This window comes from Arachis hypogaea, chromosome 15 (assembly GCF_003086295.3).
Source record: "Arachis hypogaea cultivar Tifrunner chromosome 15, arahy.Tifrunner.gnm2.J5K5, whole genome shotgun sequence".
Lineage (NCBI taxonomy): Eukaryota > Viridiplantae > Streptophyta > Magnoliopsida > Fabales > Fabaceae > Arachis > Arachis hypogaea.
This window is the reverse complement of record NC_092050.1, coordinates 113237485-113309573: the sequence shown is the minus strand read 5'-3', so window position 1 is coordinate 113309573 and position 72089 is coordinate 113237485. Positions and strand designations below refer to the sequence as shown.

Here is a 72089-nt window from a genome sequence, read left to right as displayed (position 1 = left end):
CATACCCCTGGGGTATACCGTTGACTTATCTACTAGCTCTAGAGATATCTGTACCGGTTTAACTTCCTCTATACGCAGCTTTTTCACCAAGGAGGATGGTATTAAGTTAATACTTGCTCCTAGATCGCACATTGCTTTAGTGATGGTTAATTCCCCAATGGTGCAAGGTAGCAAGAAGCTCCCTGGGTCCTCAAGCTTCGGAGGAAGCCCTTTTTGAATCAAGGCCCTGCATTCCTCAGTAAGCAGTATGGTTTCTTTCTCATCCCAACTTCTTTTCTTATTGATAAGCTCCTTCAAAAACTTGGCATACAGAGGCATTTGCTCAAGTGCTTCAGCCAAGGGAATATTGATCTCCAGCTTCTTGAAAGTCTCAAGGAACTTATGAAATTGTTGGTCTTTAGCCTCTTTGTTGAACTTCTGGGGATATGGCAATGGAGGTGTGAGGCTCTTTCCTACTTGCTGCTGTCCCTGAATCACTTCTTTTGAACTGTGTGACTGGTTATCCTTCTCTTTGAGTTTCTCAGTGCCCTTGTTTGGCATCACAACTTGATCCTTGGCTTTATCTTCCTTTGTTTGCTCCTCATCTTCTATTGGCCTTTTGCTGCTCTCTGCTTGCTTCTTTGTAGTGTCATTATTGCTCATCAATGTTCTCCCACTCCTTAATTGTATTGCCTTGCATTCTTCCTTAGGATTTGGGATTGTGTCACTCGGCAGTGAGCTTGAAGGTCTCTCAACAGAAATCTGTTTGGAGATTTGCCCAATTTGCCTCTCTAGGCTCTTCAAGGAGGCTTCATGGTTCTTGGTTGTCATTTCCTGGTGTTTCAACATTTTGTCTATCAAGGTCTCCAAGTTAGTGAGTCTTTGAGATTCAGGTGATGCTTGTGGTGGGTTGTGAGATGTGGGTGGTGGATGGTAGGCATTTTGGTTGGTGGGTTGGTTATTAAATTGGTACTGGATGGGGTTGGGGTAGTTGTTTTGAGGTTTCTTGTAGGGGTTCTGGTTAGTTTGCTGCTGGTTGTGGTTTTGGTTGCTTCTTGGGTTGTTTTGGTTTGAGTTCCTCTGCCATGGTTGTTGGTTTTGGGTGTGATTATCTCCCCATCTGAGGTTTGGGTGGTTCTTCCAGGATGGATTGTATGTATCACCATACACTTCATTTGGTCCTTGGTTGTGCATATACTGTACTTGCTCTTGTTGTTGTTCTTCTTGAGTTTCTTCATTTTGCCCCCATGTGGATGATGGTTGGCTTGTGTTAACTGCTGCAACTTGGAGGCTATCAATCCTCTTGGCCATTTGTTCAAATTATTGTTGAATTTGCTGCTGCATCATCTTGTTTTGAGCCAAGATTGAGTCCACCCCTTCTAGATCCATTACTCCTCTCCTTTGTGATGGTTGGCGATTTCTTTGGTGAGCAAAGAATTATTGATTGTTGGCCACCATGTCAATAAGATTTTGAGCTTCTTCTACTGTTTTCATCAGCTGCAATGATCCTCCAGCTGAGTGGTCAAGTGATTCTTGAGCCTTTAGAGTGAGTCCTTCATAGAAGTTCTGTAGCTTGTCCCACTCAGTGAACATTTCTGGTGGACATTTCCTCAGCAGAGCCTTGTATCTCTCCCATGCTTCATATAGATTTTCAGCATCCAATTGTGTGAATGTTTGCACCTCAGTTTTCAGCCTGATGACTCTTTGAGGTGGATAGAATTTGGCTAGAAATTTAGTCACCAAATCATCCCAGCTAGTGATGCTTCCTTGAGGAAAAGTTTCAAGCCATTGTGTGGCCTTGTCCCTTAATGAGAACGGGAACAGCAGAAGCTTGTAAGTCTCAGGATTCACGCCATTGGACTTGACAGTGTCACAAATCCTTAAGAAGGTAGATAGATGTTGATTTGGATCCTCCAATGGTCCTCCCCCAAACGAGCAGTTGTTTTGGACCAATGTAATGAGTTGTGGCTTCAATTCAAAGTTATTTGCATTGACATTAGGGGTGAGAATGCTGCTTCCACAATGTCTAGCATTTGCAAAGGTATAGGAGGCCAATACTCTCCTCTGCTGTGGGTTATTGTTAACCCCTCCTCCTGGATTAGATGGATCTCCTTCCATCTCGTGATATTCTTCCTCAGATTCTTCCTCTCCAACAATATTTTTCCCTCTTTCAGCTCTTCTCAACCTTCTAAGAGTTCTCTGATCAATTTCAGATAAAACAGGAATGGATCTCCCTGTACCTGACATACAAACAAAACACAAGAAACACCTCCAGTAACTCTTTAGTCTATTGCTAGAACGAAGTTTAGTTTAAGCAAAATTTCAAACAGTTAATGGGTTAATTGAAAATTAAAGAACAGAAAAGAAAAAGTGCTTGATCTAGATCTCCACTTCACTTAATCATTGTCAATCTAATCAATCCCCGGCAACGGCGCCAAAAACTTGATGTGCGGAAAACGATCCGACACAAAACTCACCGGCAAGTGCACCGGGTCGCATCAAGTAATAATAACTCACGGGAGTGAGGTCGATCCCACAGGGATTGAAGGATTGAGCAATTTTAGTTTAGTGGTTGATTTAGTCAAGCGAATCAAGATTTGGTTGAGAGATTTATGATTTGCAGAATTTAAATTACATGGAAAGTAAAGGGAATGAGTAATTCGCATGAAATTAAAGAGCAAAGAAAGTAAATAAGCTGAATCTTAAAGTGCAAGTAATATAAATTGCAGAAACTTAGATCGCAAAAAATGTAAATTGCAGAATCTTAAAGTGCAAGAAATGTAAATGGCTTAAATTGTAAAGGGAATTGGGAGTTGGATTTGCAGAAATTAAACAAGGAAAAGTAAAATTCAACAAACAGAAGAATAAAAGATGGCTTGGATTGAACCGGATCTAAAACGGAAATGTAAATGAACATGAAATGCGTTCAACAGAGAAAGTAAAATGATAATTCAGATCTCAGGACCCAAGAGACTAGATAACCAAGTCTAGATCTCAATGCCTTCCTAGATCCAACAAGAGCAATTGCAAAGGAAATGTAAATTGCAGAGAAAGTAGATGAAGAAGCAAGTAACAGAAATGGAAATTCAATTATGCAGTAAAATTAAACAGAGAGATCTCTGGATGAGATTGAAACAGAATTCCTTCAATTCTCCAACCCAAGATCCAAGACAAGAAAAGTAAAGAGTGCTGGGCAAGAACAAGGAAGAAGAGAGATCAATTCTCCTCCCCAATTCTCTTGAATTAAAACAACAACGCTAAATGTAAAGTTGAGCTCTCTACTAAGTGCACTCAATCCAAACCGAAAAGAAAAGCTCCCTACTGCAAGTATTGAAAATTCTAAAAAGGAAGCTCCCTTGAAACTTCAAATCCTAAGCTATTTATACACTTTCTTCAAATGGTCTTCAAGCCTTGAATTGGGCCTTTGCTCTTGATGGAATTGGGTTGATAGAGGCCTTGGTTGATTGCTCTTGGAGTTTGGAGAAGAACCGAAGTGAACCGGGTTTGGAATCATGTAAGCTTGAGTAAAAGTTTGAGTAAAAGTTTGAGGCAAACTTTTACTCAAACTTTTCATATCAGCCACCCCATCCTTGCTGCTACCAACGTTTGAGCCAAAGTTTGGGGTCAAACTTTTGCTCAAACGTTGGCTCCCCCTTGCACACTCATGGCGCCAACGTTTGCCAAAAAGTTTGAGGCAAACGTTGGCGCAAACTTTTGCTCTCCAGGGTGTGTTGTTCATGGCGCCAACGTTTGCCAAAAAGTTTGAGGCAAACGTTGGCGCAAACTTTTGCTCCCCAGGGTGTTGATTTGTGAGGCCAACGTTTGCCAAAAAGTTTGAGGCAAACGTTGGCTCAAGCTTTTTTGCTCCCTGGTTCGTTTTCACTTATTCCAAAAGTTTGAGCTAAAGTTTGAGGCAAACTTTTGCTCAAACTTTTTGTCCTCTCTTCCTCCTAGCCATTCCTTCTTGCTTCAACCTTTCTCCAAGCTTTCTTCACCTATCATTAATCAACCAAACACATCAAAGCTATGCTCAAAATCATGAGATATTCATTCTTTCATAATATGTGACAATTATAGCATAAAACCTCATGAAATTGCATTAATTCTTCTATGGTTGATTAAATCTAAAGAAGCATGAAAATCTACCCAATTGGCTTGCTTATGGCTCAAGAAAGTGCATAAATCAATTGAAAATAAAAGAAAAAGGCTAGTGAAACTAGGCTAAGATGACTTGTCATCATTCATCACATTAGGATTACTTCAGTTTTAGATCTGAATCTAGATTAGTGTTACATTGATAGTTTATGCTTTTGCTTGGATTTTTGGATGCTGAGAGTCATTACCTCCGTTGAAGACATTACTTTAGTTTGTTTCCTTATTCCCTTATTTTTAATTAGTTACTCATTGATTCTGTTCAGATAATTATGTTGCGTTTTGAATTTATTAATATATAGAGTTATCTTTATTTTAATTAATTTTAATTCTCTATTTTAGTTTAATTAATTATGTCTTCTCATATTTTTATGATTATTAATTTCATGTCAATGGAGTAGAATTTCTACTTGACATGGGGGTTGATTAAGAGGTGATACTTGAGTTGGAATGCTCAAATGCCTTGTTAAACTGGACGTTGTTAGCTAATTCCATACCTACTAACACTAGACCTCCCCAAGGGAGAGGACTAGGATCTGAGGGTAAAAGTTAATTCAATCACCATACTTTCCCTTATTTAGTAAGGGAGTGAGAACAACAACCTTTTTACACCACACTTGAGAAGATCCCAACAAGGATAGAAGTTCCACTTAATTATTTCCTCAATCAAGGCCTTTTATTTAGAGTACTAATAATCATTCTCAAGTTTATTCTTATTGTTTTAATTTTTAAACATTTTAATTACTCATTATCAAAACTCAATTTTTCTGAAGACCCCTAGTTAATAAAATAGCATTCTTTCTTGCAACTCGTTGGGAGATGACCTGGGACTCATACTCCTAGTATTTTATTTCTAAAATTTGTGACAACCCTTTTTAAATTGGTGAGGCAAATCTTAGCTGGTTAAGAGCTATACGTGCAACGCTGTCTCTTAATTGAAATCTCTAAATTGGTTAACTTCTGCCACGCATCAATTTTTGGCGCCATTGCCGGGGAGTGGCAATAGTGTGCTAAATTATTAATTAGTGTATATATTTTATTTTCATTTGCATATTTTATTTTTATTTCTGTTACCATGAGCTACATGTCTTTCTCATTGAATGACGCATTCATTGCCTTATCCGAGTTTAGTCCTATTTGATCCTGAAATTGAAAGAACTCTTTCACATATTAGACGAACTCGACGTCGGTTAGCCTCTAAGGGTGGTGAAGTGGTTATTATCAATTCACCAGTCTCATTTGAGGGCAAATCTGAACCGCCATCTGAGAGCAAGACAAGCTCATTTACTATTGATCCAATTGATTTACGTGTAGGAAACATGGCAGCACCTAGGAGGATTACTCTCCAGGAGGCAGGAACCCTAGATTTTACACTGCAGCCATATCAAGTGCATCACCTGACTGCAGCTGCAGATTTTGAACTAAAAACCGCACTGATCAACTTGATGCCCAAGTTTCATGGCTTACCTGCTCAAGAGCCTATCAAGCACCTTAGGGATTTCCAGACAGCCTGTTCTACTGTTAGGCATCATGGTGCAGATGAAACTTCCATTCTGTTAACCGCTTTCCCATTTTTTTTTGAGGGAAAGACAAGGGAGTAGTACTACTCCCAACCTGAAGCAACTGTTACCAACTGGGATACACTCAGGAGAGAATTTCTGGAAAAATACTTCCCAGCTGAAGTCACAGATAGACTGAGAAAAGAGATCTCCTGCATTGTTTAAGGCGAATCAGAGACTCTCTATGAATATTGGCAGCGCCTCAACAATCTCCTGGACGCATGTCCCCATCACATGATTGGTAAACTAGTATTGATCAGCTACTTCACTCAAGGCATGAACCCCCAGGATAAGACTACACTAGAAGGTGCCAGTAACGGTTCTCTGAAAAAGTACAAAACCGCAGATGAAGCATGGCAGCTGATCAGCGACTTAGCTGAGTCCACTAGGAATCACAGTGATGAGCGGATATTTTATACGCGTTTTGGAGTTAATTTCATATAGTTTTTAGTATGTTTTAGCTAGTTTTTAGTTTATTTTCATTAGTTTTTAGGAAAAATTCATATTTCTGGACTTTACTATGAGTTGTGTGTTTTTCTATAATTTCAGGTATTTTTCTGGCTGAAATTGAGGGAGCTGAGCAAAAATCTGATTCAGGCTGAAAAAGGACTGCTGATGCTGTTGGATTCTGACCTCCCTGCACTCAAAGTGGATTTTCTGGAGCTACAGAACTCGAAATGTTGTGCTTCCAATTGCGTTGGAAAGTAGACATCTAGGGCTTTCCGGCAATATATAATAGTCCATACTTTGCTCAAGGATAGATGACGTAAACTGGCGTTCAACGCCAGTTCTCTGCCTAATTCTGGCGTCCAGCGCCAGAAAAGGATTAAAAGTTGGAGTTCAACGCCAGAAATGGATCCAAACCTGGCGTTGAACGCCCAAAATGGCCTTATGCACGTGAATTGCTTAAGTCTCAGCCCCAGCACACACCAAGTAGGCCCCAGAAGTGGATCTCTGCACCATCTGTTATAGTCTACTCATTTTCTATAAACCTAGGCTACTAGTTTAGTATTTAAACAACTTTTAGAGACTTATTTTGTATCTCATGACATTTTAGATCTAAACTTTGTACTCTTTGATGGCATGAGTCTCTAAACTCCATTGTTGGGGGTGAGGAGCTCTGCTATGTCTCGATGAATTAATGCAAGTATTTCTGTTTTCCATTCAAACACGCTTGTTCCTATCTAAGATGTTCATTCGCGCTTAACTGTGATGGAGGTGATGATCTGTGACACTCATCACCTTCCTCAAACCATGAACGTGTGCCTGACAACCACCTCCGTTCTATATACGATTGAATGAGTATCTCTTAGATTCCTTAATCAGAATCTCCGTGGTATAAGCTAGAACTAATGGCGGCATTTATGAGAATCCGGAAAGTCTAAACCTTGTCTGTGGTATTCTGAGTAGGATTCAATGATCGAATGACTGTGACGAGCTTCAAACTCGCAAGTGCTGGGCGTTAGTGACAGACGCAAAAGGACGAAGAATCCTATTCCAGTATGATCGAGAACCAACAGATGATTAGCCGTGCTGTGACAGAGCATGTGAGCATATTCTTCACTGAGAGGATGGGATGTAGCCATTGACGATGGTGAACCCCTACATACAGCTTGCCATAGGAGGACGTGCGTGCGTGAACAAGAAGACAGAAGAAAGCAGAGATTCAGAAGACAAAGCATCTCCAAAACTCCAACATATTCTCCATTACTGCATAACAAGTAACCTTTAATCCATGCTCTCTTGTTTATTCGCAACTCAACTGATAAACATAATTGACTTCCTGACTAACATTTACAAGATAACCATAGATTGCTTCAAACCAACAATCTCCATGGGATTCGACCCTTACTCACGTGAGGTATTACTTGGACGACCCAGTGCACTTGCTGGTCAGTGGTACGAGTTGTGAAAAGTGTGATTCACAATTTGTGCACCAAGTTTTTGGTGCCGTTGCCGGGGATTGTTCCTTTTTGGACAACTAACGGTTTATTTTGTTGCTTAGATTAGAAAAAATTTCTCTTTTTGTTTAGAGTCTCGTATTATTGTCGTGTTAAAACTTTATAATCCTTATTAAAATCTTTTTCAAAAAAATAAATTTTCTATTAAATCCTGTGCCAAACTTTAAGTTTGGTGTTTTCTTGTTGATTCTTCTGTGTTTTTCGAAAATTTTAGTTTGGTTTTCTAAAAATTTTAAGTTTGGTGTTCTTGTGAGTCTTCAAAGTGTTCTTGAGTTTTCCTTGTGTCCTGATCTTAAAATTTTTAAGTTTGGTATTCCTTGGTGTTTTCTTTCCAAAATTTTTGAAAACTAGGAGCATTAGATCTAAAAATTTTAAATCTTGTGCTATTTTATTGTTTTTCTCTTTCTCCACTAAATTCAAAAATATCTTTTCTCTCTATTTCTAAAACAAATTTTCGAAATTTATTTCAAAAATTCAGATTTTTTTTAAAAAAATCTTTTCCAAATCATACCTTTTTCAAAACTTCCTAATCACTTTCTCTCTCCTCATTTTTTCAAAAATCTTTCACTCATTTTCATTTATTTTATTTTGATTTATTTTGTTTTCGAAATAAATAAATAAATAAATAAAAATATTTTTTCTATCTTACATCATCTCCCTTTCTCCATCATGGACCTAAGCGGAAATGATCAGTCCAGAAGGACTCTGGGGTCATATTCTAACCCACTGCTTCATATGGGAATAGCATCTGCATACCCTCCATTGGAGTCAGTAGCTTTGAGTTGAATCCTCAGCTCATTATCATGGTGCAGCAAAGTTGCCAGTATTCCGGTCTTCCACAGGAAGAACCCACAGAGTTTCTGGCACATTTTCTACAGATTGCTGACACAGTACATGATAAAGAAATAGATCAGGATGTCTACAGATTATTACTGTTTTCATTTGCTGTAAAAGATCAAGCTAAGAGGTGGTTGAATAACCAACCTAAGGCCAGCATAAGGACATGGAAACAGCTGACAGAAAAATTCCTGAATCAATACTTTCCCCCAAAACAGATGACACAGCTAAGGCTGGACATCCAAGGCTTCAAACAAGGAGATAATGAATCTCTTTATGATGCCTGGGAGAGATACAGAGAGATGCTACGAAAATGTCCCTCTGAAATGTTTTCAGAGTGGGTTCAGTTAGACATCTTCTATTATGGGATTGCAGAAGGAGCTCGGATGTCTTTGGATTACTCAGCTGGTGGATCTATCCACATGAGAAAGACAATTGAAGAAGCTCAAGAGCTCATTGATACAGTTGCCAGGAATCAGCATCTATACCTAAGCAGTGACCCTTCCATGAAAGAAGTGGTCAAAACAGCGACTGCTGAACTCAGTCCTGTAAAACAAGCTGCTGAATTCAATCAGCAATTGGACTTTCTAACAAAGCAGTTAGCCGAATTCAAAGATAGACTACAAGAGACAAGGATGGCTAATATACATATGGACGAACAGTTTAAGCAAACAAAGCAGCAGCTGTCAAGGCAAATAGCAGAAGAATGCCAAGCAGTTCAACTAAGAAGTGGGAAAATATTAAATACCCCACCTCAAGGCAGCAAAAAGCTAAGAAATGAGCAAACCACCCAAAATTCACTTGAGGACAGTAAGAGCCCAGGGAAAAGTAATTCTAGAACTAAAACGCCAGAAAATTGGTGGAATGCTGGCGTTGAACGCCCAGACCATGCTCAGGACTGGCGTTCAACGCCAGAAACAAGGCAGGACTGGCGTTCAACGCCAGAAATGGGCAAGGATCTGGCGTTGAACACCCAAAATGGGCAAGATTTGGCGCTGAACGCCCAAAATGGGCACAATTCTGGCGTTCAAACGCCAGGAGCAGACAAGGAGCTGGCGTCCAGTTTCACTCCAACTTCTAACTCTGGCACTCAATTGCCAGTGAGGGATCAGACACACACAAATGCTGATAACAACCCCTCTAAAAAGGCTTCTTCAACCACTTCTGTAGGCAATAAACCTACAGCAACTAAGGTTAAAGAATATAAAGCCAAGATACCTTATCCTCAAAAACTCTGGAAAGAGGAGCAGGATAAGCAATTTGCTCGCTTCGCAGATTACCTCAGGACTCTTGAAATAAAGATTCCATTTGCAGAAGCACTTGAGCAAATACCTTCTTATGCCAAGTTCATGAAAGAGATCTTGATTCATAAAAAGGATTGGAGAGAAACAGAAAGAGTTCTTCTCACTGAAGAATGCAGTGCAGTCATTCTGAAAAGATTTCCTGAGAAGCTCAAAGACCCTGGGAGTTTTCTGATACCATACATATTAGAAGGTCAATGCACCAAGACAGCCTTATGCGATCTTGGGGCAAGCATCAACCTAATACCTGCATCCACTATCAGAAAGCTTGGCTTAACTGAAGAAGTTAAACCAACCAGGATATGTCTCCAACTTGCTGATGGCTCCACTAAATACCCATCAGGCGTGATTGAAGACATGATTGTCAGAGTTGGGCCATTCGCCTTTCCCACTGATTTTGTTGTGTTGGAAATGGAGGAGCACAAGAGTGCTACTCTCATTCTAGGAAGACCCTTCCTAGCAACTGGACGATCCCTCATTGACGTCCAACAGGGGGAAATAACCCTGAGAGTCAATGATGATGAGTTTAAGTTGAACGCTGTCAAAGCCATGCAGCATCCAGACACATCAAAAGACTGCATGAAAGTTGATCTTATTGACTCTTTGGTAGAAGAGATCAACATGGCTGAGAGTCTTGAATCAGAGTTGGAGAACATCTTTAAAGATGTTCAGCCTGATTTAGAGGATTCAGAGGACATGAAAGAGCCTCTGAAATTTCTTCTGAAAGAGGAAAAACCTCCTAAACCCGAGCTCAAGCCATTACCACCATCCTTGAAATATGCGTTTCTGGGAGGTGACACTTTTCCAGTGATCATAAGCTCTGCTTTAAATTTACAGGAAGAGGAGGCACTTATTCAAGTGCTAAGGACACACAAGACAGCTCTTGGGTGGTCCATAGGTGACCTTAAGGGCATAAGCCCAGCTAGATGCATGCACAAAATCTTATTGGAGGATAATGCCAAACCAATGGTTCAACCACAGAGGCGGCTAAATCCAGCCATGAAAGAAGTGGTGCAAAAAGAGGTCACCAAACTACTAGAGGATGGGATTATTTATCCTATTTCTGATAGCCCCTGGGTGAGCCCTGTCCAAGTCGTCCCAAAAAAGGGAGGCATGACAGTGATTCATAATGAAAAAAATGAACTGGTTCCTACAAGAACAGTTACAGGGTGGCGCATGTGTATTGACTACAGAAGGCTCAATACAGCCACCAGAAAGGATCATTTTCCTTTACCATTCATAGACCAGATGCTAGAAAGACTAGCAGGTCATGATTATTACTGCTTTTTGGACGGCTACTCAGGCTATAACCAGATTACAGTAGATCCTCAGGATCAAGAGAAAACAGCATTCACATGTCCATCTAGAGTGTTTGCTTATAGAAGGATGCCATTTGGGCTATGTAATGCGCCTGCAACCTTCCAGAGATGCATGCTCTCTATTTTCTCTGATATGGTGGAAAAATTTTTGGAAGTCTTCATGGATGACTTCTCAGTATATGGAGACTCATTCAGCTCCTGTCTTGATCACCTGAAACTTGTTCTGAAAAGATGCCAAGAAACCAACCTAGTTTTAAACTGGGAAAAATGTCACTTCATGGTGACTGAAGGGATTGTTCTTGGGCATAAAATTTCAAACAAGGGAATAGAGGTGGATCAAGCAAAAATAGAGGTAATTGAAAAATTACCACCACCTGCTAATGTTAAGGCAATCAGAAGCTTTCTGGGGCACGCAGGATTCTATAGGAGGTTTATAAAGGATTTTTCAAAAATCGCAAAACCTCTAAGCAATCTGCTAGCTGTGGACACGCCATTTGTGTTTGACACAGAGTGCCTGCAGGCGTTCGAAACGCTGAAAGCTAAGCTGGTCACAGCACCAGTCATTTCTGCACCAGACTGGACGTTACCATTTGAGCTAATGTGTGATGCCAGTGATCACACCGTTGGTGCAGTATTGGGACAGAGGCATGACAAGCTTCTGCATGTCATTTATTATGCTAGTCGCGTTTTAAATGATGCCCAGAAAAATTACACAACCACAGAAAAAGAATTACTTGCAGTGGTTTACGCCATTGACAAGTTCAGATCATACTTAGTAGGATCAAAAGTGATTGTGTATACTGATCATGCTGCTCTTAAATATCTACTCACAAAGCAGGATTCAAAACCCAGGCTCATCAGATGGGTGTTGCTTCTGCAAGAGTTTGATATAGAAATAAGAGACAGAAAAGGGACAGAGAACCAAGTAACTGATCATCTGTCCCGGATAGAGCCAGTAGAAGGGACGCCCCTCCCCTCTCTTGAGATCTCTGAAACTTTTCCGGATGAGCATTTATTTGCCATTCAGGAAACACCATGGTTTGCCGATATTGCAAACTATAAAGCTGCAAGGTTCATACCCAAGGAGTACAACAGGATACAAAAGAAGAAATTAATTACTGATGCAAAGTACTACTTGTGGGATGAACCTTATCTCTTTAAGAGATGTGCAGACGGAATAATCCGTAGGTGTGTACCTAGAGAAGAAGCACAGAAGATCCTGTGGCATTGCCATGGATCTCAATATGGAGGCCATTTCGGAGGTGAGCGAAATGCCACCAAGGTCCTCCAATGTGGCTTCTATTGGCCCACACTCTATAAAGATTCCCGAGAGTTTGTATGTAACTGTGACAGTTGCCAAAGAGCTGGTAATCTGCCTCATGGTTGCGCCATGCCTCAACAAGGAATCTTGGAAATTGAGTTGTTTGACGTATGGGGAATTGACTTCATGGGACCTTTCCCACCATCATACTCAAACACTTATATTCTGGTGGCAGTTGACTATGTATCAAAATGGGTTGAAGCTATTGCCACACCCACCAATGATACTAAGACAGTGCTGAAGTTCCTCCAGAAACATATCTTTAGCAGGTTTGGTGTCCCTAGAGTACTAATCAGTGATGGGGGCACTCACTTCTGCAATAAACAGCTTTACTCTGCCATGGTTCGATATGGAATTCGCCACAAGGTAGCTACTCCATATCATCCACAAACTAATGGGCAAGCTAAAGTCTCTAACAGAGAATTAAAAAAAATCCTAGAACGCACAGTAAATACCCGTAGAAAGGATTGGGCACGGAGCTTGGATGATGCTCTGTGGGCTTACAGAACAGCATTCAAGACCCCTATAGGGACCTCTCCATACCAACTCGTGTATGGTAAGGCATGTCACCTGCCCGTGGAACTGGAACATAAAGCCTACTGGGCAACCAGATTCCTAAACTTTGATGCCAAATTAGCAGGAGAAAAACGATTGCTCCAGCTAAATGAGCTAGAGGAATTCAGATTCACAGCTTTCGAAAATGCCAAGCTTTATAAAGAGAAATAAAAAAAGTGGCATGACAGAAAGCTGTCATCTAGAATCTTTGAACCAGAACAGAAGGTTCTGTTGTTTAACTCTAGACTCAGGCTATTCCCCGGGAAACTGAAATCCCGGTGGAGGGGACCATACGTGATTACAAGTGTATCACCATATGGTTATGTGGAGCTTCAAGATATTGATTCTGATAAGAAGTTCATTGTCAATGGACAGAGAATCAAGCACTATCTTGAAGGCAACATTGAGCAAGAGTGCTCAAGGCTGAAGCTAGATTAAAAGCTCAGCAAGGTCCAGCTAAAGACAATAAAGAAGCACTTGTTGGGAGGCAACCCAGCCATGGGGCAACAATCCTCTAAGCATTTTGCCCTATTTTTATTTTTATTTGTTTATATAAAGTTCACTAACACTAAGATGAAGAATCATTTAAGTCCACAGAGTTACAGAAGGACTCGGCACACAAAACAGAGAAAAAGAGCTCACTGGCAAGAAAACGCCAGTAAAAGTGTATTTTGGGCGTGCAACGCCCAAAATGGGCATCCACTGGGTGTTGAACGCCAGTAATGGCAGCAGCTGGGTGTTGAATGCCCAGGAGAGCAGCATTTGGGCGCTGAACGCCCAAAACAGGCAGTGTTTGGGCGTTCAAACGCCAGGATGGCAGGGAGGAGACAAAACTCATTTTTATTCAAATTTTTTCATTCTAAATCTTGATTTTCATACTTCAATACATGATTTCTTGCATAAACATGTTAAGAACCTTGATTTCTAAATTCCATAATTTCTAAAAACCCTACCCTAAAAATATCAAATGTATTTTAATCCATAAGCACCAGACCTCTTTGCAAATTCAATCCAACTCTTTTCAATACTTTTTTTACAAATCTATCTTTTCAACTCATCAATATCTTTTTCAAAAATTAAATCTATCTTTCTCAAAAATCTTTCATATCCTCTCAATTTTAAACTATATCTTCTCTTATCATATCTTCTATCTTATCTTTTCCAATTAAATCTTTTTATCATATCTTTATCTCTTTTTTTCGAAAACCCACCCTCCCCCCTATAAATTTGAGTTCGGCCTCCCTCCTCTCCCATCAACAATTGCACCTAGCTCTCCTTCTATCCCTCTCCTTTCTTTTCTTTTGCTTGCGGACAAGCAAACCTCTAAGTTTGGTGTGTTTATCCGCGATCACTAAGATCATGGCCCCCAAAGGAAAACAACCCACTCCAAGAGGCAAAAAAGAGAGCGTTCCAAAACCACTTTGGAATCAAGGAAAGTTCTTATCTAAAGAATATTCGGACCATTATAACAAAATAATGGGTCTGAGATCAGTGATCCCGGAAGTTAGATTCGATCTGAAAGAAGATGAATATCCGGAGATCCAGGAGCAAATTCGAATCAGGAACTGGGAAGTCCTAGCTAATCCTGAAACGAAGGTGGGAAGGAATATGATCCAGGAGTTCTATGCTAATATGTGGCAGACTGACAAGCAAAAACTATTTGGAACTGCCTTCTATGAATATCGGACCATGGTCAGAGGAAAGATTGTTCATACCACCCCTGACAAGATCAGAGAGATCTTAAAGCTACCTCAGCTGAAAGATGATCCAGATTCCTTCAACAGGAGAATGATGAGAACAGACAAGGGTCTGGATAAGATTCTAGAGGACATATGTATCCCTGGAGCCAGGTGGACCACCAACACAAAGGGTGTCCCAAATCAACTCAAGAGAGAAGATCTCAAACCAGTCGCCAGAGGATGGCTGGACTTCATTGGGCATTCTCTGTTGCCTACTAGCAACCGTTCTGAAGTCACAGTTAAAAGAGCAGTGATGATCCATTGCATCATGATGGGAAAGGAAGTGGAAGTTCATCAGCTGATCTCAGCTGAACTCTACAAAATTGCTAACAAAAATTCTAAGGAGGCCAGGTTGGCTTATCCAAGCGTGATATCGCTGCTCTGCAAGGATGCTGGAGTAAGGATGGGAATAACTGAGTACATCTCAGTTGAGAAACCAATCACCAAGGAATCAATGGAAAAACAACAAGCGCAGGAGGATCCCACCAAGAAGAAAATGCAGGAATTCCTCCCAGAAATCCCTCAATCTGAATATTGGGAGTATCTTGAGACGTCTATCACCAAGATACGGGAAGCTATGGAGCAAATAATAAAAGAACAGAAGGAACACAGTCAAATTCTTACCTATATGTTTAAAGAACAAGAGGAGCAAGGGCGTGACTTAAGGGACTTGAAGCGCCAGAAGTTATCTCTTGCAGGACCGAGCACCCCAAGGATCAGAGGAACCCCTGTTCCCCCAGAATAAAGGTTGTTAAATTCCAATTTCTGCTTTAAATCTATGATAGTGTCATTAGAAAAGTTCACCTTAGGAGTCATATAGTAGTAATTAGTATCTATTTTGATCTTATCTCCAATTAAGCTATAGTTTATTTTTCTCATCATCAGCAAACATGAATAAAATAGTAGATCTTTTGAATAAGAGGCAATAAAATTTCGAGTTTTAATAAGAGAAATTCTAATTAGTTACATGTGGTGGCAATACTTTCTATCTTCTGAATGAATGCTTGAACAGTGCATATATCTTTTGAATTTGTTGCTTAAGACTGTTAAATATGTTGGCTCTTGAAAGAATGATGAACATGAGACATGTTATTGATAATCTGAAAAATCATAAAAATGATTCTTGAAGCAAGAAAAAGCAGCAAAAAAAAAGCAGAAAAAGCCAATAGCCCTTAAAACCAAAAGGCAAGGGTAATAAAAAGGATCCCAAGGCTTTGAGCATCAGTGGATAGGAAGGCCTAAGGGAATAAAATCCTGGCCTAAGCGGCTAAACCAAGCTGTCCCTAACCATGTGCTTGTGGCGTGAAGGTGTCAAGTGAAAACTTGAGACTGAGCGGTTAAAGTCAAGGTCCAAAGCAGAAAGAAGAGTGTGCTTAAGAACTCTAGACACCTCTAATTGGGGACTATAGCAAAGCTGAGTCACAATCAAAAGGGTTCACCCAATTATGTGTCTGTGGCATTTATGTATCCAGTGGTAATACTGGAAAACAAAGTGCTTAGGGCCACGGCCAAGACTCATGAAATAGCTGTGTTCAAGAATCATCATACTGAAATAGGAGAATCAATAACACTATCTAAATTCTAAGTTCTTATAGATGCCAATCACTATGAGCTTCAATGGATAAAGTGAGATGCCAAAACTGTTCGGAAGCAAAAAGCTGCTAGTCCCGCTCATCTAATTGGAATCTGAGCTTCACTCAAAAACTCTGAGATATTATTGCTTCTCAACCTATTAGTCTTCTATTTTATTTGTCTAGTTGCTTGAGGACAAGTAACAGTTTAAGTTTGGTGTTGTGATGAGCGGATATTTTATACGCTTTTTGGAGTTAATTTCATATAGTTTTTAGTATGTTTTAGCTAGTTTTTAGTTTATTTTCATCAGTTTTTAGGAAAAATTAATATTTCTGGACTTTACTATGAGTTGTGTGTTTTTTTGTAATTTCAGGTATTTTTCTGGCTGAAATTGAGGGAGCTGAGCAAAAATCTGATTCAGGCTGAAAAAGGACTGCTGATGCTGTTGGATTCTGACCTCCCTGCACTCAAAGTGGATTTTCTGGAGCTACAGAACTCGAAATGGCGTGCTTCCAATTGCGTTGGAAAGTAGACATCCAGGGCTTTCCAGCAATATATAATAGTCCATACTTTGCTCAAGGATAGATGACGTAAACTGGCGTTCAACGCCAGTTCTCTGCCCAATTCTGGCGTCCAGCGCCAGAAAAGGATTAAAAGTTGGAGTTCAACGCCAGAAATGGATCCAAACCTGGCGTTGAACGCCCAAAATGGCCTTATGCACGTGAATTGCTTAAGTCTCAGCCTCAGCACACACCAAGTGGGCCCCAGAAGTGGATCTCTGCACCATCTGTCATAGTCTACTCATTTTCTGTAAACCTAGGCTACTAGTTTAGTATTTAAACAACTTTTAGAGACTTATTTTGTATCTCATGACATTTTAGATCTAAACTTTGTACTCTTTGACGGCATGAGTCTCTAAACTCCATTGTTGGGGGTGAGGAGCTCTGCTATGTCTCGATGAATTAATGCAAGTATTTCTGTTTTCCATTCAAACACGCTTGTTCCTATCTAAGATGTTCATTCGCGCTTAACTGTGATGGAGGTGATGATCTGTGACACTCATCACCTTCCTCAAACCATGAACTTGTGCCTGACAACCACCTCCGTTCTATATACGATTGAATGAGTATCTCTTAGATTCCTTAATCAGAATCTCCGTGGTATAAGCTAGAACTGATGGCGGCATTTATGAGAATCCGGAAAGTCTAAACCTTGTCTGTGGTATTCCGAGTAGGATTCAATGATCGAATGACTGTGACGAGCTTCAAACTCGCAAGTGCTGGGCGTTAGTGATAGACGCAAAAGGACGAAGAATCCTATTCCAGTATGATCGAGAACCAACAGATGATTAGCCGTGCTGTGATAGAGCATGTGAGCATATTCTTCACTGAGAGGATGGGATGTAGCCATTGACGACGGTGAACCCCTACATACAGCTTGCCATAGGAGGACGTGCGTGCGTGAACAAGAAGACAGAGGAAAGCAGAGATTCAGAAGACAAAGCATCTCCAAAACTCCAACATATTTTCCATTACTGCATAACAAGTAACCTTTAATCCATGCTCTCTTGTTTATTCGCAACTCAACTGATAAACATAATTGACTTCCTGACTGAGATTTACAAGATAACCATAGATTGCTTCAAACCAACAATCTCCATGGGATTCGACCCTTACTCACGTGAGGTATTACTTGGACGACCCAGTGCACTTGCTGGTCAGTGGTACGAGTTGTGAAAAGTGTGATTCACAATTTGTGCACCACACAGACAGAGGCGCAATCCCAAAGCTGTTGTAGAGATTTCCACTAGCAAAGAGACTACTACTCTCACCCAGAGTATATGTGAAATGACCGACCTACTGAAGCAGATGCAGTTGAATCAACAACAAGCACAACAAGCTCAGCCCTCACCACAACAAAGCCAACAGTTAGTTCCACAAAGAGTATACGGGATCTGTGCTGATTACAGTCATTACACTGATGAATGTCTGCAGCTCCAGGAAGACAATACTGTGGCAGCCACTCACAACTTCTATGACCACCCGAATCAAGGATACAATCAACAAGGTGGTAACTACAACCAAAGTGGCAACAATAACCATGGATGGCAAGACAACTCCAACCAAGGCTGGAGAGATAATTCTAACCATGGCTGGAGGGATAACTTTAACAGAGAAGGCAGAGACAATAATGGAAACCAGAGGTGGAATAACAATAATAACAACAGACAGCAGAATCAGAACCAATCTTACAGAGCACCTCACCTAAGACAATCACAAGGACCCCAGCAAACCCAATAACAAGTTTCTCAGACTGCTTATTCTAATTCCTCATCAAATGACGAGATGCTCCGTTCTCTTGCACAAGGACAACAAGACATGCAGGCTCAGCTGAACTCTAGTCTGAATGGCTTAACTGCCACTTTACAAGCTCTCGTCTCCCGGATGGATTCCTCACTTAATTCCACACATCAACCTTCAAGCTCTAATGGGATTCCTTCTCAACCACTGCCTAATCCCAAAGGTGCCATCAATGCCATCACTCTGAGATCCGAAACCATACTGCAGGAGAGGAACCATGAGGAGCCAAACCCATCAGAACATGTGCCAGCAGAGGATGTGGTGGAATTGGAAGATGATGAAGAGGAAGAGGACGTACAAGACATAGTTGAAGAAGAAGAAGCTCAACCACAGAATGAAGCCCCAAGGGATGATGAAGCTACACATCGCGCCCCTCCTATTCCATTTCCACAACTTGCAAGGAAACCCAGAAAACAGATGGAACTTAACCCCAAAACGGTAGAAATATTCAAAAAGGTCGAGGTAACTGTTCCCCTTTTTTTATGTTATTCAACAGGTACCTAAATACACAAAGTTTCTAAAGGATTTGTGCATACATAAAGATAAAATTAATGAATTAGAAACTATTCCTTTAGGTAGTTCTATATCTACTTTAATGGGAAATATACCTGAAAAATGTAGTGATCCAGGTCCATGTATGGTTCACTGTACCATTGGAGGTGTGATATTTTCTAACTGTATATGTGATTTAGGAGCATGTGTTAGTATAGTGCCTTTATCCATATATGATACTTTGAGTCTTCCCCCCTTAAAAAGGTCGGCAGCTCGTTTTGTGTTAGCAGATAAAAGTATTATAACAGTAGTTGGAATTGCTGAAGATGTACTAGTGAGCATTAAGGGGCTGAAATTTCCCATTGATTTCTACATCCTGGAAATGCCCCCTAATGACTCAGGCAGACCATCATCAATCCTGCTTGGAAGACCATTCCTGAAGACTTCAAAGTTCAAGCTGGATGCATTCTCAGGAACTTACTCCTTTGAGATAGATGGCAGAACAGTGAGTTTTAGTTTAAACGAAGCTATGAAGCATCCTCCAGAAGATCATTTTATCTTTCAATGTGACATTATTGACGAAACTGTAGCTGAAGTTCACCAGAAAGAATTAGAAGGGAAGTACATGGAGCAAGGTCCAAGTGTGGGGACCTTTCTGAAAACAATGAACAGACTTTACCATTATCACCAGTCCCAGATGATCCAGAGCCTAGCTATGAGCAGAAACTAGAATTAAAGACCCTCCCTCCACACCTCAAGTATGCTTACCTTGAGGACAAGCAGAAGTTCACAGTCATCATTGCAAAGGAACTCACTTCTCAACAGGAAGAACAGCTACACAGTGTGCTGAGAAAACATAAGAAAGCAATTGGATGGAGCTTGACGGATATAGTAGGCATTAGTCCTCAAGTTTGTGAACACAGAATATTCCTAGAAGAGGGAGCAAAGCCTGTCTGTCAACCTCAAAGAAGATTGAATCCCACCATCTTAGAAGTTGTCAAGAAAGAAGTAACCAGACTACTTGAAGTAGATATCATTTACCCCATCTCAGACAGTGAATGGGTCAGTCTAGTACAAGTGGTGCCCAAGAAGTCTGGAGTCACAATAATAAGAAATGAGTACGGAGAGCTCTTGACAAATAGAGTGCAGAATTCAAGGAGAGTTTGCATTGACTATAGGCATCTCAACCAAGCCACTCGCAAGGATCATTACCCCTTGCCATTCATTGATCAGATGCTTGATCGCCTGTCAGGTAAATCTCATTACTGCTTCTTATATGGTTATACAGGTTATTTTCAAATTCATATAGCTCCTCAAGATTAGGAAAAGACTACTTTTACATGTCCTTTTGGGACTTATGCTTATAAGAGAATGCCCGTTGACTTATGCAATGCACCTGCTACTTTCCAAAGATGCATGATGAGCTTTTTCTCTGATCTGATTGAGAACTGTATGGAAGTTTTATGGATGATTTTTAGCATATATGGTGATTCATTTAGCCTTTGCTTGGATAGTTTATCTATAGTGTTAGACAGATGTGTTAATACAAACCTTGTATTAAATTTTGAAAAATGTCACTTTATAGTCAAACAAGGAATTGTACTAGGACATGTTGTGTCTAACACTGGCATTTTTGTAGATCCAGTAAAGGTGGATATTATTTCTAGTTTACCTTACCCCTCCTCCGTGAGGGAAGTCCGTTCGTTCCTTGGCCACGCAGGTTTTTACAGGAGATTTATTAAGGACTTCAGCAAGATAGCATTACCTTTATCCAGATTGCTGCAGAAGAAAATTGAGTTCGAGTTCAGTGAAAGCTGTATGCAAGCATTGGATAAGCTGAAGACCGCCCTGACTCAAGCTCCAATTGTGAGAGGACCAGCTGGAGCCAGCCATTTGAAACTATGTGTGATGCTTCCAACCATGCAGTAGGAGTGGCACTGGCTCAGCGCGAAGGTAAGGACCCTTTTGTAATTGCTTATGCATCTAAGACTTTAGATGCTGCTCAGTCTAATTATACTACTACTGAAAAAGAGCTTCTTGCTATTGTTTTTGCTCTGGATAAATTTCGAGCCTATTTACTTGGTACTAAGGTAGTAGTGTACTCAAACCATGCAGCTCTAAAATATTTATTAGCTAAAAAGGAGTCCAAACCAAGGCTAATACGTTAGATACTGCTGTTACAAGAATTTGATTTAGAAATTAAGGACAGGAGTGGTAACCAGAATTTAGTAGCAGACCACTTGAGTCGCCTTGAGCACATTAAGGGTGACTCCACTCCTATAAATAATAATTTCCCATTTGATAGCTTACAAGCAGTATCCGAAGTAGTTCCTTGGTATGCACCTGTAGCTAATTATCTAGTTAGCCACACTTTTCCTCTAAATTTTACTAAGCACCAGAGAGACAAGCTGAAAAGCGAGTCCAAATATTATATATGGGACGATCCATATTTATGGAGGTGTGGTGCTGACCAAGTAATTAGACGATGTGTGCCTCAATCAGAATTCCAGTCCATTTTAGAGGCCTGCCATTCATCTGAGAGTGGAGGACATTTTGGCCCTCAAAGAACAGCTAGAAAAATTCTAGACTGTGGATTCTGGTGGCCTACTCTTTTTAAAGATGTTGCTGAATTTTGTAAATCTTGTTCCCCATGCCAAAGGTTTGGTAATATATCCAAGAGGGATGAGATGCCTCAATAGCTTATGTTTTTCTACGAAATTTTTGATGTGTGGGGCATTGACTTCATGGGTCCGTTTCAAAATTCTAATGGTTACTTTTATATACTGTTAGTCGTAGATTATGTTTTAAAGTGGGTGGAAGCAATTCCTACCCACACTGATGATGCTAACATTGTTTTTTCCTTTGTTAGAAATCATATTATCTGTCGCTTTGGATCGCCACGAGCAATCGTGAGCGATCAAGGCACCCATTTTTGTAACAGGAGACTAACAGGATTACTGAAAAAGCATGGGATAATTCACAAAGTAGCAACATCTTATCATCCCCAGACCAATGGGCAAGCTGAAGTCTCTAACAAAGAGATTAAACGTATTTTGGAGAAGATAGTAAAACCTCATAGGAAGGACTAGAGTGCCAGGCTACAAGATGCACTCTGGGCATATAAAACATCGTACAAGACACCCATTGGGATGAGCCCCTTTCGCTTGGTATACAGAAAGGCTTGTCACCTCCCCGTAGAGGTGGAACACAAGGCTTTCTGGGCTGTAAGAGAGTACAACATGAATCTTAGGAAAGCTGGTGCTGAAAGAAAGCTGCAACTAGCAGAACTAGAGAACCTGCGCCTAGAAGCATATGACAACTCCAGGCGTTACAAGGAGAAAATGAAGGCTGTCCATGACAAGCACATTAAAAGGAAAGAATTCAGACCAGGGGAGTTAGTTCTACTATATAACTCCAGACTGAGGCTCATGCCAGGTAAACTGAGATCCAGATGGGAAGGTCCATACAGAGTAGAGAAGGTAGAGCCATACGGAGTTTTCCACCTGCGTCATCTTACTAGCTCCAAATTTCTAAATGTCAATGGACATCGCCTAAAGCTTTATCATGGTGAGAAGATGAAGAATCAAAAGGAACTAGAGATATTCCTCTTGGAAGACCCACCAAGAGAAGCAGAATGAGCCTAAAGAGCGTCCAACTTAAGGACGTAAAAGCAAAGTGCAAGGTGGGAGACAACCCACCATGATATGATCGTTCCGTTTCAGCCTTAGTTTTGTTTTTACTTTATTTTTATGATGTTAATGACTCTTCTCATCATCCCTGCATATAGCTGCATATAGTTTACATGAGCATTCTGCATATTATTTTAAGAAAAAAAACACACGCACGCGACGCGGCAGCGTCGCTGACGCGTCCGCGTCACCAAGGCGTATTGAAGAAAAGAGAATTGGACAGAGAGTCATGCGAAAGCATGGCTGGAGGCGTGCCTTAGGCACAAACATGTCTACGCGTCCGCATCACCCAAGCGGCCGCGTCATTTGGAAAATAAGCCTCCCACGCGTCTGCGTCATCCACGCGAACGCGTGCCCTTCAAAATCGACGTAAAAGAGGTATATGTCAGAAAGTTGCGATGGAGTGGGGCTGGAGTGATGCTAGAAGCACCAGCCCTGTCACGCGACCGCGTGCCCCACGCGGCCGCGTCGTCCTCCAAACATGGCTATTCACGCGACCGCGTCAACCACGCGATCGCGTCACCCTAAGTTTTGGCAAATTAAGTTTAAGACAGAGAGTTGCGCGAACGCGTCACTGCCCTCGCGCCACTCGCACAAATCAGGTCACGCGATTGCGTGACCCACGCGTCCGCGTCACCTGTATTTATCGCACATCACGCGACCGCGTGACCCACGCGTCCGCGTCACGTACGGCGCACAGAATTTCCAGATCAACCAAAATATCTTATCTTTTCTTCCCCAAATCCTAATTTTTCTTATCCCTTCTTACTTCCTTCTTCTCCCTTCTTCCTTCTTACTCTTTCTCACTTTTTACTCTCCCCATTTTTCTTTCTTTTTCCCCACCATTATCAAGGTTTTTATTTTCTTCTTCCTTATTTACTTTTCCATTATTATTCTTACTTTTTATTATGTTTTATTCTTCTTTTTCTTTTTACTTTCTTTATCTATATTTTCTTTTTCTTTTTCTTCTTCTTTCTCTTTATTCCTTTTAATTGGTGTTGGAAATTTATTTCGGTCTTTATTTTCTATATTTTGCTTGTGGATTATCATGGATTTGTTTGATAATTAATATTACCTTTTAAAGGGTTACTTGCATGTTCTATTTGATACTTTCAAAAACATATTTACCATGCATGCTATGTGTTTGTGAAAAAGCCCGTATGGCATCATGCACTACTTTTATGTTATCCTACTACCTTAATGCCTGCTTTTCACAAAACCCCTTTTATATTTTATTAATTTAATTTAATTGTCAATACAAACAGGTTATTAGTTTGAAAGACTTGGTAATCTAACTTGGACATTGAATGCTTGATCTATGCTACTTATACCTTTGCCGGCATGCCAATAAACATCTCGCATTCAATTGCCATAACATGCATTTGTTATATTTACCTTTGATGAACTTTTCACATGTAGTCTAGACCATGTGTTAACGACATCCTTCCTTACCGTGCATTGATTACCACTCATAATATTCGCTCCCTTTCTCGAACCCTTCGCTTTACATAGTACTTACCTCTTTCCTTTTTTAGGATGGCCACCAAGAAAGGTAAAGAGAAAGCTACTCCTAAACCACCAGAAAGGAGAGGTACAAAAAGAGCATTAGTGGCAGAGCCGTCTTCAACAACAGTAAAGCCCTCAACAAAAAGAATCAAGAGGATCATCAAGGTCGATGAAAAAGAAAAAGCCTTCCCAACAAAGGACACTGCGCAGTTTCCTAACCGCTACTGTGAGCAGATGTTCCCCATCCTGGCAGAGAGGAATTACAACAATGAATACCTTCTCATCCTCCCGACCCGGATTACTGAATTTGTTGAGCCGTAAATTGAATGAAGAAAATGGGGATTCCTACGGAGACAGCCATGGCAGGTTAATCTCTCATGGGTAGTAGAATTCTACTCCAACTTTCACATGCCAACTATGCAGTCTGTCTATGTCCGTCAGAAGCAAATCCCCAAACTGAAGAGGCCATTCAACAAGATTTAAATCTTCCCCCTGCTCCAGAAGGATTGGACGCATTCCAAGAAGTCTCACTCAAGCGCCAGACATACCAATTTGACTAGGACGCCGTTCTCAGAGTTATCGCACAACCTGGCAGCAGATGGATCTACGGATACCATCGATCCCGACCAAAAGGGATATCGGCTTCAGCACTTACCTTGGAAGCTCGAATATGGGCACAGATTATATCTCATTATGTCTTTCTGAGAACTCACGAGTCCTCCTTCATTGCAGACATGGCTGTTTTACTCTGGTGTATCCTTACAGACCAGCACCTAAACTTACCAAGACACATCCGGAATGCAATGGGACACATACAAATTGCGGGCAACCTACCTTTTTCCGCCTTGGTTTCAGATCTCATCTCAGCAGCCGGAGTCTCCTACAGAGCTGGGGACACCAAAGCCTTACTTCCACGGGATGATTAGTATGTCCCAAACGGGAAACATATCAGACCACCAGCAACCACTACAAGCCAACCTACAGAACCGGCTGAAGACATTCCTCCTTCAACACCACAAGTACTTACAACAAACCAACTGCTCCGTCAGATACTTGAAAGGGTGGATCGCCAGGAACACAAAGCAAAGCTAAGAGAGCGCCGTAACAAGCGCCGATTCACATACCTCAAGGAGCTACTTTTGGGAAACTACAAAGACCCAGACACCTCGGAGTCCACTTCATTTACTAGCACAGGGAGCCATGACGATCCCGATGGTGGAGATGCTGCTACCAGCCCTCCTTTGTTCCTGACAGATGGCATCGAGGACGGTGCAAAGCCTTAAGTGTGGGAGGTCGGTCAGTACCTGACTTCCGGAGGTAACTTCTTTTCCTTACACACCAGTAAAATAGGATATTTAGTTAATTTTTCTTTTGTAGAATAGGATAGATTGCATAGAAATAGGTTATTCACATGCATGTTCTACTTGATTGAAAATAATAAGTTTCTTCTAAGACCCTATTTTTTTTTTGAAAAAATTCACTAATTTAAATCAAAATTTTTGTGTTAAAATTGTTTGAAGTTGTATTTGGAACATAGTTTAAAAAGCGAAGAACACAGAACCTGTGAGATTTGAGCTTAATTACATGGTTACATTATTTAACCATAAATATTTTATTCTTGTGTGTTTGCTTCTCTATGACTGTAATCTTATTTTGTTTCATCCTATATGTCCAATGTTTAATATGTTATATGCATGCGTATGATTGAGGCCATTATTTGTTTAGCTCACTTATCCCAAATAAGCCTACCCTTTAAATTACCTTTGTCAGCCACTTTGAGCCTTTTAATCCCATTTGTTCTATATTTTACCACATTACTAGCCTTAAGCGGAAAAATAATTAAATATCCCAATTGAATCTTTGGTTAGCTTAAGATAGAAATTGTGTGTTAATTGAGTATGGGAAGATTGTGGGAACAAGGGTTAATAAAGGAATGAGTCATGATAAAATAATGGGAATTTGGGTGCCTACTCATGTGAAACTATAAAAATTAAAAAAATCCATGTGTATTGATAAGCTATATTTATTTTCATGTTCAAAAAATTTAAAATAAAATAAAATAAAATAAAATAAATATTTAAATAAATATAAGGGGACAAAATTACCCCAATTCTAAGTTAAGTTAAGTCCAAAGATCAATGCATGTGTGATAAAAATTAAAAGAAACTTAATGCATGAGTATGTAATGCAAAAGTGAAGACTATGGGTAGCTAGGTATGATTCTAAAGTTATATAGAGTATATGTATGTTATGTGAGAGCTTAGGATAATTAAAGATTCAATTTATAAAGCTCACTTAGCCATATATATATATATATAACCCTTACCCTTACCTTAGCCCCATTACAACCTTGAAAAGACCTCATGATGTTTGCATTGGTATGTTAAATATTGTTGACTGGTTAGGTGAAGAACAAATTTTAGAAAGCATGACTGGAGAAGAGTAGAGTGATTACCCTATACACTTGAGTGATTAGAGTGCACATACACTACCAGTAAGGGTTCAGTACTTAATTCTATGTTCTCTGCTTTCATGAGCTGTCTTCTTAAAATGTTACCTGTATTTACTATATGAATTGAGTTAGTGAAATCTAATTTATAATTGTCTTGAAGAGCTTATTTACTTTTAACCAAGTAGACAAGAAGCATATATATATATATATATATATATATATATATATATATATATATATATATATATATATATATATATATATATGTTGCATTGCATTTCATGAGTTTTACATGTCCCTACACATTTACTTTATCTCCTTCAACTAAGCATGAGGACATGCTAATGTTTAAGTGTGGGGAGGTTGATAAACCATTATTTTATGGTTTATATTGTGTTTAATTGTGTGGTTTTATCAAATCTTTACCCACTTATTCATATGATTAGCATGTATTTACAATTCCTTTCCAAAATCACTCCATGGTTGAAAACTTGCTTCCTAGAGACCTTTAATTATGTATTTTAATTCTCTTTTATCCCATTCGATGCCGTGATCCGTGTGTTAAGTGTTTCAGGCTTCATAGGGCATGAATGACTTGGAAATTGGAGAGGAGGCTTGGAAAAATGGAAGGAACACAAGAAACTAAAGAGATGACCAGCGAGCAATGACGCGAGCACATGGCCCACGCGAATGCGCAAAATGGAGAATTCGCAACGACGCGGACGCGTGCCTGATGCAAATGCGTGGATTGGAGTCTGCACGAATGACGCGAACGCGTGGATGACGTGAACGCGTGACAAGGAAAATCGCTGACTGACGTGAACGCGTAGACGACGCGTACGCGTGACCTGCGCGATCTGCAAAAATAACAGAATACGCTGGGGGCGATTTTAGGCCCTTTTTGACCCAGTTTTTGGCCCAAAAACACAAACTAAACCTAGAGAACATGCAGAAACTCAACACGCATCCACAGACATTGAGATTCATCACATTAGGATTACTTCAGTTTTAGATTTGAATCTAGATTAGTGTTACATTGATAGTTTATGCTTTTGCTTGGATTTTTGGATGCTGAGAGTCATTACCTCCGTTGAAGATATTACTTTAGTTTGTTTCCTTATTCCCTTATTTTTAATTAGTTACTCATTGATTCTGTTCAGATAATTATGTTGCGTTTTGAATTTATTAATATATAGAGTTATCTTTATTTTAATTAATTTTAATTCTCTATTTTATTTTAATTAATTATATCTTCTCATATTTTTATGATTATTAATTTCATGTCAATAGAGCAGAATTTCTACTTGACATGGGGGTTGATTAAGAGGTGATACTTGAGTTGGAATGCTCAAGTGCCTGGTTAAACTGGACGTTGCTAGCTAATTCCATACCTACTAACACTAGACCTCCCCAAGGGAGAGGACTAGGATCTGAGGGTAAGAGTTAGTTTAATCACCATACTTTCCCTTATTTAGTAAGGGGTAATCGAGTGAGAACAATAACCTTTTTACACCACACTTGAGAAGATCCCAACAAGGATAGAAGTTTCACTTAATTATTCCCCCAGTCAAGGCCTTTTATTTAGAGTACTAATAATCATTCTCAAGTTTATTCTTATTGTTTTAATTTTTAAACATTTTAATTACTCATTATCAAAACTCAATTTTTCTGAAGACCCCTAGTTAATAAAATAGCATTCTTTCCTGCAACTCGTTGGGAGACGACCTGGGACTCATACTCCCAGTATTTTATTTCTAAAATTTGTGACAACCCTTTTTAAATTGGTGAGGCAGATCTTAGCCGGTTAAGAGCTATAAGTGCAACGCTGTCTCTTAATTGAAATCTCTAAATTGGTTAACTTCTACCACGCATTAGTATGGCTCTTGATCATAGTACATTGGTGGAGGTTGTTGCCATGAAGGTTGATCAAATGCTTGAGGCTCCTCCCACCTTTGATTGTCCCATCCTTGATGCATATCCTCATTGTAGCTTTCATTCCCTACAACATAGTTAGAACCAAACTCATAGCCAAAGTGGTGAGAATTCATAGTAGCAAGAGCAAATGAAAATAAAATCTAATAAAAAACAAAGAAAACTAAATCCTAAAACTAGCAATAACTAGCAAACAAACCAAAAATCAAGCTATCTACAATATTAACATATATACAATAACCAATAACGAGCATACGTTACAATTCTCCGGCAACAGCACCAAAAACTTGAAAGAGTAGAACCCGTCGGTTAAGAATTTCTTCTCGGTTAGAGGAAATAATTCCGTTGCTAGTATAGTTCCCAACCAACAAACAATCCTCCATCAAAGTTTAATTTTGGTTGTCATAAGTCTGACCCAATAAAAGTAACTGAGAGTATTAGTCCCGGATCGTTCTCCCTAGGAATCACAATCGGGTGCTCAATTATTGGTTATGAGATTAAAGGGGGTTGGGTTGATAAAACAAGAAATTAAAAAGGCAAGAAATGTAAATCAAACAACTAAAGAAAGTAATTACTAAAGAGAGACATTCAAGGCAAGGATTGAGAACCTAGGCTTTCTATCCTAGTCATTAATTATCATACAATGATTAACAAGAGCTAATCCTATTTAGTCATCTTCAACATCGGGAGAAGGTACAATGTTATCTTCATCATAGGAAGAAAGTCAAATAGGACTAGTTAATCTTAATCCAAAAGTCCTAATCAACTCACGAATTGAATTAGCAAGAGATTAGAGTTAATGGAAGCAATATTAACTAACAACCCTAGATCACCAACATAAGTTGGATATTAATGACTCAAGAGTACCTAATTTCTCTTTCCAAGCCAAGAATGCTCAAAAAGCTAATCTAACATCCAACCAAGCATTTTGTCAAACACTTGGAAGGCATAAAAGGAAAGCATCATAAAAGTGCAAGAATAATAAATCTACAACTATCCAATGCAAGAAATTAACAATAACAACTAAAGAAAATAACACCAAACATGAAATACCTCAAAATTGCATTAAAGGAAATTAAATCCAACAATAGTGCATGAAAATAAAATGACATAAAACGAAATTAACAAGAGAAACTAAGAGAACAAGGATGTAGGAACAAGAAATTGTAAAGAAAACAAGATGAAAACAAGAACTAGACCCTAGATCTAAGATGAAATTAACCTAATTCTACCCTAATTCTAGAGAGAAGAGGGAGCTTCTCTCTCTAGAAAACTACCTAAAGCATGTTCCTAAACTAATATAATTGCTCCCCCTTTATCCAATCTTGAATTCTGTATCAAATAGCCTCAGAAATAAGTTGGATTTGGGCCAGGTTGGCTCAGAAATTGCCCCAAGCGTATTCACTTTAATGAGGTCACGTGATCAGCGTCACGCGTACACGTGGTCGACGCGTGTGCATTGCCTTGCAAATTTCCTTTTCACGCGTGCGCTTGGGTGATGCATGCACGTCACTGACAGATCTCCTCTGATGCGTACGCGTGGATGACACGTGCACGTGGCCTTGAATCCTCCAAATACTCATTTCCTCAGGAATTCTCCACTTTGCATGCTTTTCTCTTCACTTCTTTCATCCAATCCTTGCCTTATAGACCTGAAATCACTTAACAAACATATCAAGGCATCGAATGGGATTAAAGTGAATTAGATTTAGTTATTTTAAGGCCTAAAAAGCATGTTTTCACTCTTAAGAACAAAATTAGGGAGAATTACAAAAGCATGCTATTTCATTGAATAAATGTGAGATAAGTTGATAAAATCCCTTAAATTAAGCACAAGATAAACCATAAAATTGGGGTTTATTACAAATCAATTATCCGTAGAACTACCGGCAAGTGCACCGGGTCGTATCAAGTAATCAAACTCACGGTGAGTGAGGTCGATCCCACGAGGATTAACGGATTAAGCAAGTAATAGCTAATTGATTATTCTAGTTAGACAGTTCATAATTGAGTGATGAGCGAACAAGAAATGTAAATGACTTTCAGAAAAAGTAAATAGAAGTATAAAATGACAAGAAAGTAAATGTCATGATTGTAAAGTGCTGGAAAGTTAAATTGCAAGAAAAGCAAAGTACGAAAAAGTAAAGTGCAAGAAAGTAAATAACTAGAATTAAAAAATGAAAAGAACATTGGGATCAAGAGATGTTGCATTCTCAGGACCAATAATGTTCATCTCCTCTTCAATCATGCAATCATTGATCTCTTGGCAAAACATAAGTGATTGAATTCCAATCTCTTGGTAATTCAATCTCTCTTAACTTGATCAATTGCCAATATGTTGATCTAATTGCTCATAATAAGAAATGAAGATTGGTTTCTGATTTAAAGTCACACAATTTCATGAATCAAGTTGTGGGATGATTATATATCACATATCAATCCCAAACTCAATTTCATAACACTGTGAGAAAGAACTTCAAGCATCAATTCCATGATCCTTTCTCAAGCTCACACGGAATTCAAGTTGGATTTAATTTTTTTTCTTAGGATAATTGAATCCTTGGAATGAAGAATAAAGATTCTTTCTAAAGAAATAATGAAAGAAGAATTTAAGATGAAAAAAGAAACAAAATTAATATATTAAATTTACAATAGAGCTCTCTTCTCCAGTGATGGAAATTAGAGACTCATAACAATGAAATTACAAAATGGGTATGAAAGAAAATGGAAGAGGAGAAGAGAATGAGAGTGATAAGAGAGAGTTCGAAGACTCCCCCCCTCCCCCCAGTGGTGTCTAAAGAAGTATTCTATGGTCCTATTTATAAGCTACCTAAATTACGAATTCAAAATAAATTCAAATTACAACTAAATGAAAAATTTCTAACTAATTCTAGATGATTCATGTGACCTTGATTGATTGTTGATTGTGGGCTTCCTTGCATTGAATTGGAGTGGACCTTGAATGAAATAATTGAACCAAATTGAGGCTCCAAGGGTTGATTATGAGATTGGGCGTTAGTTGAAAGTAACGCTTCTAGAATTGGGCATTACTTACGCTAATGTGTTGCTGGCATTATTTACAATAACGCTTCCTTCCCTGGCATTAGCAACTCTTTACAAATTGAGGATAAAAAGTTACTGTCGTGCGTACGCATGCCTCGTGCGTACGCGTGAATTCTATTTTTGCTTAGTTGTGTGTACGCGTGAAGCGTGCATACGCATGATTGCACAAGTTCCTTCCTCCAGAATGCATCATAGGTGTTACCTTTCAAGGCACCTTTGTATCTTGGCATTACTAATGCCACACTTGACATGCTCGCAGGCGCCTCCTTGAACAGGTGCTTTAATCCTTGGCGTTACCAACGTCTAGGCAACGTGCCAAAAATTTCTCCCAGGAGGTGTCGAAGATGTTGTTTGAGAAGGGCACCCCTTGTTTTGGGCATTACTAACACCTAAATTAACATGCTCCAGGGGCTTCATTGTTCTTTGGCGTTATTTAGAGAGGGCGCCTTTGGAGTTGGGTGTTATCAACGCTTAAGTATTTTTTGGGCTTATAGATGCCCATTGTTGGTATCCCAATTGAATGTCCACTATAGACTATTATATATTGTTGGAAAGCTCTAAATGTCAGCTTTCTAACGCCACTAAAAAAGTATCATTTGGACCTTTGTAGCTCAAGTTATGCTCCTTTGAAGAGGAAGAGGTCAACATGGCAACGTCGTAGGCGTTATTCTAAACGGGCACTTCACAAGTGGGCATTACTAACGCCGACTTCTGAGGCTCAAAATGAATGTCCTTCCCATACTATTATATATTATTAGAAAGCTCTTGATTTCTACTTTCCAATTCCATTAAAAGCGCGTCATTTGAAGCTCTATAGCTCAGGTTATGCTCTTTTGAAAGTGAAGAGGTCAACCTCACTTGTGACATGCTGCTTAGCTTTCTTCTTGGCATTTTCGGGGTGAGTTGCACCCTCAGATTAGAGTCCACTATGAATTGTTATATATATTTGTAAATATCTGGAAATCTTCTTTCCAATAATACTAGAATCACCTCATTTGGAGCTTTTTAGCTCAAGTTATCCTTGTTGGAGTATGAAGAGGTCAGGCTTGTAAATCCTCTTTGAATTCCCTTTGTAATTGGGGCCCCCTTGGATAACACCTTTGGTTATTGGTGTTAGCAATGCCCTTAATATGCTTCGTGGGCTACTGACGAGAGGACTTTTGCGTGGTCTAGAAAATTGCGGATAAATCCTCGTTGCAAGTATAGTTTCTAAACCTTCAAAAGTCCTTTCATACAAACGTTTTGGTTGTCACAAGTAACAAACCCCTTTGAAATTGATAACCGAGTATTCAAACCTCGGGTCGTCTTCTCAAGGAATTGCAGGGAGGTACGTTCTTATTATTGGTTATGAAGATTGTAAATTGGGGGTTTTGGAAGTAAGGAAGCAGTATGTTGCACAAAAAGAATAAAATAAAATAGTAATAATAAAATAAACTCTTGTCAAGGTATGAAGACTGGAGGTCCTATCCCAGTTATCCTTATCAATTGTAATGAGAATTAGATTTTTCTCCCACTTTATTAACCTCTAACTATGAAGGTAAGTTAAGTGGATGAATTAATTCTTGAAGAATTCCAATTCTCAATCAACAATGAGTTTGATAACTCAAGAGTCACCAATTATTTAACCAAAGCCAAAAGGGGAGAAATTCTACTTGAACGAAAATAATTTGGATAAATCGAGAACTTTTAATAAATTAAAGAAAGCAATCATAAGTCTGGAATACCTCAATTAACTCTAATAAAGACATCAAATGTAACATGGAAGAGTTCATAAATTAAATTGGAAAAATAAATAAAAATAAAGAACTTGGGATTGAGAGTTACTCCTAAAACTAAGAGAAGTCCTAAATCCTACGAGAGAGAGAGGAGAGAACCTCTCTCTCTAAAACTACATCTAAAAACATGAAAAGTGAATTATGAGAGCCTCCTATGAATGGATGCAATCCCCCACTTTATAGCCTCTAATCTGTGTTTTCTGGGCCGCGAATTGGGTCGAAAACAGCCCGAAAATCGCTGGAGAAGAATTCAAACACGCTGATTTCCGTCACTTACGACGCGGCCGCATGGATCACGCGGTCGCGTCGTCTAGCGTCTGGGGAATAATAGCATATTATATATCAAATCGAAGCCCCGGACGTTAGCTTTTCAACGCAACTGAAACCGCGTCGTTTGGACCTCTGTAGCTAAAGTTATAGCCGTTTGAGTGCGAAGATGTCAGGCTAGACAGCTTAGCAATTTCTCCAACTTCTTGTATTCCCTCCACTTTTGCATGCTTTCTTTCCATCCTCCAAGCCATTCCTGCCCTATAATCTCTGAAAACACTTAACACACATATCAAGGCATCTAATGGTAATAAGAGAGGATTAATATTAGCAATTATAAGTCCAAAAAAGCATGTTTTTAATCAAAGCACATAATTAGGAAGGCAAATGTAAAACTATGCAAATAGTATGAATAAGTGGGTAAAGAGTTAATAAAAACCACTCAATTGAGCACAAGATAAACCATGAAATAGTGATTTATCAGCCACCCTTTTAAAAGCCTGGCCTAAGGTTCCAAAGCGTGCCTAAGCTTCAAAGCGTGTTTAAAACTTCCTCTTTTCTTCTTTTTTCTATTATTTCCTACAAAATTAATCAAATCAAAGAGATAAAAGCAATATATGACTTAAGCACAAAAATACTCAACAATTGAGCATTATGAATTAATTTTTGATATGAAAAAGATAGAAAAACAGCACATGATGTGCACGCATCAAGGCTAAGGCATCAAAACCCTGTTCGTAGATGCCCAAGCTCGATGTCTTGCGCTTCTTGGTGGCTGGGTCAGGATTTGAAGGGGGCGGATGGTTTACTTGTTTTGAAAGATGAGGTACTTGTTTCTCTAAGTTGGAAGAGATCGGCCAAAGACCTGGGTCTGACGTAATTTTCACGGAAGCAGAAGCGCCTGAGTTCGACTTGGAAGGCGAGGACACCCCCTCGGTCTCTTGCAGTTAAAGATTGTGAGTGATAGAACTTTTTCTCGCAGTCCGTCATGTTTTCATCACGGCTGATTTTGGAGCCATCTTTTCTGCACGACATCAAGAAATCAAAACAAAGTTAGAAATGAAATGCAGGAGTATCAACACCTCAAACGAAAATAGAAAGAAAGCTATCTAGCTCGGATTGGAGTTGGTTGGGGTTCCCTAGAGATCTCTTGGTATCCAAATAAGGATCATGGCCCCAACTATGCTCTCTTCTAGCTCATCTAAATTGTACTTAGCTATTAACGGTTTCTCCTCCCAGTATAAAGGAAAATGGGGTTCATCATTCTCATCAAAGAAGAAAAAGGTCGGGCATCATCAACAGCTCGAATTTTGAAGAAATAATTATTAAAATCATAGAAAAACTCATCAAAGATGGTAAAAAACTTTCTCTTCTGGACAACCTGAAAGGAGTACCAGCCTTGTTTCTTGGAATAAAAGGCTTGGTAAGAACAAAGAAATAGAAGAATACCTTCAAAGAAGGTCGGACATCAAGATCTCGACACAAAAGCTGGTATATTTTCAAAAAATCCCAAGAATTAAGATGCGGTTGGGTAGGAGTGACATTGCAAGTCCAGAGGACATCAATTTCAAAATCGAAAAAAGGGCGGCAGACATCTAGCATAGTAAAAAAGCAATCATAGGCATAAAAGAAGTGATGCTCTGACCTATCAAGTCGGGGGAAGTATACCCTCTTCTTAGGATCAGCAACAATTATCTCATAATTTCTCTTATCCTCCCGATTTACACACAACCTATAATGTCTACAAAATTGTTCAATATATTCTCTATCAATAACAGGGATGGGAGTAAGATGGAACTTTAGTTGACATGTTGTGAATTACAGATTGAGACATAAAAGATATACCTACAAATACAACAAGCAAATTGTCACAAGAGAACTCGGACACCAATCAAAGGAAATCGGGTTATCATCAACAATTTGAAAAGGTACGAAATCAAAAATTTCTTGTACACAAAATACCACAACATACTTCCAAATACAGAAATGGTGTCACTTCCAACCACTTTAAAGTGACACCATTTGGGGGCAAACACAACTACATCAAATTTCATAGAAACATTTTCAAAGAAAATGTTAAATCTTCACCACTAATAACATTTCAAAACATCATTCAAAGAAAATACAGGTACTACCTAGAGCAATTGAAATAAATCAGAAAACAAGAAAAATGTAGAAAAGAGTACCAACCTTGAAGAAACGAAAATGCGAAGGGCACAACTGAATGGTGAAAACACAAAGGGCACGGTTGAACGGCGAAAACGCAAATGGTGGTTTTCTAAAAAAAATGAAAACCAAATCTTGTAATGCTTCGACATGAAGGAATCTTGAACTGGGAATGGATGCACGAAAGAAGTTCAAAGAAAGTGAAAGAAAGAGAGAAAGCAAACGTTTCAAAAACTGAAAAAAAAAAAGAAAGAGGGAAAAGTGAAGAATTTATAATACACAAGGGAAAAATGACATTTTGCACTCCTCTTTAAAAGTCATGCACAGATCCTCAGGAAACTGCCGCGTAACTTACGCCACATCAATTAGGGAAGCAATGTTTCAAAAAATTTTAAACACGTCGAGTACCGACCTCTGGAAGGCGCCGTACCTGATGAAGGAAACTGGAGACACAAAATGCTCGAGCCCGACCTTATGAAATTTCAGACTCAAGCAGGAGCACTGTTTATACCTTGACCCAAAAACATAAAGCCAGACCCAATAAATAAAAAAGCCCACCCAAAAAGGGTGGCCACTTCTACCTGTCCAGCCTATTAAGAGGTCGGGTACGACAAGGGAGGTCCAGCCCTACTTATCTGAATAAGTAACTACCTCCGTAGTTATCTCCTACTATCTTTACCTTATCTACAAGATAGATCTCAACAAACCCCCAAGATAAAGGGAACGATTATTCACCAACAAAGGTGAAACTACTTCAAAAAGGCGGCTATCTATTCTATAATAAATACACTGACACTCCTCAGGTATATTCAAGTCCCAATTTACTAAAAACCTGCTTAAAGCCCTTGCTAACTTAAGCATCAGAGTCTCTTGCAGGTACCGCCCCCACCTCCTCACGACGAACTTGGACGGAGACACCCTGGCACCAGCACAAGTTAGACGCTGCCTTAGAAGGAGTATGGACCTAACGTTCAGGGCTAAATCACCATTTCAGGTAACTTCCAGAATAGAAGATATATTTTAAAAAGATCTAAAAATCCAAGTTTCATAAGTTTGTTTGGAAAATTGAGATACTTCTAACTTCTAAATTTGGTAAAAGTGAAATAACATTATAAAGGTCAAAGTTTTCTCCATTCTTTTATACATATTATAAATAATTTTCTAAATTTCTTGTAAAATACTAAATCAAATTGTTCCAATAACACTTTTGGGAAAAACCTATTTTTAGATTCACATCCGACTGCCTAAAATTGGATCCATTCTTGAGTGTTGTTATTCTATTCCAATAAATGAAATAAATCACTAACTTTCAGAAAAAATATTAAATCAAATTCATAAAATAATGCATAATATCAAATTGAAATAATTTTGATATTAATACATCAATTTTTTTTAGAAAATATTTCAATAAACCAATAATATTTTCAAAATTTCAAGATAACAATAATAATTTCTATGAATAAAATTGAAACAACTACTCACATTAAATAATAAAAATAATTGTTTTTATATTTAATTAAGAGAAATATTTTTAAATGCACATGGATCGGATAATATCTGCGTATCCGCAGTAATTATCTGCATCCGATCCGAACTTTGCGGATATTATCCGATCCGGACTATAATAGGATCAGATTGCGGATTTTGCAGTGATATCCGCCGATTCGATCTACAGATTCGCACCTATAATATAAATAGAATAGCTTAAGACACGCAGACCCTAACCTAATGGTCGAACCCTTACCCTCTTACGACGCTGCTCTCCCTCTCCTCTCTCACCCAGACCTAATCCCACAATCCCACTGTTTCAGACTCGCCTCACTTCTGACCGGCTCCACCTACATCATCGGCGTTCACTCTACCGTCACCGGCGCTTGTTCATTGTTGTGTCTCTTCTGTTGTCTTGTCAAACCGCATCTCCTAAGTTTGTCTCCATCGTTGCATCATCATCTCCTCCAACTGCACGCTCATCGTCTCCTCCATCGACGCAGTGGTTGTCTCCTCCATCAGCGGCTCAGCACGTTTTCATCTCCTCCAACGGCGAGATCGTCTCTTCTAGTGGCACGGTCATCTTTTCCATCGGCGGTGGTTGTCTCCTTTAGCGGCTTCGTCAAACCAGTCTCCTTTATCGTCATCGTCTCCATTGTCTCCATTGTGTTATTATGTGATAAAGGTTATATTGGTCGAATGGCACTGAGGGTTTGGAAGATTACCCAGAAAAAATTATCTAAGTTACAAGATAGAGTTTATATTAGTCGAGTGACACTGAGGGTTTGGAACTATTGCATTAATGTTATTAATGAACTCAATGAATCTTTGCAGTGATATGGTTTATTTAATTGTAAACTGATATAGTTTATTTAGTTGTAGGATTGTTCATTTGTTTAGAAATTAGAATGGATGATAAGCAAGTGCTTGCTAACAACACAAGTTGGTCTGAAGTTAGGAGCACTCCTACTCCACCAAGTGTTGCTAGATCTACACACTAGAAGAATTAACAAGCAGAGGGGGAACAAATATCAATCCAACTTCAAGTGATACTCCTTCTTTGGAGACAGCAGCACAATCTGGCCAGTCAGGTAAAAGAAAGTATAATAGACCTCCTTCTTTTGTTTGGGATCACTTCAAAAAAAAATTATGAGAAAACTAAGGCTCAATATAAAAATTGCTTGAAATGGTTACAATGTCATAGTCGTAGGGATGAGACCTCTGATAAACCACTATTTTATGGTTTATCTTATGCTTAATTGAGTGGTTTATATCAACTCTTTACCCATTTATTCATACTAATCGCATGCTTTATGTTTTCCTTCCTGATTTTGTGCTATGATTGAAAATATGCTTCTTTGGCCTTTATATTGCTAATATTAATCCTTTCTTATCACCATTAGATGCCTTGATATGTGTGTTAAGTGTTTTCAGAGATTACAGGATAGGAATGGTTTAGAGGATGGAAAGGAAGCATGCAAAAGTGGAAGGAATACAAGAAGTTGGAGAAATTGCTAAGCTGTCCAGCCTGACCTCTTCGCACTCAAACGGCTATAACTTTAGCTATAGAGGTCCAAACGATGCGGCTCTAGTTGCGTTGGAAAGCTAACATCCGGGGCTTCGATTTGATATATAATTTTCCATAGCTGCCCCGAAGTTAAGTGATACAAATGCGTGAATGACGCGCCCGCGTCGCATCTGCGAATTGCAATCCGCGTGAACGCGTGGACGACGCCTCCGCGTCACTTTCCCGCGACCTGAACATAACAGAAACTGCTGAGAGTGATTTCTAGGCTATTTTTAACCCATTTTTCAGCTCAGAACACACGGATTAGAGGCTATAAAGTAGGGGAATGCATCCATTCATAATCATGCTTTTCATAATTTAGATGTAGTTTTTAGAGAGAGAGGTTCTCTCCTCTCTCTTAGGTTTTAGGATTAGGATTCCTCTTAAAGGATTTAGGATTCAACTCTTCATCAGGTTCAATATTTCTTTTATTTTATATTTATCTCTTATTTTCAGATACTTTAATGCTTGTATTAGTTATGTTGCCTAATTGGCTTATGAACTTTTCCATGTTAAGATTTGAATATTTTATTTAATATTATTTGAGGTATTTCAGATTTAAGATTGCTTTGCTTTATTTATATTGATGCTTTTAATTTAATTTAGATATTTTCTCCCTTTTGGCTTGGGTTAAGTAATTGGTAACGCTTGAGCTGTCAAATAAAACAGTGGTTGAAATTGGAAGTTGCTCCAATAACTCTAGTCTTTCCATAGGAATTGACTAGGACCTGAGGATTAAGCTAATTAATCCACTTGATTTACCTTCATAGTTAGAGGTTAACAAAGTGGGATTAAAATCCAATTCTCATCACAATTGATAAGGATAGGACTTCCAGTTCTAATACCTTGCCAAGACTTTATTTTATTATTGCTATTTTATTTTTCTTATCATTTAACATACTGGTTCCTTACTTTCAAAACCCCCAATTTACAAGACTCCTAACCAATAATAAGAACATACTTCCCTGCAATTCCTTGAGAAGACGACCCGAAGTTTAAATACTCGGTTATCAATTTTAAAGGGGTTTGTTACTTGTGACAACCAAAACGTTTGTAAGAAAGGTTGATTTCTTGGTTTAGTAACTATACTTACAACGAGAGTTTACTATAACTTATAAACCATCAATCATCAGTTCTTCAACCTCTAACCTAAAAAACATATTGGAACTTGTGCGAAGAATCCAAAAAATCATGTTGATAATAAACAGAAAACTCTTGTGTTCATAAATTCTAATCACCAACATTAAAGGCAGTAGACTTTAATCAAGATCGATGTAGGCTTACACTTTGTAAGATGGTAATAATTGATGAGCTTCCATTTAGGTTTCTGAAAAATAGTGATTTTAGCGGATTTTGTGGTGCGATGCAACCTCAATTTAAGATTCCAAGTCGTATGACAATTGCTAGGGATTGTATGTAGAGAAAAAAACCAAACTTAAATTTCTTTTGGAACTAAACCATCAGATGATTTTTTTAACTACTGATACTTGGATGTCTGTCCAAAAATGAACTATATGTGTGTAATAGCTTATTATATTAATGATGGGTGGGTATTAAATAAAAAGATCCTGTCTTTCAATTTGATTGCTGATCATATTGGTGTTTCTATAGGAAAAGCTTTAGAGAAGTGTTTAAAAGATTGGGGCATTTGAAAGTTTTGTATTGTAACTGTGGATAATACTAGTGCAAACTTTGTTGTTGTGAATACTTTGGTAAAAATCATGCGAGAATAGAATGGTTGTACTATGTTTGATGGGAAATTCGTTCATTTGAGATGTGTTGTCCATATCTTGAATTTAATTGTTTGTGATGGTTTAAAAGATCTACACTCATCTATTGCTAGGTTTAGAATTTTAATAAGTTTAAAGTCATCTTCACCTAGGTTAGCAACCTTTAGGAGGTGTGCACATGAAGCAAATATTATGAGTCGACAAATGATTATTCTTGATATACCGACGAGGTGGAATTCCACTTATATGATGTTGGAAGTGGCCGAAAAATTTGAAAAGGAATTTTCTCATCTTGCTAGGGAAGATGCTCATTTTGAGAGATATCTTAAATATGATAGGGGGCTTCTAGTGATGAAGATTGGAGTAGAACTCATATCTTTATACGATTTTTACAAATTTTCTATCATGTAACGCTTCATTCTCTAGATCTTTGAATGTCACTTCAAATACTTTTTTTCATGTATTGTGTAAAATATTATGAACTTTGAATAGATGGATTTTGAGTGATGATTTAGTGTTGAATGGGATGGCATCAACTATGAAAGCTAAATTTGATAAGTATTGGGATGATTCTAATCATTCTTATACTTTTACTCTTTGGATTTCAATCAACAAGTCATCTTTAAACTATCTATTACTTGTTGATGTTTTTCTTGATCCGTAATATAAATTGGAATATATTAAATCTACTTTGTCTGAGATGTATGGTCAAGGCAAAAAATTTTCAAGGATCTTTAGAAAATTGAAGGATATCATTACTAAATTATTGAGCAATATAGCATATGGAACTCAGGACCCTAAAGACACTCAAGATGCTAGTATTTCTTCAGATGGTACACTAAATTCTAGTTTAGAGATGAGTGAAAATAATAGCATTATGATTGAAGACCTTATGAGCAAGTAAAAACAAGCTCAGACGATAAAACTATGTGAGTTGAAGAAAAATGAAATGGATAGGTATTTGAAAGATGAAGTGCGAATGATTTTAATGAATTTGATATATTGAGGTGGTGGAGAGAAAAGACTTTGAGGTATCGTGTTTTCTCTTGCATGGTTAAAGATATATTATCCATTCCTGTTTTTACTGTGGCAACTGAGTCAGTTTTTAGTAGGGGAGATCGTGTTCTTGACCCTTATCGCAGTTGTTTGGGTCCCATCATTATAGAGATTTTAATTTGCACTCAAAATTCGTTAAAGCCTGCTAAGATTTTGGTTGAGCTTGACGAAGGAGATGCTACTGTTGATTTAGGTATATAATGAATTGGTTCATTTATATTTTATTATTCGTTTCTTGTCTTTCATTTTAAAACATTGACATACCATGACATATTTTGTTATTGTTGAATTGAATAAAATTTTCTAGAATTACTAGTGTTGGAGATCTTGAAGTTCAAAGTGGAATGCAACTTCATAAATAATTTAGGTATTCACTAGTGCTTATATTGGTATATAATAATTTACATTACTTCTTTTAAAATATTCTAACATGTTTTACTAATTTTTCTCACTTGCTATTTATTAATAGGAATAAATGATTACTGATATATTGTCAATTAGAAGAGATAGGTCAATTGGAGCTTTGATGTTTTAGTATGTTACTGAATTACTGATTTAATGTGTTGTTTCACCAAATGTTATTTTATGAATTATAGTGTGTTGTTTTATAAATTTTATGATATATTATTTTTAATTTTTTATTTTGTATTTCAACTTAAAATAATTAAACTTAGATCTTGTGTTATTTTTTTTTTTTTTGTTATTTAAAAGAACTTTTATTGATAATATTAAGAGTAAATAGGCTTATAAAGGTAAAAAAATAGATATTTTGGACATCTCTTTTATAAAAATATGGCCTTAAAATAGTTTTTTAAATTATGTGGATATACCCGATATCTGATTTGATCCGATCCGCAGCAGATCCGACCTTAAAAAATTCGAATATCGTATTCGATCCGATCCGATGAGTGTAATTCGGATTGGATAGAATTTTAAGCCATATCCAATCTAATCCAATCCATGTGCAACCCTACTTTTAGTCATTAATGGATAAGTGATAGTAAAAAATAATAAATTTTGATGGTCTTCTAATTTTTTTTAATTAAATATATCAAATTTTCTTAACATTATTTTTTTTGTCAAATAGATTGGATAGCTCCCATTCTTAAGCATTACAAATTCACCTACACCATATTTATATACACAATATTTAAGGGTTCCATCCAAGGTAGTGAACTCATAATTTTTATCTCGACTTGTTAACCTAGTTCAGAATCGTAATTCGTTGAATCGTAAGATGGAACATAAACGTGACTCGTAAAATATAAAAATTATAAAAATTTTGATAGCAAAAATAAATTTCACAAATAATAAAATAAATCTCAAATAAACCAAATTACTTAAAAAACTATAACTAATATATACCATAACAAGTTAAAAGTCACAACTCATAACATAAATTCACAGTTCAACTCACAAATCAAAACACAAATTCATAACTCACAAATTTATACGACACCAAAATAAATTCGAATAACAAATGAACTAACCAAACTAGTAGCAATAAACAACTAATTAACTAAAGTCTAAATAAATTATTTAATAATCATTCTATTCTTCATTAATCATAAAATCTTCACGAATTTTACAAGCTTTCACATTATCATCTTCATTTTCAGGAGCAGGAGCAGGAGCAGGAGGTCCTTAGAGAAGTTCTTCAAACTCATCATCATCAGGATAAGGAATTGCTAAAGGATCCTTAGAAGTACCAACAACTTTATTACCATTTTCTCCATCATTCAAATCAGGATATGGAATTAGAGCATCCAAAATCTTCTTCTTCTCCATCCTCATCAGCAACAATCCACTCTTCATCAGAGTCTAACTCATCAAGCCTATAGTCATAATCAGGACTTTTTCTAATTTGTTATTTTTTGCCAATCTTGAGTTTGTCATCACAAACACAACATCATTCATAGATTTAGCCTTCAAACGATTTCTCCTTTTTGTATGAACCTTTCAAAAGTATATAAAAGACATTAGTCAAACAATAAGATAGAAATTAAAGAACTAAAAACCAAATTTATAGAAAAAAATACAAATTATATGTAAATATTAACCATCTCCAAGGCGCTCTAATTGTGTTCACATTCAGATGAACTACATGTCAAATTCAAGACACGAATTACAAATTGTTGACGTTTTGGATGCTGATCCCCATAAGAATCCCACAATTGAGCTGGAATTTTAGTAGAAATTGAATTCTGAACTACTTTACTACCAAAAAAGTCTTTTTGAGTCTTAAAATCTTCAAATTGAACATCCATCTTAATAATTATATCTGAATTTTCTGTCATCCTTTTCATACAAGCATAAAACTGCTTCTTCAACTCATAAGCAACTACCAGAACTATAATGAATTTTAGGATTCAAATAATAGCCTGCAACATGCAATGGCCTATGAAATTGGTTGCCCCATCTTGCATTAATAATATCTCAAATAGGTATGTAACTAAAACATAGGAAAATTAATAAATTATTTATAAAATAAAGAATATTATTCATGCATTAATAAAATAAAAAAATAGTTAAGCAATTTACCTTATCTCAACTCCTTGAAATGCATCTCGTATTTTCTCCTTTGCATTTTTATTTCTTCATAAATAAATTCCATTGCCGACTTTTCTTCTGAATCCACCATACAAAGCACATGAAGAAGAGGGTGGGCAGCGCTCAAGTAAATCACCACCTCTTTTCAAAACATCTTATCCAACCCCACACGTACAATTATTTTTCCATCTTTTATCTTTGCAAACTTACTAGAAGTCCATTGATCAGAAAGAAACATTCTATTAAAGAATCTTTGTTGTCATTGAGGCATCCCAAAGTAAGATAGAAAGTTGTAAAATGGGTCATACCCGACCTCACCAAATCTTTTCCTTTGGTGTAGATGGTAGTAGTGAAATGAGAGCAGTCTTAACATATATGTAAGTAGTAATATTTTTACCTCTATAAATCATATCCTTGTGAAGTGTTTCTTTTTTCTCCAAGTCTTCTAACATTAAGTCAATGCAATGTGCTGCGCAAGGCATCCAAGATAACTTTTTTCTATTTTTTATTAGCATTTCTCCTGCAGCTTTATAATTAACCGCATTGTCGGTGACAACTTGAATTATATTTTCTTCACCAATCTCTTCAACCACATAGTCTATCATTTTAAAATTTTGTCAGCTGTTTTAGTAATATGAGAGGCATCAATAGATTTTAAAAACAAAGTCCATTTATGACTATTAACCAAAATATTCAGAATGGCCCGTCTTCTCTAATCTGTCCAACCGTCAGTTATTATTGTACAACCAACTTACTTCCAATATGTTCTATGTTTCTCTAGTGATTGTTGAATAAGTTTCACGTGTTTCTTCAAAAGAGGAACCCTTAATGCATGGTAGGAGGGTGGCTTGAATCATATTCCATATCTTATAGCTTTCTCAAATATTCTGGTGTATTCCTTGCTCCTTGATACGTTGAAGGGGATACCATTATTGTAGAAAAAGTACTAATCTCTAAACATACTTCCTCCCTCAAATTCTTCTTAAATATATTGTTGATTGTTGATTGAGTACTAATGCGTGTTTTCTTGAATATGTTGCCCTCCAATTCTTGTCCTTTTCTTTTTTTTTTTCAGCAGCAGTGTCACCTTTCACAGCAGCTCCAACTGGGCTTGCTCCACCCATATTTATTTTCTTGATCAAATTCACTTGCAACCCACTCACGACATCCCATATTTTCTTTTTAACTTCATTAGTAACAGTTGTACAAACTCCAACATCATTTTTGAGTTCCCGCTAAGTGGTGTTTCAATCTATAAACTCCTCCTAAAAAAATCTTATGGCAATATTTGCATTGTATTTTTTTTTTTATTTTCTCCAATAGATATCCCATGCTCCCATCCTACATCAATTCTACTTCTAAGAGCATTCTTAACAACTTTTTTTTTACTAGCAATTTCAGTTGTACTTCTTGACTGAGAAGTTGGATTGTTAGTCGGATTTTCACTTGCATTAGCTTGATTTGCTTCCATTTCTATTCAAAAAAATTAAACAACAAATATTTAATAAGTTAGTTCAATATCACATAAAAAACTTAACAATTTAAGAAAAATTACAAAATTATATTTAATGCCAATTACAATCATTCAAGTTCAACAGTAAAATTCAACAATCCAATCTGAACAAAAAAATTAACATAACAAAAATTCAATAATTGTCTTAATGTCACAAGAACAATTCAACCATTCAGTTAAAAGAAATTTAACAAAAAAAATTAATAAAGCATTTTAAGTAATTCAAAACAAAATAGAGCAAAGCAAATTTTTTTCTAAAAAATTCAATTATTTATTTCAGTTTAGTTCAATTCATAATTCATCAATTCTTAGTATTAGCAATATTATACATACAACAGGAAAAGTAATCGAATAAAAGAGTAACAATTTACAAATTCTTAACATGTATATCAATATTCACATAGTGCCTTTAAATTTGACACCTCATGTCTTTTATGTGTTAATAGAAAATTCTATCCTAGTAGCAGAATTTTTTTTAATGGAATTACACCTTTGTTTAAAAGAAATATTAAATTAGACTTCATTCTTTAACGCAAAATAAAAATGATTAAACTATCCTTAACTGAAAAATAATCGAGGCATATCAAGTGGTAACTGTTAAAATAGGCTAAGAGGTGAAATTAAGAAAAAAATAAACCTTGATTTTTACAATAGGAGTTTCATGTTCCATTCTAAAATGAACCAACTAAACAAAAAAGAATTCAAAGATTATTTAATAGATAAAGCAAAAATAGTATACAATAATAATATCTTTAGATTACTAAATCATTAAGATTACAGATCTCAAAAAAAAAAATCAATAAACAATGCAAAAGTTATATAATATACATACTGATATACTTAGGATATCGGATTGCATTAGATTTAGAAATTCATATGATAAATTATGATTGTTGGAAGTCAAACGTATTGAGTTGTTTGAAATTATAGACAAAATAAATTCGAACAAACTAAAATTAATTAAATTATTTTCATAAAAATTGAAAGAAGTTTATCTTTAAAAATTTTGCCATCACTAATTTGGTCCAGAACAAAACTTCATCAATATGGTGACATAAAATTAACCAATTTGTAATTTATATTTGTAATGCCTTACAAAAAAAATTCAAGTAAAAAATGAAAGGTCGCTTGTACGGTGATACGAAAGATAGCTTGAAATAAACATGAACAGATAAATTAATCTTAATTTGAAAACCTACTATAACTCGCATAAAATTATATTCTAAATTGAACAATATAATCAATCTACAATAATCAGTAAGCCAACAAAGATAAACAATAGCAATTCAACCTGCAACATAATCAATAATAAACAAGCACGACAACAAATTGAACATTGAAGAAGATACAAATTAAAAAAGAGGTCTTAACATACCTAAATTACCAGTGAAGGGGAAGAGAAGAACAGCAGCAATCCAAATTCTAGAGCTAGAGAGGTAGAGCCAGAGAACTAGAGATAAAGAGGCAGAGCCAGAGAGTCTCGCAAATCGCAATCGCAAATTGATGCTCACACAGTCCAGCCACCACTAGTCTAATTCGACAACAACGGCAGCGAACCTTACAGTGAGTCAGTGACACACCAAATTGAAGATTTTGATTGCGCAAAATTCAAACTTATGAGTGATAGAGAGATAGAGTCAGAGAGAGTCAGAGATTGAGAGACTTGAAAAAAGTAAAATTTTAAAATTTTGACTATAAAGATAAACTGTAAAGTGGGGAAGGTTAAGAGATTAGGGAATTTACTCCTAGTCTGCTAGAGCTCCTCTATCTTCCATGATCTTTTATTTAGATTGGGCCATTGGGTTGGATTGGGCTACAATCAGGGCCAAAAAAAGAGCCTCTTCAATCTTGAACACATCACGACAGAAACGATAATTCCGCACGATGTAGCTTGATTTTGAATGAAAAGCAAAACCGATACGAAAAGAAGATGCAAAAACATAAAATCGTCCGTTTTCAAGAGTTGGAATGCAATTTTGACTACTTTAATTTCATCCACCACTTAATTTAGCCAAATTTTAAATTTAAATCAAGGTTCAGAAAACCGGACCGGTCATCAAACTGCTCTAGTCACTGGTTCACTGGTTTACTGGTCTAACCGGTTCAACCGGTGGTTCAACCGGAAAAACCGTTTTAGAGTAGAATAATAAATAAATTATAAATACACATCCTAAAATATAATTATAGTCTGATATAAATCTTAAAATATCTTCGAAATTTAAAACACTACATAAAATATCATCAACCAAATACATATGATCTTATCAAAATTCAAACTCAAAAGTTAAATAGTAATAAAAGCATATCTAAATATTAAATCCCAATATCATGGTTTATCAATCATCAAAATTCGCAAGAACTTGTTGTAAATCTGCTTCGGTGGGATGATCTTCACCTTCATTCCCACCCTGATCAGCAGAAGAAAGAGATGCAGCATAAAGACCACTACTACCACCGCCACTTTGATATAAATTAGCATCAATTTCCAAGCTAAATCTGTTTTTCCCCTAAGGTTCGAAGAACCTTGTGACTGACTATTGTTAACACTACGGGAATTAGGATTAGCAGCATCATTCGGAATAGGAGTATCGGCAGGCATGTTATTATTCACAGAATCATTGTTATCAGCAGTTGCTTCTTGATTAATACTATCTTCCATAACTAAAATTAATAAAACATATATGAAATCAAAAACAGCCACAGCAATAAATATTAACAATTCTATCTACACAATGAACATTAACAATTATGCATAACAAATTTGAGAAATTCAGCCAGTCAACAAATATGCAAAACCAAGTCAGTTTCCAGCATTAACAAAGTACAAAACAGTAACAAATTTGAGCTACAAAACAGAAATTTGAGCAACACACAGAAATTGAACTACAAACACAAATTGAACTACACAGAAAGCTGCTTTTTTATGGATTTCAATTATCATCTGCTGCCTGCTATAAAAAAAGATGGATCCTTTTTTCTTCTTTCTAACTATGCTTTATTGCTTTCCCAGTACCCTTTCCCCCCATTCTGCTACTGCATAATTTCCTTTGAACAAAATTAAACACTTCCATTCAACTACAGACTGCTCCAATTTTCTCATTCTTTCTTTTAAGTGTTGCCGAATTTCATGATTTTTCTATCATTATAAATTTACTCTCAGTAAGTTAGCAGAGGCAAAGAACAAAGATGAGCAGAGACGAGTTACTCACCGCGCGACGAAGAAGACGATGGGACGGGCTACTGCCTGCTGGTGTTGAGAAGATGAAGACGACGCAGATGGATGGCTACTGGGCAGGGAACCAGGCGAAGAAGGAGGGTTACTTGGGCTGACGACCAGGCGACGGCGGTTGCGCTGTTGACCGGTGACCGCGACGACGAAGGAGGGCGCGGTGGCAGGCTAGGGTTCGGGCGTGGAGGGTTCAATCTTCTCTGTTCTCTTCTCTCACACAGATGAATATGATTCACTGATTCAGAATTAGGGATTTGGGGGAAGAAAGGGGCGTGGTTGGGGTGCAGGGTGCTCTACGGGTCGGGTCGGGTTAAGGGTTTCTTTTTTTTTTTTAAATAATAAAACGGCGTCGTTTATGCAGAACCGGCCAGTTACCGGTTCGGCCTTCGTTGCCAGTTCTTTTCAGGACAGTTTCTGCATAAGGACCGGACTGTTTGCATCGCCAGTTCGCGGTTAAACCGGTCGAACCGGCCGGTCCGGTCCGATTTTCAGAACCTTGATTTAAATGCATTTAATGCAAGACATACATGATAACCACTTAGTGTGTGTTTAGATTTACGTTAATGAAACTGGATTTTGAATAAAAGTGATTTTGTAGAATTGATTTTGAATAGAAGTGAGTTTATGCCAACATAATTTATGTTTGTCAATTTTATATTAAAATTAATTTTGATAAAATAAATATTGTTTGTATAATATTAGTTAAAATCACTTCTAGATAAATAATTAATTAATTACTAAAAAAATATAATATTAAATTATAATATTATTTTTTTAAGTATATTTAATCTTTTTTTTATATTTTTAATATTTTTTTATAATATTCTTCATAATACTCTATTTTAGTATATTATAATTTTTTACTATTATAATAAAAATTAATGTTTATTTATAAAATTAAAAATAACATATAAAAATTAACAACTTTTAAGTATTTTTTATAATAAAAATTAATATTTATTTATTAAATTAAAAATAACATATAAAATAACACATTTTAGTACTTATTTTAAGTACTCTTAATAATCTTATTTTTATTATTATTTTAGATTCTAACTTTTTATTAATTATATTTTTATTATTATTTATTATTAATTTTTTATTTAATTTATCATTTCTAATAAGAACAATAATATATATTATAAAAAATTTGAATAATAAACATTGCACACAAATTAGAATAATTATTTTAATACTTTTAGTATTCTTTTATTTAGTATTATTTTAAATGATAAAATTTTATTATTTATGATTCTATTATTATATATGATCAATTTTTTATTTATTTTATCTTTTTTAATAAAATTAATAATTCATATTATAATAAAATTATAATAAAAAAATTTAATAAAAAATTAAAATATAAAAAAAATATTAAAAGTGATAAAAAAATGATGTAAAAAATCAACAATGATCACCAACAAACTTAAACGTATGTTGAGTAAATATAAAAATTATAATTTTTTGCTTCAAATAAATAAATTTTTGAAATACAAAATTACTTCTGCATTCAAAGAATAAGAGTGGTCAAACATCAAAAAACAGCTTTCAATAAACTTAAACGTATTTTTATCCTCCAACGTAGTTACTAAACACACCCTTAATCAAGGCTTTGCGTGTAAATTTTCTAACATTTTTAATTCTCATTTTACCCGAGCGAGAAAAAAAAAAAAGACTTAGATTGAACGACATATGGTCCACTTTCGCGGCTCTGACCTGAGAACCTTTGACTACTCCGCGTGACAAATCAAAACTTCTCTTCATTTATTTCTTTCTTTCTCCCCACCACATACCGGCTTCGACAGATTCATTGAGATTTGAGACTGCTGTTTGTTTCCCGGGAAAATTTCTGAGCCACGTCACCGTCATCATCACCCTCAATCCCTTCTTGGCCTTATGGCTCCTGCTGCTTCTTCCTCCTCCTGGGTTCAACAACTGAGTTCGCTTGACTGGCACCAAGAGTCCTACCCTGCATTTAACGATTTCTCCGCTGTTCCCTTCTTCGCTCTCTTATTCCCCTCTGTTCGCTTCTTCCTCGACCGTTTCGTTTTCGAGGTACGTCCCTCATTCTCTGTATAAATTATATTCATGTCGTGAAGCCTCTAATTTATGTTCATGCGTAAAATAGATATCGTAAGTAAACAATTTGAATGGAAAATGTAAAATAATCGTACATTTTTTAAGTTTTCACTGCATTGAATACACTGAAGAAAACCAAAACTTTTCACTTTTATTCTCTTCGACCAATTTATACTTTTTCGCTAAATTCTAAAATATATCATAAAAGGTAATTTTCCTGTACTTCAAAAATGGCACCAACTTCAGACATTTCCGTGGTTTTCTCTTCTCTGTGCTAGTTGTGGAGCTTCGATTAGATTTAGATGTAAACAGGTTAAACAGCCTCAAAATTCCATGTAGTTAATTCTAATTTTAGCGTTTGACTATTTAATCGGTTTCATTGACTTGATTTTCTTACTTGACTTGACTCAGTTGTCTTCTGGTGAATTTTGTTTTGTTTTCATTTCTAATCTTCCAGTTATCTGTGGATATTCATTGGGTAACATGCAACTTTCTTCGCAAGCGTTCGATGTTTATATATTATAAATTTAAGCATGAATGAGTATTGAGTTGTAACAAACACTGCTGAGTCAGCAGTAACTATCTAACTAACTCTGAAATTAATCTTCGCTAATAAAGTTAATTCCTGAAATATATGGATTTGCGTGATGAGAAGACCGTTTAATAATAAACAATAATACCTGCATGTGATATGGAAAATCATTACATGTTTCATGCTAGATATACTAAACTATTGCTTAGCTTTTGCCTATAACAGAAATTGAAAACATAGTTATCTGGGTTCTCTCAATTGCCTGCATACTTAGTAAGTTAGTATCAAATTTGGCCTCCCCTTGTTTCACATGCCGAATGCGCTCTAAAGGAATAATTGTAATTTGATTAGTTAAAATAGCAAATTGTGTATTGAAACTAACCACTTCCCGTTCTTGTAATGCCTTTCTAGCAACAATGATTAGAAGAGAAAATATTATGTTTACATAATTTGTGTCTTATTTTTCCTTCAAATTGTTCTGATTCCAAAACCCACCCTTTGGTAAGCTAGTTTCATTCTCTAGGTTTATCAAATTATTTAGATACTTTGAGCATATTTATTCAATCTGAAGTGAATAACATTTACAGAAAGTGGCCAGACGATTGATTTTCGGAAAGGGGCATGAGAAACTGGATCTTCAAACAGATGAGAGAAGAAAGAAGATTAGGAAATTTAAGGAATCAGCATGGAAATGTGTATATTTTCTATCAGCTGAAATTTTTGCTTTGTCTGTAACTTACAATGAGCCTTGGTTTACCAATACAATATATTTTTGGGTTGGGCCGGGAAATCAAATCTGGCCAGATCAAAAGATTAAGTAAGATTGTTTATTAACGTTCCATCCTTTAATCTATGTTTGTTATCATTTTCTCCTTCTTTTGACTTTATATCTAGATTAAGTTGATTGATAGAGTACAAAGTTGTAACCTTTCTACATTTCAGGTTAAAACTGAAGGGGCTCTATATGTATGGTGCTGGATTTTATGCTTACTCCATACTCGCTTTAATATTTTGGGAAACTAAGCGCTCTGACTTTGGGCTGTCAATGACCCATCATGTTGCTTCTCTGGCTCTCATTGTGCTATCTTATATGTTTAGGTAATCTTTCAATGGACCATTTTTTTTGGGGTCTCATGAAGTGTATGATTCTTAGCCAATAATATTCTATAGTGAAATTCTGCATAACTTTCATGAGGGAAAGAACAAACAGATAGAAAAAAAGAATGATAGCAAGAAGATCCTCTGAAATAATCAGTGTGTATGTCCTAATTGCATTAATCATAAAATTGTGGCCAAACTACCTCCACTAGCTTTATTGAACTTTGGAATACTTAACTAATTCACTTTGGCATGGTTTTCATACAGTTTTGTTTTGCTTTTATGTTTAATATGTTCAGGTTTGTTCGTGTTGGATCAGTAGTTTTGGCTCTTCATGATGCTACTGATGTGTTTCTGGAGACAGGAAAAATGTCCAAATACAGTGGGGCTGACACAATGGCTAGCATTGCATTTCTCCTTTTTGTTATCTTTTGGACGTTATTGCGCATCATTTACTATCCATTTTGGGTTCTTTGGAGTACAAGGTTTGTACCCACTTTACATCCTTATCCCTCTCTGTTGTCTGTGAATATTTATTAGATAGCTTCTAATAATGATGAACTATATGAAGCTACTTCCCAGATTTTATTGAGAACAGAGAAATTTCAGGCATCTTTCACAAAAATTTAGTGCTTGGAAAGTATTTTCATTGATATAGTATCCACAATTATTAATTCCTCTAGCCATTATCCATTTCTAAGCCCTTTATTTTGCTTATCAGCTTATAAAGGGATTTTTCCTCTTTAGGTTTGGTTCTGGACTCCAATAATGGTTTTCAGTTACTCCAATTTGAAAACTGTCTAGCATATGTGAGTAAATGTTCAAATTGGTCTCTGAAAGATCACGCGATCTCCATTTTGGTCCCCGAAAGATTTTTTTAATCAATTTCATCTCTAAAAGATTTTATTAGTCACATTAATCATTCCGTCACTACCCTGACTAGAGCCATTAGCGGAAGCGGACCTGGCACGTTAAATCACACCTCACCATATAAAACAATAAATTCGATTACTACGACAATGACAATGAAGACTTTGAGGACGATGATGTTGTTTTGGGCGGGTTAATGAATACTACGACGACGACGAAGAAGACGAAGAAGGTGGGGATGAGGAGGGAATGATGCCGTTTGAGAAGATGAGGAAGTGGTTGAAGCACAAACCCAGAGGGTTCGGTGAAGGGAAAGTGTAACACTTCCATTGAAGACAAGTTGCTCGACGAAATGCATCAGAGCAGAGAAGTACAAGCTGCTACCTTGAAAAAGCTCAAGAGCAGTGTTGTTAACCCCAAAAACAGTGAAGAAAAGAAGAAAGATTTAGTTACTTTTGAACACTGGTCGAATTGTATTCCACAGATTGATTGCTTTTGTGCTATTGTTCACTTGTTTGTGTTTCATGTTACTATGTTTGGTGAAATAATACATGCATTTTAACTTTTAAGCAAATTTTGATGTTTTCTTAATTTTTCCTCTTATCCTGAATTCTTTAATCTTTGTTGGAAGTGCAGATTTTATGGAGCCTGAAAAGAATATGGTCAAAGGAAAATGCTAGGATCTAGTGTTGTTTATATTTTGTTGATGTTGTTGTTGTTTGTTTGTGCTTGGCCTTTGCATGAAACAGGGCATTGTTTTTGGCCACTGTTTACTTCTTTTTTCTGCGGTGTCTACAATTTGGCAGTTGACTATTACTGTTGCCATGAAATTTTGAAGACACTCCAGTTGTTCCGATTGGTGGTTGAGTATGGTTGGTGAACCTGCCGAAAAAGAAGAACATTCATAGGGATCTGAAATCTGCATTCAAAGGGATTCCAGGCATAATGAATACAGTCCCGGCAGTTAGGTCGAAAACAATGACGTTGTCGGATTGTACTATAGGTCGCCGTTCAACACTTCTTCCTTGTGGAGAAACAGGGGGAGGTTTTGCTCTGAGAGAACGAAGAATGGAATGGAATGAATGAGTGTGAGGAACTGAAGAGGTGCAGTGAGTGACAAATGCACTTTGGGGGATAACGACGCCGTTTAGGTACTGACATGACAAGATAACGTGCCACGACAGTAAGACTTAACGTCATTAGTGACAGAATAGATGGAGGGACTAACGTGATCAATTTTAAATCTTTCGAGGATAATGTTGATTAATTTAATCTTTTGGGGACAAATTTGGAGAACGCGTGATCTTTCAGGCAATTTGACCATTCACTCTATTATAGTTTTATATAGGAACAACAGTGGGTAAATGGTCACATTCGTCCTTGAAAGATTACTCGTTGTCCAAATTGGTCCTCGAAACCTTCAAAGATTTTAAATTAATTGCGTTAGTCCTTATATCATTTCTTTTATTCGATGTCAAAATTTGTTAATGTAACACGTTAAATGATACTACAACACACACATAGAAGTCTTAATTGACTATTAACATGATAAGCTTATGAAATTAGATTAAATCAAAATCTAATTGAGGAGAGAACTTGAGGCATTGGAATCCCTCAATTTGGAGTTTATTTGACCTAATTTCATAAACTTACCATGTTAGCCGCCAATTAGGACTACTAGGTGTGTACTGTGATGTCACTTAACATGGCACATCAACAAACTTTGACGTCGTTAGCAACAGAAGTGATGTAAGGACTAAAATGACTAACTTAAAATTTTCAAAGGACGAATTTGATTAAAAAAAATCTTTTGGGGACTAATTTGGAAAATGAGTGATCTTTCGGGGACTAAGTTAACCATTTACTCGAACAACAGTGGTGTCAGGATTTATTTATAGAGATAGAGATCAATTTGTCACTTCAACTGTTCTGATTGATTGTTTTTAAAGCAGAAATTCTTGAGTTTTTATTTTTTTGTTGTTGTTAAAGCAGAAATTCTTGAGTTTTTATTTTTGTTGTTGTTGTTGTTGTTGTTGTTGTTATGCAAAAGATGTGCCATGTTTTTCTGACTTATAATTTCAGTTATCAAACTTAATTCTTTCTAGGCTTGTTGATCTCTATCCTTCAAAAAGAGGCAAAATGCAATCTTTTATAAGTCCAGTTATTGGTTTCCCAAGTATTAACTTGTTTCAAATAGAATTATCCTATATAATTTCAAACTTAACTTGAGGAGTTTTAGTTGTCTTGCATGAAAAGAATTAATTATAGAATAAAATTTGTTGAAATTTTTATAGCCAAACCTTTCTGAATTTCCTTTAAGCACCACATATACTCTGCACCAATTTCAATACCTCAATGCTAGAGTTTGTCCATTGTCACATATCATTCGCTTTGTCTGTGCCACTGTTAATACTTTTCTCCTGTGGCAGCTATGAAGTTATTTCTGTATTCGATAAGGAGAAGCACCAGAAGGATGGGCCAATATATTATTATGTGTTCAATACTCTACTCTTCTGTTTGCTTGTTCTAAATATTTATTGGTGGGTTCTGATGCTTCGGATGCTTGCTGATCAAATCCGAGCAAAAGGAAAAGTTAGTGAAGATATTCGCTCTGGTAAGTTGAAAGATGCCTTGCATACATTGCTTATTATTAACATGCACTAACACTCAGAATAAAACCTTCTGAAAAATCGTTACCTACAATTGGTATCTGCTTGTTAGTGCAGAAATAATTTAGTGTCAAGTCAGTCTATAATCATGATGGATCGTAGAAGTTTGGGTTAACTTGTTCATGTCTAATTTGGTCTTGTTCTTTAGTTTCTTCAATGAATTGGGGTTAATAAGTTAATTATGGCGCATTAATCATGGTATCAGGACTTAGAAATTAGAGTTGTTTCAATGAATTAATTAATTAACCTTAGATGTTGATGATCCCACCTATATGTAGCCACGGTTTCAGTTTGGTCTATGGAAACTTAAACTCAACTGAAAGTTGCTTAAGTTCACATTTTCTTATGCAGATTCTGAAGATGATGATGATTACAATGACCATGAAGAATGACCAGGAATACAAATTGAATATAGTTGTACATTGTTTACAGAGCATGGACATCTTCAGTGTTGTAAAAATTTTGTGGTATTGAGTTGTTCACCTTAAGTCCATAACTATAGTGTTAAAATCAGATTATTTCTGCTGGTAGTGCATGCTAACACAATCAATCTGTAGAAATATTTCATGTAAAGCTTAGAAGGAAAACCATGATGTAAAAATATTTCATGTAAAAAGCAAGGTTTAGCAATTTTACATCAATCAATCTGTAATATAACTAATTAACTATGGCTAAAAAATGCTACCCCCCTTTTTTTGATGAGTCCCTCACGTTTAAGTTTGGTGGGTGGTAGCTCTAGCCAGTCTTTTCCATTTCTTGGTACCCGTAGAGGTTTGAATTAGGTGGGTGATGGTATCAGCAGGTGTTTCTGAATGGCTCTCCTTTTCTTTTACCTCAAATTTGTCCCCCGATAGGGGAAAGCCATATGAAGCTTCATTAGGAGACATGATTATGGAAGAATGGTTTGAGTTGTTATAACAATACTCAGCCCACAAGTACTGTTCCAAGAAACGATTTACCACTTCGGTTTGCCCGTTACTTTGCGGATGGTAGGCGGTACTGTAGTGGAGTTTAGTTCCACTGAAAGAGAACAAATATTTCCAAAACTTGCTCAAGAATAATAGGACACGATCTGAGACAATAGAAGAAGGGGATGGTAGGCGGTACTGTAGTGGAGTTTAGTTCCACTGAAAGAGAACAAATATTTCCAAAACTTGCTCAAGAATAATAGGACACGATCTGAGACAATAGAAGAAGGGAACCCATGTAGCTTAACCACTGAACTGATAAACTTGTTAGCTACTTGTTTGGCAGTCAACCCGGGTCTTAACGCCTCAAAATGAGCTCCTTTGGTAAAGCAGTCAACCACAACCAAAATGGCGGTGAATCTAGATGACTTGGGCAATTGCACAATAAAATCTTATCAGTTAGCTATAATCTAGTCCAGTTATATCTATAAATCAGAATCTGAATTATATAAATAAAATGTGACCTACTTCAGAGAGAATCTCGGCTATAACAGAATTATTTTGAAACAAATGAGGGTGGTTATCACAAAATCAGGATAACGTTTCCAACAGTTCCGCAATACTAGATCCACAAAATAACCGCCCTTTACTACAATAACTATATAACAAGAAGAAACCTTAAAAGGGAGAAGATACGTTATTTACTCTGAATTGCAATATACTCATCTCATTCTCTTTCTGACTTGAATGTTAGAATGCCTTTGTAGGTGTCCACTGCTGCCATTCTTGGGAAACCAACGTATATCTCATCCAACCCAGATAGAAGTGAATTCAACCTTGGATCGGACGAGCTATACCTCTCCCGAGACTTACTACACAAGAACATTTAGCGCCCACCGTGGGACCGAAGTTTTGAACTAATCCCACCAACATCTCTTCCACCATATTTTCATCTCTTTTTTGTAGGTTACAACCTATGGCAGAAAAGTAAAGCAATCCTCCTATCAATGAGTCATTGCGGGCAAAAGTCCAACACATGGCCAAGCTATTGACGACAATGATAACCACACCGTGGAAAGCAAAGCCACAGTGATAGTCACCCCAAAGCCATTAGTGAAAAGAACCAATCCCTTCTTAAAGAAAATTATGAGCTTTCAAATGCCCAGGAGCTTGACTCTGCCAACGACACGGAAACACTATGAGGGAATCGGTGATCCCAACATCTACGTCACTAAATTTTACTCAATGATGTTCATGAATGGAGCATCTGACCCAATACTTTGTCATATATTTCCAAATTTCTTAGATGGTGTTGCCTTGATCTGGTTTTCTGGTTTACCTGTAGGTTCTATATCAAGTTTCGATGAGCTGCCCGACCTATATGTCAATAACTTCATAGCTTCAAAGATTTAGGTGCATGACTCAGACTATCTTAGTACCATACGGCAAGGACAACATGAGAGTCTCAAGGACTATATGACGAGATTCGCAAAAGTGGCCATGGAGATCCCAAACCTCAATCCAGAGGTCCACCTGCATGCACTGAAAAGTGAACTTCGTCTTGAAAATTTCCAGAGACTATAGTAGTGACGAAGCCAAAACTGCTGGCCGAGTTGAGAGAAAGTAGCAGGCCAAATTAAAATATAAGAGCTCCAACAACTCTAAAGGACAGAAAGACATACCCCTGGCTGAAAAGAAGATAAATACAGCAAACATCAGAATAATAGGGAGGACCATTCCAAGTAGCCAAGGTCAATGAATGAGGCACATCCTTGTACCTTTAACTATGAAGGTTTCCATTCATGGCACAACATTTAACTCTTTTCTCATTTGCTTATTATTATTATTATTATTATTATTATTATTATTATTATTATTATTATTATTATTTCTCTCTCTTTCACAACAAAGCAAAACTTGAACCGACTTATAAGTCGGCTTATCTACTATTACACTACAACCGATCTATTTTATTCTAACGCATATCAAAAGTTAAAACTTCAAACCCTTTTTCGCAATTTATTTCGAAAGAAATCAACCGATTATTCAACACGAAAAGAACACTCAAATATACCAATCCAAACAAACCAACAATTATAAGTAGGAATCAGTTCCAACAAATCAACACCTATATGTTAGAATCACTTCCAACAAACTAGCAACTATATGTCGGAGTCATTTCAAACAAACCAACGACTATAAGTCAAAATCAATCTAAATAAGCCGACACCTATAAGTCGGAATCACTTCCAACAAACCGACAACTATAAGCCGGAGTCACTTCAAACAAACCGGCAATTATAAGTTGGAATCACTTCCAACAAACCGCCAACTATAAGTCGGAATCACTTCCTAGAAACCGGCAACTATAAGTCAGAGTCTCCAAATAAGCCAACACTATAAGTCGTAATCAGTTCCAACAATCCGACACCTATAAGTCGGAATCATTTCTAAAAAACTGGTGACTATAAGTCGGAATCAATCCAAATAAGCCAACACTTATAAGTCAAAATCACTCCAAACTAATCGATATTTATAAGTCGGGGTCAGTTCCAACAAGTAGACACCTATAAGTCGGATCCAGTTTCAAGAAATAATCAACTATGAGCTCTTCTAAATATACACTGATATAAGCAACACCTTTTCCAGTGACAAGCTTGACCAACTTTATTTTTAAGATTATCAAGTTGACCTTGGGGGCTAATTCTCATATGTCCGAGTTATAACACAACCGCATCTCTTTCATATCTTACATACCGAGTTAAAACTCGATTTTCATAAAAGATGAACCTGCTTCTTTTAAAAATAAACAGGTCAAACTTGGGGCTCACGATATTATCATTATTCATAATAACTCTTAATTCTATTTTATTTTATTTTATTTAAACTCTTCTCTGTAACATGACTATTATTTTCCAAGAACAACAAGTTGAGCTTGGGGCTACCACTTATTATTACAATGTCGATGTATAGGTCAAAAAATTATCTAAGCTCGAACTGTAATATTATAAAATATCACAGGTCAAGCTTGGAGATTGTGATCCGTAAGCTATAACCCGGCCCAGTTATACCTATAAACTAGAATCTGAACTATATAAATAAAATGTGACCTACTTCAGTTAGAGAGAATCTTTGCTATAATAGAACTATTTCAAAACAGATTAAGGATGGTTATCACAAAATCAGGATAACATCTCCAACAGCACCACAATACTAGGTCCACAAAATAACCATCCTTTATTACGACAACTCTATAAAAAGAAGAAACCTTAAAGGGAGAAGGTACGCTATTCACTCTGAATTGCAATATCCTCATCTCACTCTCTTTATGACTTGAGCATTTGAGTACCTTTGAAAGTGTCACTGCTGCCGTTTTTGGGAAGCCGGCGTATACCTCATCCAGCACAGGCAGAAGAGAATTCAACCTTGGATCGTACGAGCTATACTCTTCCGAGGCTTACCACATACGAACAAAATTCATGGAGATGTCCTCCCACCTTCGAGAAAGAATTGGGAGAAGTTGTAAAAGTCCTTGAAGTTTGGAGGGTTTATATTTTGTAGCTTGGCAATCAAAACAACTCCTTACAAAACTCAGCACATCCTGACACATCCCTGGCCCAATTATACCTATAAACCAAAATCTGAAATAAACTAAATAAGCATGTGCCAAATCAAAGGAACGTGTTTTCCTCCCCTAACGGACTTATCCGTGTAAAGTCAAATTTCACTTAGGAGTGGTTACCATAAATCAAGCTGAAATCCTAAACGGCTCCGCCAATGCCAATAACTAGCTATAGCACAACAACTTTGTAAATACAAAAATCTTAATACGTTAAAGGTATGCTATTCACTCTGAACTGCATTATACTCATCTTATTCTCTTTCTGACTTGGGCGTTGGAGTGCCATTGTAGGTGCCCACTGCCGCCATTCTTGAGAGGCCGACGTATATCTCGCTCGAGTCAAGTTGAAGCAACCCTGAATCCGAACCGGACGAGCTATACTTCTTCCTAGATTCACCACGTAGGAACATTTGGTGCCCACCATGGGACCGAGGTTTTAAACGAACCCCACCGTCATCTCTTCTACCCTACTCCCACCTCTTTTTTGCAGGTCACATCTCATGGAAGAGGATTGGAGAAACCCTCCTCCTCTTCCTACCCAGGCAGAACTAATGGCAATCAATGAATCTCTAAGAGCAGAGAACCAACGGATGGCTGATTGACGAACGGATTTTTTGCTAGTAAAGAATTTCACAAAAGTAATCACGTTGTAAGTATAGTTTCTAAACCAACAATAATCCTTTTGTACAAAAACTTGTTTGTCACTAAAGCAAATCCAATAAAATTAAACCAAAGTATTTAAACCTCGGGTCGTCTCTCAAGGAATTGTAGGGAGGTGTAGCTATTATTGGTTATGGAAAGGTATCTTTTTTGCGTTTTTGAATAAGGAACAAGAAAAGTAAATTGCAAGAAAGTAAATTAATAATTAAGAAAACTCTTGGCAAGGTATGAGAATTAGACGTCCTATCCTAGTTATCCTTATCAATTGTGATGCGAATTGTTCATTGCTCCCACTTAGTTAACCCTTACTAAATAAAGGAAAGTCAAGTGGACTAATCAATTTGATTCCTCAAGTCCTAGTCAACTCCTAAGGAAAGACTAGCTTTAGAGGGATCCAAATCAACCATCAACTTTCAATTATTAATCAACAAAAGAGATTTATAACTCAAGTGTCTCCAATTACTCAACCAAAGGCAAGAATATAAAAATCTAACTTAAAACCCTCCCAAGCATTTTGTCAAACACTTGGAAGTCATAACATAAAAATATAGGAAACTAATAGGAAATGTAAAATCTAAAACCAATAATTGCAAGCATCAATGATAACAAAAGAAGAAAGCAATAAATCTGAAATACCTCAAATTGCATTAAATAGAAAATCAAGTCTAACATGAAGAGTTCATAAATTCAATTGGAAAGATAAATAAACTAGAATGCTAAGACAATTAAAAGTAGAAGAGAAACTAAATTAAAGGAACATTGAACCTGGAATTGAAAAGAAATAAACCTAAAACTGAGAGAAATCTTAAAATCTAGAGAGAGGAGAGAGCCTCTCTCTAGAAAACTACATATAAATCTAAATTGTGAATAATGAGAAGTTGTATGAGTTGTCCCCGTGTTTTCCCATTCTGCAGCTCTTATTCTGTGTTTTTCGGGCTTGGAACTGGGCCAAAAGGAGCCCAGAAATTGCCCCGAGCATTTTCTGCGAATTCTGCAGGTAGCGCATGTCACGCGTACGCGTCAGTCACGCGTACGCGTCGCTCATCTTCTGCGCTAGTCACGCGTACGCGTCGCCCATGCGTGCGCGTCGCTGCCAGCTTCTCAAAACTTCATTTTTCGCGTTCCTTCCACTTTTACATGTTTCCTTTCCATCCTCTAAGCCATTCCTGCCCTATAAAGCCTGAAAATACTTAACACACAGATCATGGCATCGAATGGTAATAAAGGATAATTAAAATTAACAGTTTAAAGGCCTAATAAACATGTTTTCAATTATATCACAGAATTAGGAAGAATTTGTAAAAACATGCAATTTATATGAATAAGTGAGCAAAGGATTGATAAAAACCACTCAAATTAGCACAAGATAAACCATAAAATAGTGGTTTATCACCGATCTATTACATCAGAGGCAAAACAGTCGAAGCAAGGGGGAAGAGCACAAGGATCCCAAAAACAAAGATGAAAAAGACTTTCATACGTCGGAAGCCAAGCCCATAGTGACGACCACCATAAAGCGCATAGTAAAAAGAACCAATCTATTTTCAAAAGACATTATGGACTTTTAGATGCCCAAAAATTTTACCCTACCAACAACACTGAAACCTTATGAAGGAATTGGCGATCCCAACATACACGTCACCAAGTTTTATACAAGGATGTTCATAAATGGAGCATCTAATCCAATACTCTATCACACGTTTCCCACTTTTTTAGATGGTGCTGCCTTGATTTGGTGTTCTGGTTTGCCTGTAGGTTCCATATCAAGTTTTGATAAGCTGGCCGACCTCTTTGTCAATAACTTTGCTGCTTTAAAGATTTACATACACGACTCAAACTATCTCAGCACTATAAAACATGGACAACATGAAAGCCTCAAAGACTGCATGACAAGGTTTGCAAAGGCAACCATGGAGATACCTAACCTCAACCTAGAGGTCCATTTACATGCACTAAAGAGTGGACTCCACCTTGGGAAGTTCCAAGAAACTATAGTTGTGACAAAAAGCAAAGACATTAGTTGAATTCGGAGACAAGGCAACAAGCCAAATCGAAATAGAAGAGCTCCGACAAATTTAAAAAGCAGAAAGACCTAAAATTGATCAAAAACCTTTTAAACTCACACCAAAATTTGATACATACACCCCTTTCAATACAAAAGAGAGGATGTTATCAAAGACATCCTACATTCCAAATTGATCAAACCACCAAACAAAGCAAGGACATACCAAGACCAACGATATATGGACAAATCTAAATATTGCACCTCTCATAAAAATATATAGACACACTACAGATGACTGTGTTATAAAAAAGGACATCCTCGAGAAGCTAGCTCGCCAAAACTACTAGAGAAATACATTGACAATCACAGAGACAAAGATAAAAAGGTAGACGAAAACCCTATCCAAACTTGTAGAGTTATTAACTATATTTCTAGTGGCTTCGCAGGTGGAGGATGTAGCAACTCGGCTAGAAAGAGATCTTATAGGACCATGATATCAGTTGTCGGGGCTATGAGCCGACTTCTACCTCCAACGTGAACGTCCCAGAGATCACATTTAGTTCTTCAGATTGTAAAGCAGTAGATAAAAACCTAGACGACCATGTAGTTATATCACTTCAAGTCGGCGATCCATTGGTGAAAAAGTCCTTATGGACCTAGGTAGTAGTGCAGATGTGTTGTTTTATTCCACATGCCAAAAATGAAGCTAAGTGATAAAGCCCTACAACCATCTATAGGAAAACAGGTAGGTTTCTCAGGTGGGCGCAATCCAATCCGAGGTTATATATGGTTACAAACAACACTAGGCAATTACCCCAATTGTAAAATTCTAGATATCTAATATTTGGTTGTGGATTGCATAAGCCCATATAACATCATTCTAGGAAGACCTTCTTTAAATGCTTTTGGTGCTATTGTCTCAACTATACATTTATGTGTTAAGTTTTTTTCACAGAATAACAAAATTGTCACCATTCATGCTGACTAGAAAGAGGCCAGACAATGCTATAGCGCGATCCTTAAGACAAATCTATCAAGATGAGCCGACCAGTAGTACATATTAGCAGTTTATACCTCGGAAAGGATACCTGCTTTAGCAGACCTAGACCTTCGGACAAACCTGCAAGACTGACCTATGCCTACAGACACCTTAACAAAAATAAATATGGCAGATAATGAAGAGAAGCATACCTATATCGGAGATGCATTGCAAGGATCAGAGAAATAACAACTCATCACACTACTATAACAAAATATCGATTTATTTTTCTAGACCCCAACAGACATGCCATGCATTGACCCAAACATCATCTACCACAGACTTGCAATCATCTAGCAATCTGACCTATAGCCTAGAAGAAATGCCACCTCGGCACAGACAAAAGGGAAGCATCCTTAGAAGAGACCCAGAAACTACTCAATTCTGGATTCATAAAGGAAATCATATTCAAAAGCTGGTTAGCAAATGTGGTCAGGGTAAAAAAAAAAAAACACAACGGTAAGTCAAGGATGTGCGTGGTCTACACCGACCTCAATAGGGCATGTGCAACGGATGTATATCCTCTACTTTATATTGACAAATTAGTTGACAGCCATCTGATTTTCAATGTTTAAGTTTTACAGATGCTTATTTTGGCTATAACCAAATACTTATGTATTCAGCTGACCAGGATAAGACCGTCTTTATTACTGACCATAGTAACTTTTATTATAAGGTTATACCATTTAGGATAAAAAATGCGGGTGCAACTTACCAAAGGCGAATGGAAAAAATTTTTGCTAACCAAATGAGACAAAATATGGAGGTATATGTACACGACATGATAGCAAAAACTACATCTGGAAGAAATCATGCAAACAATCTACAAGAGATATTCCAACAACTGAAACTAACATGAAGCTGAACCCAGAAAAATATGCTTTCGGAGTACATGGCAAAAAATTTTTAGGTTTCATGTTAACCTGCCAATGTATAGAAGCCAATCCAGAAAAATGTCAAGCCATACTGGAAATGAGAAGCCCTAAATCCATCAAAGAAGTCCAACAACTCATTGGCTATCTAGCAGCACTGTCACATTTCTTACCTCGGATCGCACATTGTTCATATCATTTTTTCAAAACATTAAGAAAGCAAAAGGAATTCATATGGTCAGAAGAATGCAAACAGGTGTTCACCAAGCTAAAGGCCATCTTATCTTCACCACTAATACTTTAGAAACCAGAGCTTGGTAAACATCTCTACTTATATTTATTCATCACCAATTATGCTATTAGTTCTGTTTTGGTGACAGAAGCAGCTAAGCAGCAACAACCAGTATACTTCGTCAGCAAATCTATTCAGAATGCTGAATTATGATAATCAAAACTAGGAAAACTAGCCTTAGCTCTTGTCACGATAGCAAGACGTCTAAGACACTATTTTCAAAGCCACACTATCATAGTACAGACACAATACCCCCTAAGACAAATCCTAACGTGACCTGAACTAGTTGGAATATTAATTAAATGGTTTATAGAGCTCTCGGAGTACAACATCCAATACCAAGTACGAGGGGCCATCAAATCTCAAACACTGGATGATTTCATAGCAGAACTCACACTCGATGAGCCTTCCCTATATGACGAGATATGGACGTTATACGTTGATGGGGATTCAAACATGCAGGGCTTTGAAGCTGGCATATTACTCAAAAATGGCAAAGGAATGACTATAGAACAGTATCTACAATTCACTTTCCACGCCAACAATAACCAAATAGAATTTGAAGCACTTATGACTGGTCTAAAATTAGCTCATACCCTTGGAATAACACATCTCAATGTCAAGTGTGACTCCCTACTGGTTGTGCAACAAGTACCAGGTAATTTTCAAGTAAGAAGTACTATTAGAAACATACAATTCTATTGTCAACAATCTTATCTCTTGTTTTTTAAAATTTGAAATATCCCACATACCTCAAGAGAAAAAATGCCGAGATGATATTTTATCAAAATTGGCAACTACTAGAAGCCTAATCCATCAGCCAAGCTTATCACAACTAACATTGGATAAACCCAGTGTCATATTAACAAATGTTTTTAGTATTTCATAGGAACAAGATTGGCGAAGACCATTTATACAATCTACAAACAGGAATGATACCCGAGAATATCCAAGACAAAAGACAATTTAAAATGCTATCACACTTCTTCACAATAATCAGAACCGAGCTATACAAACGAGGATTTTCACAACCCCTGCTAAAGTGCCTAAACAACGACAATGCTAAGCTCGTCATAGATGAATTCCATGAAGGGGTATGTGGCACACACATAACGTGTAGAAGCTTAGCATCTAAAATACTAAGAGTAAGATACTACTGGCCTACACTACAAAAAGATTGCATGAACAAAGTCAAGCATTACGACCACTACCAGCGTCATGCACCAATCATTCACAACCCAGCCAAATAATTACATACTTCACAGGTAAGTTGGCCCTTTAGTAAGTGGGGGCTAGATATCCTCAGACCTTTCCCACAAGCATCAGGTCAGAGTTAAATTCTTAATTGTTGCTATAGATTATTTTATAAAATGGATAGAGGCTATACCTTTGGCAAAAATTAATTTAAAAAAATGATATCTTTTGTATAGAAAAACATAATATATAGATTTGGTATACCTCACTCCATTATAACTGATAACAGCAGACAATTCATAGACCAAATATTCACAATTTTTTACAAAACTTTAAAATCATTCACTAATTTTCAACTGTAGAGCACCCTCAAACTAATGGCCTAGTTGATGCTACTAATAAAGTCATATTGCAGACACTTCGAAAAAAATAGGACGATTCTAAGGGACTGGTAGCACAAAATCTCACACCTTCGTACTGTTATACCAGCAAGTGTACTGGATCGTCCAAGTAATACCTGAGCGAGTGAGAGTTGATCCCACGAGGATTGTGGTTTAAAGCAAGCTATGGTTATCTTGCAGGTCTTAGTCAGGTAGATCAGAAAGTTATTGGATATGGAATTGTATTAGGACTTTTGGATTCAGCAATAGGGATATGTTGAAGGATTTGAGTTGCTTTGTCTTTCTGAATTAACTCTGGTACTACTATCTTCCCTGCTTGTGAATAATCTTCTTCTATGGCAGGCTGTATGTGATCAACGCCATGGGCCGTGGTTATTGATCTCCTCTGCTACAGATTGAACGCCATTGGCCGTGGTCATCCAATCTGATAAAGCGTGAAGCGCTAGCAAGTCATTCTCCTGGCGATCCTACTCAAAACGCCACAGACAAGGTCGAATCTTCCGGATCAGAGAAAGTTGCTTCTTTGGATTCTAGCCTATATCACAGAGACCCTACTCTCCCCGAAATTGGCTAAACTGGTGTCTCGAGAAGTCCCCAACGAAGACATAGATTAACCGTCTGAGAGATGTATAAACATAGCTGTTGGCTCGTGCTTTCCAGTCACGTATTAACACGAACCCAAGTAGACACGGGTGTTTGTCAGGCATGTTCATCTTAATGTGATGAACAAAGCTAATTTGTCAGATCATCCTATTCACCATGATGACGATCGGATATACATCTTAGAAACAGATCAAACACGGATCGGAGAAGAAATAGTAACACTTTTATTAATTCATAGGACTCAGCAGGGCTCCTCCCCTCAACCTAGGAGGTTTAGAAACTCACGCCGAAGTGAAAACAATGATAAAAATTAAAAATATGATCCAAAAGCTAATCCAAAAGCTCTAAATTACATAAAATAAATCCCTTAAATACTAAACAAATGACTAGTAAGGGTAAAATAGTCTATTTAGTGCTAAAATCCACTTCTGGAGCCCACTTGGTGAGTGTTTGGGCTGAGCTTGATCCATGTGCTATGAGGTCTCTTGGGCATGGAACGCCAGCTAGGGGGTCCTCTTTAGACGTTTATACATTGGTCTCTGCTCTTTGGGCACTGGATGCCTGGAAGGGGGCAGGAAGCTGGCGTTGGACGCCAGTTTTGGGCCTTCTAATCTGAAGCAAAGTATGGACTATTATATATTGTTGAAAAGCTCTGAAAGTCAGATTTTCATAGCCATTGAGAGCGTTCCATTTATACTTCTGTAGCTCCAGAAAAGCTCTTCCGAATGCAAGCAAGTCAGCTCTTGACCGCATCTGCAGTGCTTTCTCTGTCTTTGAATCAGACTTCTGCTCTAGCTCCTCAATTTTAGCCAGAAAATACCTAAAATTGTCCAAAAACACAAAAAATCATAGTAGAATCCAAAAATGTGAATTTAACACTAAAACCTATAAAAACTTAACAAAAACTAAATAAAAACTACTAAAAACTATATCAAAGTGATATCAAAAAACGTATAAAATATCTGCTCATCACAACACCAAACTTAACCCGTTGCTTGTCCCCAAGCAACTAAAAACACAGTGGGATAAAAAAGAAAATTAAGATACAATAAATTTCTAAGTTTCAAATGAAGCCTAGTTACCATCAGATGAGCGGGTCTTAGTAGCTTTTTGCTTCTGAATAGTTTTGGCATCTCACTATCCATTGAAACTCAGAGATGTTGGCATCTTTAGGAACTTAGAATCCAGATGATATTATTGACTCTCCTAGTTAAGCTTATTTTGATTCTTGAACACAGCTTTTAGAGTCTTGGCCGTGACCCTAAGCACCTTGTTTTCCAATATTACCACCGGATACAATAATGCCATAGACACTTTAACTGGGTGAACCTTTTCAGATTGTGACTTAGTTTTGCTAAAGTCCCCAGATAGAGGTGTCCAGAGTTCTTAAGCACACTCTTTTTGCTTTGGACCACGACTTTAACCGCTCAGTCTCAAGCTTTTCACTTGACACCTTCACTCCACAAGCACATGGTTAGGGACAGCTTGGTGTAGCCACTTAGGCCAGGATTTTATTCATTTGGGCCCTCCTATTCACTGATGCTCAAAGTCTTGGGCCCTTTTACCCTTGCCTTTTGGTTTAAAGGGTTACTGACTTTTTCAATCTGCCCTCCTTTTCCTGCATTTTTGGGCAGTAATAGATTTTTCTACTTTTTATTTTTTATTTTTTATTTTTCTTTTTTTTTCACCATTTTTTTCTTTCTTGCATGCATATATATTTTTTTCTTTTGCAACATGCTTTTTCTTTTGCTTTTTGCTACTTTTTCTTGCTTCAAGAATCAATTTTTAGATTTTTCAGATTATCAATAATATTTTTTCATTTTCCTTATTCTTTCAAGAGCCAACATTCTAAAATCACAACTTCAAATATGCACTGTTTAATCATACATTCAGAAAACAAAAGCAGATGACACCACATCAAACTAATTGAACTTATCTTATTTTAAACTTAAAATTCATGCATCTCTCAATTCTTTTTAATAAATTTTTTTTTCTTTTAAGCAAGGTGAGAGATATATGGAACATTTTTTAAATTTAAGACATTAATGCAAATAATCATGCAACTAGGACAAGAAAACAAATAGATAAACAGATAGAAAATAGAAAAATAACAGGAAAATGGAGTAAAGAGAACGAATCCACCTTTAATGGTGGCGCCTAGTGCTCCTCTATGAGGATCTAATGTGCTGCTTGATCTCTTCTATGTCATCCCTTTTCCTTTGTTGCTTTTCCCTCATAGCCCTTTGGTCTTCCCTTATGGCTCTTTGGTCTTCTCTGATTTCATTGAGGGTGGTAGCATGTCCTTGATGCTCCATCCTCAATTGCTCCATGTTAGTGCTCAATTCTCCAAGAGAAGTTTGCCATTGATCCCAATAGCTTTGGGGAGGAAAATACATCCCTTTAGGCATCTCAGGATCTCATACTGAGGCGGGTGCACAGGCTCTTGTGCATGCTCTCTAGTTTGCTCCATTCGCTTCTTAGTGATGGGCTTATCCTCCCCAATAGAGACATCTCCATTTATGACAATTCCTGCTGAATTGCATAGGTGACAGATGAAGTGTGAGAATGCTAACCTGGCATTGGTGTGAGGCTTCTCAGCTACCTTGTATAGTTCTTGAGGAATTACCTCATGAACTTCCACCTCAGTTCCAATCATGATGTAGTAAATCATGATAGCTCTGTCAACAGTCACTTCTGACCGATTGCTAGTAAGGATGATGGATCTTTGGATGAACCCCAACCATCCTCTAGCTATGGGCTTAAGGTCAACCCTTCTTAGCTGAATGCGCTTGCCTTGGGAATTCCTTTTCCACTGTGCACCTTCTACACAGATATCTGAGAGCACTTGATCCAATGTCTGATCATGGTTGACTCTCCTAGTGTAAGGGTGAGGATCTCCTTGCAATAAGGACAATTGAATGCCAACCTTACACTTTCCGGGCTGAAATCTAAGATTCTTCCTCGGACCATGGTGATCCAATTCCTTGGATTTGGGTTCACACTAGTGTCATGGTTTTGGTAACCCATGCATTAGCATAGAACTCTTGCACCATGAGAATCTCAACATCTTGAATGGGATTGGTTAGGATTTTCCAACCTCTTCTTCGAATCTCCCTTTGGACTTCCGGATACTCATTCTTCTTGAGCATGAAAGGGACCTCAAGGATCACTTTCTTCTCAGCCACTACTTCATAGAAGTGGTCTTGATGAGCTTTGGTGATGAATCTCTCTATCTCCCAAGATTCAGAGGGATTGGCTACTGCCTTTCCTTTCCTCTTCTTAGAGGAGTCTCCAACCTTGGGTGCCATGAATGGTAATGGAAAGAAAAAAAGCTATGCTTTTCCAACACCAAACTTAAAACTTTACTCGTCCTCGAGCAAACTTAAGTATAAGAAAAGAATGGAGTAGAAGAAGAAGAAAATAGAATGAGGGAGAGGGAGAGAGAGGGCTCGGCCTTGTGGGTGTATTAGTGTATGAGAGGTGTGTGTATGAAGGGTGATGGAGAGGGGTATTTATAGGAGTAGGTAGGGGTAGGTTTCAGCCATAAGGTGGGTTTTGGGTGGGAAATTTAATTTTGAAGTGGGTGGGGGTAGGTGGGAGTTATGATGATTGTGGGGAAGTGGGATGGATGCGATTAGGCTGGGGTTATAGGGAAGTGTGTTTGGGGAAGTGTGAAAGTAAGTGGGGTAGGTGGTGTAGGTGAGAGATGCTGTGAGACCCACATGTTCTGCTAGGGAATTCCAGATTCTTTGCTTTCTTGTACTGGCGTTTGAACGCCCAGGGGCTGCTCCTTGGCTGGCGTTCAACTTTGACACTCCATCCAGAGTGCTCTGTTTTCGCTGTTGTAAATTCTGTCTCTTGACTGATGCACATGATCATGACTCTAACAACTGAAAGATAAATGAAAAAAATAAATGCAGTTAAGTAAAGTTGGGTTGCCTCCCAACAAGCGCTCTTTTAAAGTCACCAGCTTGACCTTTAGGCTCCTTATGGAGGAGAGTATGGGCTCAGATTTTTACCCCTTACAGTGAATTTTCTTACTATCCTCTCATGAATGAGCTCTACATGCTCTAGAGAGAGGACACAACTTACTGTATGTGGTAGGAGTGGATTCT

At 37.3% G+C, this 72089-nt stretch overlaps 1 protein-coding gene across 7 annotated transcripts; it reads left to right on the top strand.

Annotated features, from left to right (window-relative positions):
* The first annotated feature begins 50837 nt into the window (after nt 1-50837).
* LOC112750486 (ASC1-like protein) lies at nt 50838-57019 on the top strand. 7 transcript variants are annotated; one of them, XR_011872159.1, is made up of 7 exons: nt 50843-51185; nt 52329-52558; nt 52684-52839; nt 53139-53324; nt 54548-54860; nt 56139-56323; nt 56730-57019. XR_011872159.1 is itself a non-coding variant. In XM_025799226.3 (6 exons), exons 1-6 carry the CDS (start codon nt 51027-51029, stop codon nt 56768-56770), a joined length of 957 nt encoding a protein of 318 aa, XP_025655011.1. In that variant the 5' UTR covers nt 50838-51026; the 3' UTR covers nt 56771-57019. The 7 variants fall into 7 exon arrangements, 1 of the variants encoding a protein (XP_025655011.1); XR_011872160.1 differs by having other exon boundaries at nt 54548-54892; XR_011872162.1 differs by having other exon boundaries at nt 54346-54860.
* The last annotated feature ends 15070 nt before the right edge of the window (nt 57020-72089 follow it).

Bases quoted from the DNA above. Each gene is read 5' to 3' on its own strand.
- LOC112750486 (XM_025799226.3), top strand. From the start codon at position 51,027: ATGGCTCCTGCTGCTTCTTCCTCCTCCTGGGTTCAACAACTGAGTTCG. The intron at 52,840-53,138 runs GTAATCTTTCAA...TAATATGTTCAG, and splicing joins GTGCTATCTTATATGTTTAG to GTTTGTTCGTGTTGGATCAG. The intron at 53,325-56,138 runs GTTTGTACCCAC...CTCCTGTGGCAG, and splicing joins TGGGTTCTTTGGAGTACAAG to CTATGAAGTTATTTCTGTAT.